This window comes from Schistocerca nitens, chromosome 5 (genome assembly GCF_023898315.1).
Source record: "Schistocerca nitens isolate TAMUIC-IGC-003100 chromosome 5, iqSchNite1.1, whole genome shotgun sequence".
In the NCBI taxonomy this organism is placed as follows: domain Eukaryota; kingdom Metazoa; phylum Arthropoda; class Insecta; order Orthoptera; family Acrididae; genus Schistocerca; species Schistocerca nitens.
This window is the reverse complement of record NC_064618.1, coordinates 611,216,508-611,288,596: the sequence shown is the minus strand read 5'-3', so window position 1 is coordinate 611,288,596 and position 72,089 is coordinate 611,216,508. Positions and strand designations below refer to the sequence as shown.

Sequence of the window (72,089 nt, the reverse complement as noted above, 5' to 3'; positions counted from 1 at the left end):
TATCAAACTCCTAAAACTCAGTCAATTGGTGAGAACATCAGAAATCTTCATATTCTGTTTTAATTATCATATGATGAAAATGTATTTTACCAAGTTGCTCATTTTTTGTTGAGTGGCCAATATCCATAAAGCAGTATTCAGAATATTATAAGAGACACTATTATGCATGTTCACAAGCAATGTATGCATCAAAGTTTGCTGGTATTCAAAGTAATTATGAAGTAACCAAACCCAAAATATGTAAGCAAATTGTCAAAAGATATTCAAAAGATATTTTCCATGTAAAATACAAAATTACTGTAAATGTTAACCAAAAGCTTTGTTAAAATGTATTTTGAAAACATGGTAGGGACTGTGTACTTAATTTTGTTACTGTGCAGTTAATGAAATTTTCAACGTCATTGTTTATTCTGTGTACTGATGTTATTCAAATGTTACCATTGTTTTCTGCCTAATTTGTATGTGTGTAGCAAATAGTATTGTTTATATTGTAAACTGGGGCTACATTGCTCCTATGGAGGTTACTTTGCCCCAGAAATGAAATAAGTTTCAAAGCCCTCTGGAAAGGAAATCTTCAACTAAAAACAAAAACTTTTACCTTTAAATCATAGATGGCATCACAGTCTTCCTTCCAGTACTTTCTGGGTCCGCCAATTTGTGTTTTGTTGTTGAGTGGATGCCATTGAGTTAAAGTGTCATTTATTAAACTGAAATTTGCATTTGAAAAGTTGTCTCTACAGAACAGAAGTTTACTACTTAAAGGTTATGTATATGACCATTTGATGTCGAATTTGATGCTGAATTAAAATTTACTTTGGATGATAATGCAGTTTCATTTGATTTTCTCTTATTCAAAAATAAATAAGTGAGTTTACATTTTCAACAACTGTGGGGCTACTTTGCACCATTCACAAAAGTAACCCCACTCATTTTTGCAAAATGTATTTTAGTTATATTTCTGTATTATTTCACATAGATATGATTCATGAATATAAAAGAAAACCAAGCTCACATCGGTACATCAATTATTCACCCCAACAGTCGGAACAATGCCTGGAAAGTATCAGGAATGGTACATTTTCCCATAGAAAGCCTGCAGATTACTTCAAAATCTCAAGATGTATAATTTTAAACTAACTTAAACAAAATCATCAAAATACCCCAGCAATGAGGCCTGTTTTTAATGGAGATGAGGAGAACGCATTTGCATTGTATATAGAAATGATAAGTGATTATGGCTTCCCCTTAAGTTCTGCTGATCTGCATTATGTAGTAAGATCTTACCTTGATAGAACAGGTCATACTATAAAAGCATTTTCCAACAATATACCAGGGAAAGGTTGGACAAAAGGTTTCCTTCTATGACATTCTCAATTGACTGAAAGATTTGCCACCAACATCAAATGGAGCAGGGCAGCTATTGATGAAACCATGTTGCGTAAATAAATTGAAAATCTGTCCGATGTAACCAGTGATGTAACAACATCATACATCTGGAATCTAGATGAGACAAATCTCACAGGCGATCCTGGTAAAAGCAGAGTTATCTGTTGCCAAAATGCAAAATAACCAAAAAGGACTTGTAACTTTTCTAAATCTAGTTGCTGCCTTATGATTTGTGGCAGTGCAGCAGGAGAATTTTTGTCACCCTGTGTCACCTACAAGTCTGGGCAACTGTGGAACACATGGATGGAGGGAGGTCCAAAGGGATGCAGGTACAATAATTCTAGTTCCGGATGGTTTGATGCAGTGATCTACAATGACTGCTTTGAAACCATACTGCTGCCCAAGCTGAAGAAACTGGAAGGAAAAAAGGTTGTGATTGCTGACAATCTCTCTACACATTTGAACATCAAAATTTTCCAGATGTGTGGAGTAAATGACATTCATTTCGTGTGTTTTCCAACAAACTCAACTCATATCACTCAACATTTAGATGTTCACTTCTTTCATCCTATGAAAGTTGTGTGGTTGTAGGTACTGTGTGAGTGGAAGCAAACACTTGAAGGAATGAAGTGTGCTGTTCTTCATAACTACCAGTTTCCTGCTCTGATGAAAAGGGCTCTTGATGTAATGCAGCCAAATGTAAAAAGTAACCTTGAAAGTGGCTTTAGGAAGTGTGGGATACTTCTTTGTGATGTTGAACCATTGCTTGAACGCATCGGACACAGAGAGGTGCAACAAGATGATCTGAGTAATTCATTTCTGCTCATTCTTCAAAGAAAGGAAAGTCTCAACATTCCTGGGGATAAATGTCACACAAAAAGAAGAAAGATTCCAGTCTTTCCTGGGAAAAGTGTCCCTCATGCAACTACTACCAGTAGTAGAATGGTCAAGAATGTGGGTTTTACAGCAGAAACTGCTTCACAAGCACCTAGAGGTCAACCAGGAAAACATAAAAGAAAGCGTAATTGGCATTCTAAGAAAAGTGAAGATCACTATACATGAGACTCTTCTGATGAAGAATCCTAGGAGTCTTATAGAAAGTGATGTCTTCTAGAAGTAGAGTATGAAGAACAAGGCCGTTGTAGCATCCCTGAATATGGAAGTTAATAGGAATATAAAAAAAGGGAGGAAGGTTTATCTGTTTAGCAAGAGTAATAGAAGGCAGATTTCAGACCACCTAACAGATCAAAACGAAAATTTCTGTTCCGACACTGACAATGTTGAGTGTTTATGGAAAAAGTTCAAGGCAATCGTAAAATGCGTTTTAGACAGGTACGTGCCGAGTAAAACTGTGAGGGATGGGAAAAACCCACCGTGGTACAACAACAAAGTTAGGAAACTACTGCGAAAGCAAAGAGAGCTTCACTCCAAGTTTAAACGCAGCCAAAACCTCTCAGACAAACAGAAGCGTAAGGAGGGCTATGCGAGAAGCGTTCAGTGAATTCGAAAGTAAAATTATATGTACAGACTTGACAGAAAATCCTAGGAAGTTCTGGTCTTACGTTAAATCAGTAAGTGGCTCGAAACAGCATATCCAGACACTCCGGGATGATGATGGCATTGAAACAGAGGATGACACGCGTAAAGCTGAAATACTAAACACCTTTTTCCAAAGCTGTTTCACAGAGGAAGACCGCACTGCAGTTCCTTCTCTAAATCCTCGCACAAACGAAAAAATGGCTGACATCAAAATAAGTGTCCAAGGAATAGAAAAGCAACTGGAATCACTCAACAGAGGAAAGTCCACTGGACCTGACGGGATACCAATTCGATTCTACACAGAGTACGCGAAAGAACTTGCCCCCCTTCTAACAGCCGTGTACCGCAAGTCTCTAGAGGAACGGAGGGTTCCAAATGATTGGAAAAGAGCACAGATAGTCCCAGTCTTCAAGAAGGGTCGTCGAGCAGATGCGCAAAACTATAGACCTATATCTCTGACGTCGATCTGTTGTAGAATTTTAGAACATGTTTTTTGCTCGAGTATCATGTCGTTTTTGGAAACCCAGAATCTACTATGTAGGAATCAACATGGATTCCGGGAACAGCGATCGTGTGAGACCCAACTCGCGTTATTTGTTCATGAGACCCAGAAAATATTAGATACAGGCTCCCAGGTAGATGCTATTTTTCTTGACTTCCGGAAGGCGTTCGATACAGTTCCACACTGTCGCCTGATAAACAAAGTAAGAGCCTACGGAATATCAGACCAGCTGCGTGGCTGGATTGAAGATTTTTTAGCAAACAGAACACAGCATGTTGTTATCAATGGAGAGACGTCTACAGACGTTAAGGTAACCTCTGGCGTGCCACAGGGGAGTGTTATGGGACCATTGCTTTTCACAATATATATAAATGACCTAGTAGATAGTGTCGGAAGTTCCATGCGGCTTTTCGCGGATGATGCTGTAGTATACAGAGAAGTTGCAGCATTAGAAAATTGTAGCGAAATGCAGGAAGATCTGCAGCGGATAGGCACTTGGTGCAGGGAGTGGCAACTGTCCCTTAACATAGAGAAATGTAATGTATTGCGAATACATAGAAAGAAGGATCCTTTATTGTATGATTATATGATAGCGGAACAAACACTGGTAGCAGTTACTTCTGTAAAATATCTGGGAGTATGCGTGCGGAACGATTTGAAGTGGAATGATCATATAAAATTAATTGTTGGTAAGGCGGGTACCAGGTTGAGATTTATTGGGAGAGTGCTTAGAAAATGTAGTCCAGCAACAAAGGAGGTGGCTTACAAAACACTCGTTCGACCTATACTTGAGTATTGCTCATCAGTGTGGGATCCGTACCAGATCGGGTTGACGGAGGAGATAGAGAAGATCCAAAGAAGAGCGGCGCGTTTCATCACAGGGTTATTTGGTAACCGTGATAGCGTTACGGAGATGTTTAATAAACTCAAGTGGCAGACTCTGCAAGAGAGGCGCTCTGCATTGCGGTGTAGCTTGCTCACCAGGTTTCGAGAGGATGCATTTCTGGATGAGGTATCGAGTATATTGCTTCCCCCTACTTATACCTCCCGAGGAGATCACGAATGTAAAATTAGAGAGATTAGAGCGCGCACGGAGGCTTTCAGACAGTCGTTCTTCCCGCGAACCATACACGACTGGAACAGGAAAGGGAGGTAATGACAGTGGCACGTAAAGGTCCCTCCGCCACACACCGTTGGGTGGCTTGCGGAGTATGAATGTAGATGTAGATGTAGATGTAGATGTAGGGAAACTTACAGAACTCTCAAGGACAGCAAATTAAACCAGTAAAGAGAGAAGTGGGTGCTTTTGTGATCTTTCATTATGAGAATCATCTGTAATGAGACTGGGGGAACAATAAGTGCTATGACTAAGTCAAAAAATCATGGAAATGGCCATCAAAACCAGATGAACTTTTTTATGAATGGAAAGATATTGCAGGAGGCATAGATCCACCAAACATAGTGAATAAAAGTAGCTTTTTCCAAATTCCTGAACTGAGTGGTGTTGAGTGACAACACCAAATTGTGCAGTAATTAGGTTATGGTACTTAGGTTATATAAACATGTTGTATTTTTGGTGAATAGTACATCCAAGAAAATATAATATTTACTTTTTTATAAGAATAATTTGGCAATTTTGAAAAGTAAATACTTTATTTTTATATGTGGATTTTTTTCTGTTTAATAAATGTTAAAATTGAACTTTACTATGTGTCTAACATTGCTCCATATGATTTTTCCATTACAATTAAATCAATTTTGAAAGTGGAGCAAAATAACCCACCCTTATGGGAAACTTTGTCCCGCTTTTAAAGATTGTGTAACTCATTATAAAATGAAAATCCAAAGACCTCTACACTCAGACATTATTCCTTTGTGCTTTAGTTAACTGCTTGGTAATTATCAGATTTATATGGTAACTCTAAGTTTGGTATTTTTAAGCATCGTGACAAAGTGTCTAAATATTGGAGTAAAGTAGCCCCGCTTTACGGTACTGTTTCTGTATGTATGTCAAATTGATCTGATGAAATACTTTACAGTTATGTTACTAAAAACATTAAAATTAACAATAATGTAATTGTTTGAAAGCAATTATAAGGATGAGTTGGGCAGTTAGAGGTTCACTGTTGAGCTGTTATTTGTGATGGACCACCTATGTCATTCTGAGTAATGAACTATCTTACATACGAATAAAGGTGTACGTGTTATTTCAAGTCACACTACACATTGATATTAATTCTTCCAATACTATTCTTCTGAAGAACACCTGGACATCAAATAAGAAGAAGTTAAGAATCTGTTTCACACCACTCATCTCAGTTGTATAATTTTGACAAGGTTTATTTGCAGCAAGTTGATCATTTCACTTCTATTTTTAGAGGACATAACATCTCAACCTGCATTCAGTCTCAACTCACTGGCATCGTATACAGGAGTGTATAAAGATGAAATACTAGGGATCCCTATTTCTATGTTCATGCCTCTTATATTGGAAATAGTTTCCTACACCACTCAGTTCAGTGACTGTTTAAAACGTTTCTCCTTACACAGAATATATAAACAATAAATTGTTTTGTTAATTTGTGTTAGTAAACATCTCATATGTAACTGTATACCTTAATGACAAAATAATACTTTGGATTTTTTTCATAAATTTATTATGTATCCTTTGCCATAAAATATTAATGACAAACACTATAACTCACCTCCCAATTAAATTTAATGTAGCCAATAATAAAATCATAAAATGTATTTTGTCTTGTCTGATGAATATGACTGAGGTTGCTAAGTTAATATGTATTCTTATTTAGAGCGTATTTTGCTTTCTACTCAACAGTGAAATCATGAAACTAATGTACAACTTCATAATAAGACATACTGCTTAACATATAAATTAATTCAGTTACCAGAAATGATTTATTAGCCATAAAATAAAGCTCAATTCATTTGTCATTCATTCCCATATGTGTTCTGTCATTTTCATCTTGAAGGAAACCATCAATCATGTGAAGTGAGCCAAGCTACATAATAGCAGATAGACACAGCAAATTAGGACTCCTTCTACAAAGTGTACTAACAACAACTTACGACTTGAGTCAATCTATGTGCACTTATGAATATGGGTAATACTTCTAAATTAATTTATAGATGTATATGAATATTATGATGAAAACTGATACTTCAAATAAAGCCACTCCTCCTCCTCTTATACTAATCAGCTGGTGTTTTTATCCAGAACTTCAAACAAAGCATTCATACAACTTTAAACAGACCACTATAGCTGTCTACATACTGGAAAAAGTTAAGATCTGTTTAATCCAAATGTTAGAGTTATTCAGAATAAATATTCCTGAATCCAAATATTCTGATAAAATATAGTAATCTATTACAGACTTTTGTATGAGAATACAAAACTGTATTCTGAAACCCACATATGACACATAGTCTACACAGAACCCATTTTTACTTCTTGTATTGTGGTTGCGAATTACAGAGGTCATCCTAAATTTAATCTTGTGATTAACTACAAATACCATTAGAAGAGTAAGAATATTTGCATCACCAGTGAAATAATGCTCCTATTGGAGCAAAAAAAGTGAATATGTTCTTTTGTTTTAAAAAAAGGATCTGACTGAAAAATGGATTACCAGCTGCCTGATTCTTTCTACCTCAGCGCCTTTAAAAATTTTCCCAAAAGTTTTGGCTTGCAAACATAGTCTCACTTTTCTAACATGCAACTCACCTCAAACTCCCATAAGCCCCCCTAACTGTAACTCACACACACCCACTACTCCATTGCTGTATGTCACTCATACCCTTCCAATCCCAATTTTCCTCTCTCATTTACTTATTTAGCCCAACTCAACATCATCATCTCTTTGTGTCTCTCTGTCATGTCTGTCACTGTCTCCTGCATCCCCTTCATTCTGTCATTCTACCTCAATCTCCTCTCAATGCAACTGTCTCCCTCTTACTCTCTCTTACTGCTAATATCTCATTCCTTCCTTTCTACTGCTGCTGTCTTTTCTCACTGTCGCTATCTCTCTCTTCCTCATTGTTACTGTCGTGTACTGTTGTCTCCCAATATCACTGGCTCTCACCAACTTCCACTTTCTCTTTATTCCTCCCCTCCTGGCACCCCTCCTTCTCTCTTTCCCTAGCACTGTTCTGTCACTGCCCACTAAGTTCCATTGCCACTGCATCCCTCTCTTTCTCTCACACTGCCATTGTCTCCTTCCCCCTTCCTGTAACACAACCATTGTCTACCATCTTCTACCATTTATTACCTTTCCATCTCTTTGCCTCTGCCACTGTCTTCTGCTCACTCCGCATATAAAATTGTGAATATGTTCACATGCCAGAATTACTAAAGTTGATGAGGAAAGTAGAATGGAGCATCTGGTACCTCACCTTTCAGTCAGTCTTTTAAATAAATAGGAACATAATCACATTTTTTGTGCTCCAATAGAAACATTTTTCCACAGGTTCACTTCTTTTCCCTGCTGCAGCAGGGTATGTAACTCGTACAAAAGAAATGTATTGGTCAGTAAAATAGATAGTTTACTTCTGTAGAAGTGCAATAATCCAAAGCTAATTTTACACCTGAGACTGGTTTTCAAGTGCAAATAACTTGCATTTGCTTCCCAGATGACAGCATTTTTCTTGGTGCAACATCAAACTATGTTTTAGCCTTACACCGGATTTCACTAGTGTATTTTACATGTACAAGCAGAGTAACTTTGAACCTCTGAATCTTGGAGAAAGATAAAGAAATGAAGAAAATTCTCAAGTTTATTTGAGATTGGGTTCTTAGGCATACATCATAAAAATTGCACTCATTTGCTATATGTAGCTGTCTAAGAATCCGCAGCTGGGTTTTGATACCCAAAAAACGCTTTTTGGAGTATTTTTTGATGACTGACAAAGATTTTTTAAAACAGGGAGACGGCTCTTCTAGATAAACATACTGTTGAATTTTGAGCAATTTTCCACGGTTATTTATTATTTAGATTTTGCCTCATACCAGATTTTACATGTATGAAGTAGGGTAACTCCAAACCTCTGTATCTTGAAACCAGATAAAGATATCAATAAAATTTTCAAGTTTATTTGAGCTCAGGATATCAGGAATATATCACAGAAATTTCAGCTATTTAACAGTGAAAATATAGTAAAAAAAAACTTTTTGAGGGGTTTTCCAAGGAATTGACAATGAAGTAATGGTGCTTCAATAATCCCATCAAATAATTACAGACCACATCAAATGTAAAAAGAGACAGCTGATTTGCTCCATTTGCCTAAGCAAGAGGTATTACCATAGACAAGGAGACAGGGCACATTCTGTCGTCAAAGGGTAGGCACTGTTGCTGGTTTGCGCGTGGCATCTTGTCGCTCGCTATCATTTCCTGCGTTAGTACGGACGGCGTGAGATTTGTTTGCTCGCGGTTGTATGGCCGCTAGTCAGCTGTGCCTGCTCCCGCCTCAGGGTGTGCCGTGTTTCGTAAGGCGTACGTCGACTTTGTCACTGTTACTCCTGTGTTATTGTCGGTCGCTTACCGAAACGTTAGTCTGTTTTAGCACGGTGGCCACTGGGCCGTGACGATGTCGGTTGATGACCAGCGTTGGGGCGGTCGTCCGCTCTGATTGGCTTCGGTCGCTTGGACTTGGCAGTTACCTTCTGATTAAAGAGATCAGATTTGTTTATTTGCAGTAAATTCCTAAGTAGTTTGTGAGAAAGGTTGAGCTTTTCATGATTTTACAGAATTCAAGCATTTTGGTAAGGCATTTTCCTATCTATGTTTTATTTAAATGAGAATTATCTATTGGGGTTATTCACCTGTTGAAGCTTAACATAAAATTTGTAACTTAGCTTTCATGATTTTAATTTAAGCATTCTTGTAAAGCTGTCCTTTATCTATGTTTTATTGATTGGTAATTCTTTATTGGTGTTATTCACTGGTTGAAGGTTAACATATGTTTGTAACCAAGTTTATGTCCTTGCTTAATTGAGATTTGTTAAGAGCCTTTATTGCTGGAAGATCATTAAAGCTTGGGTGCTTGTAATTGTGAATACTGTTGTCTATGTTGTGGGCTACCTTTCCACTTCCACAGCCAAGCTGTCCTACCAACCAGTTCATTCGTAACAGTTATATTAGACCCTCTACTGTAGGATAGTGACACTACAAACTTCTACTGGGTATACAAATTGTCCCTAGCCCAACTTCTATCCAAAATCCTTGACCCAATCTTTGTATCACCAACAGAACCTTTTTATTACCAACAGAATGTGAGGTAGGAGCACCGGATAATCATGTTTTTATGTGTGGCATTTTGCAACATATTAGGTAAGCACACTGCCACATGCATACCGATTGATGAAATTTCTGCAAGATGTTTGGTTATCAACTTAACACTATATCTTCATTACACAATTCAGTACTTTTTTGACCCTGACTCGATTGATTCGTAAGATTAGGCCATGACACATACAACACTTTATTGCTGCCATTTAACAATCATGGGCAGATAAATTATTTATAATGGATTTCATGTCTACTTTATGGAAGACAGTTGGATTTAGAAATAAATTATTGTCATTGCACTACATTTTTCTATTTGTGTTAGCAGTGTTACAGTGGGGACCAAATGAAAGCTTCACATGAACAATTAATTCTAAATGTTCTACATCACCACTATTCCCAAGATGAAATAATATTGAAGTCACATTAAATTATTTTCCAATATTTCCAAGGTTAAAATGATTTGCAGTTGGGGGCCTGTACACTGATAGGACTGCTTGCTATCTTGTATGTTTTTAAGATTATTACTGAAGTACATCATTCAAAAGCTGTTCAATATAGTATTAATTCAGGTCTATAACCCAGAACTTTATTCTGATTTTACCGTATCTAGCCACTCCCCATTTCCCCTTTTCTTATATTATGCCTACAGTAATGTGTTTCTAAATTTTACCCAACTAGTTGCACCTGTTCAATTTCTGTGACTTCCAAATATTGTCCTGTTATGTATAACACATTTGTAGAACTACCTTTAGAATCTTCAGTTTCCAGCAGTGACATGAGAAGCTTATCCTTATTATACAACAGGCTTCTTATATGCATGGAAAGTACAAATTTATTATAACAGCAACCCTTTATGCTCTCCGAGCTACCACTTGTTGCTCCACTACTTATTGCAACTGTGTCTATTATTATTGGCAGCTCTATCTTTCAGAAAACATGTTACATTAAAAAAGGCCTAATGAAATATTAAAAACCACATATATTGGACACACTGTGCTCTGGTTAAACTGTTATACTAAATGCTTCTGGAAATTAGTTCTTCAAGTAACACTCAGCTGTAAACCATGCAGTGTGTAGCATGACCATGTGTGGGAGAATACATTAGTCACAACCATGAGTGAATACTCCCCTCTGTTGAGCAGTTCCTTAATCTCTGCATTTACATATTTGGCAGAACACTCTATACAGGCTTCTTCACATTGCTCAACGATAGCACAATCTTCACATGAATGTGAAGTTTATTTCCAGCAAGGTGTGTGATGTCTACCTCATTTGCTTAATTTGGCTCATGATCCAAAAGGGTCCCATCACTCTCAATAATCACTACATGAATATAACAGAGGGAAACATTCCACGTGGAAAAAATATATCTAAAAAGAAAGAAAGAAAGAAAGTGATGAGACTTACCAAACAAAAGCGCTGGCAGGTCGTAAGGTAAGTCTCTCCGCTCCCGGGATTGGAATGACTCCTTACCCTCTCCCTTAAAACCCACTTCCTTTCATCTTTCCCTCTCCTTCCCTCTTTCCTGACGAAGCAACCATTTGTTGCGAAAGCTAGAATCACTACATGATCTTTTTATGAAGATCTTTTCCCACAGCACCTAAACTACAGATAGCATCTCTGAACTGTGCTCTTGGTTCAGAAATACTAGGTATCTTATATTCACTACCCAGATGGTTCTGTATTAATTTGGGCATTTTGTTTCAATTACTGCTCACTAGCAGAAGGGCTGTTAAGATCTTTTTAATAGTTTGAGACACTGTGGAGAAATTTTGGAAGACAAAAAGAATTATCTGTCTTGCTCTTGCCAAAAATCCTCTAGTCATAAATAAAAGGTACCATTTAAGAAAGCACTAGAGGTCTGCTATTATCTGTTGTCTTCATGGAATTAACACATGTGAATACAAAGTGCTGAGAGGTTGTGTAGGAGCAATGTTCTCCATCCCAGCTTCTGCATTATTGGCTAAGGCACATGACCTTCTACCTCATTTCTACCAGTAGTACCCTTGGGTCAATCTTCTGCTGCAAAGGACTCTAATCAATTCAGTCAGTTTCACAGTGATTGCTTCAAAGTTTTTCATACAATGCTTACTGGGGTGCTTCTGGGCTATGAGGATTCATCTTCTTTTAGTATTCAGTTGCTCTAATATCAGGGAATTCCTTTCTTCTTGTCATGGGAGTCCTCCAGCTGTCACCACATCCCACATCTCTTTTCCAAATGCTTTGATCCCGCCATTCTTCCTTGTCCTCTTCTATTCCTCTTCTCTACATTGCTCCTTAGACACCCCTTAGCCAACCTTTTCTGGTTTTCCTCTTCTTCTCCTTCCAGGTGATTGCTGCCATAAAAGTGCTCTCTTGGCCATCTGTCTTCTTCCAGTCTTTTGATATGCCCTAAACATCCTAGCTGTCGTTCTTCTGTTCTATATGTAATACTGCAATGGGTATGCGTCCTCTCTCTTATTTCCTCATTTATTGCATAGTCAAGTTGGAAAATTTTACATGATATTCTCAAGTGGTACTTTTATGAAGCTCTTAGTCTCTTATTATTTCTTTCTGTGATTTCCCAACACTCATTCCCATAACCTGTTATTGGTTCCGCTACTATGAATTTATGTAACTGAATTGTAATCTTTAAACTTATTTTTGAAGACTGAAGTAAGGGATTTTTGGATAGCTTCCCACCCTGCTTGATCCATTGCTGGATACCTATATTACATCTTTCAGGGAATTTCCAGAAAAAATATACAGTTACCTTGACTTAACATTTTCCCAGATATGGATTACAGATGTGTAGGTTATTATTTAGAGGCATGATAGAAAACTGGAAATAAGAACACATATATTATTTAATAGATAGACTCAAATTTAGTTAGTCACTGCTGTTTTCACAAACTACATATCATGGAGACACCTTTCTTTTCATCTGGAGAAGAGGATGAAGAAAATATTTTCCTTGGGTGTCCCAAATGACAAGACATTACAGCAGTTACATTTGGTCATCCATTATCAACTTGCTTGATAGCTCATTAACTTCACGGAATATCCTGCGCGCGCGTGCACTAAAAATGGTTCAAATGGCTCTGAGCACATCTTAGGTCATAAGTCCCCTAGAACTTAGAACTACTTAAACCTAACTAACCTAAGGACATCACACACACCCATGCCCGAGGCGGGATTCGAACCTGCGACCGTAGCAACCCCGCGGTTCCGGACTGCAGCGCCAGAACCACACGGCCACCGCAGCCGGCTGCGTGCGCGCGCCCACACACACACACACACACACACACACACACACACACACACACACACACACACACAAAAACCTACTTCTGAAACTTTCATCCAGTAGAAAATACCCTTTGTGTAACTGACTGATTACAATCATAGCTCAAGGGAGGTCCTGGCTCAGCACAATATTGTAAATCATTGTAAATAATTATAAAAAGGATAATTATTGCTTTTTAGTAGTATAATGGTTTCGTAATCTCATAGGTAATATATCTGAGAGTAATGTGTGTCAGTGGAGTATCATGTGTATACCACAGAAATCTAATTACTTGTTACATGGAAACTTAATTGCACATGCTGCATGGATTTTGTTGTTTAATGATGCTGCTGGTTGTATTTAACTTACTATTGAAGAATTTTTGTGTACATGGTAAATTTTTTTTATTTTTTTTTATCATGAACTGAGGAGTTTTACAGTCTTGTTTGTAATAAAATTAACTCTAGATGGCAGCTTGTCATCTGAATTAGATACAGGGGCTCTTTCCCTACCATGAGATACTTTAATCTGGGTTGTTATACATACCTTCTCTTCAGTTCTGTTAAATTTTATCTTTGTTTGTTTTAAGGATCAATTTGTCTTGTGTCCCATCAACTACACATTTCATAAGCACATTATGCCATCTTTGGCCAAATTTACAAGTTACTGCTACCACAAGCTTGTGCTGAAGGAATATATTTAAGGAAAAGTTAAATTTCCATCAACCCCATCAGATTTTTAAATCTCTTCCCCATGTTCTTATCATAACTATTCTCTTCACATCAGTACCAGTCATCATCAGTTTCTCTTAAACACTATTTTTTCTTCCTGATCTGAAACCAGCTATTCAATATGTTTTATTCTCAACATTTGATCATCATGGTCAATACTCTGCAAGCTATCTGACAGTGTGTGGCGGAGGGTACCTTGAGTACTTCTAGCGGTTCTCCCTTCTATTCCAGTCTTGTATTGTTCGTAGAAAGAAAGATTGTCAGTATGCCTCTGTGTGGGCTCTAATCTCTCTGATTTTATCCTCATGGTCTCTTCATGAGATATACATAGGAGGGAGCAATATACTGCATGACTCCTTGGTGAAGGTACGTTCTTGAAACTTCAACAAAAGCCTGTACCGAGCTACTGAGCGTCTCTCTTGCAGAGTCTTCCACTGAAGTTTATCTATCATCTCCATGATGCTTTCGCGATTGCTAAATGATCCTGTAACGAAGCAAGCTGCTCTCTGTTGGAACTTCTCTATCTCTTCTATCAACCGTATCCCACACCGGTGAGCAGTATTCAAGCAGGGGGTGAACAAGTGTACTGTAACCTACTTCCTTTGTTTCCAGATTGCATTTCCTTAGGATTATTCCAATGAATCTCAGTCTGGCATCTGCTTTACTGATGATTAATTTTATATGGTCATTCCATTTTAAATCTCTCCTAATGCTTACTCCCATATAATTTTTGGAATTAACTGCTTCCAGTTGCTGACCCCCCCCCCCCCCCCCCCCCCCCCCATGAACCGTGAACCTTGCCGTTGGTGGGGAGGCTTGCGTGCCTCAGCGATACAGATAGCCGTACCGTAGGTGCAACCACAATGGATGGGTATCTGTTGAGAGGCCAGACAAACGTGTGGTTCCTGAATAGGGGCAGCAGCCTTTTCAGTAGTTGCAAGGGCAACAGTCTGGATGATTGACTGATCTGGCCTTGTAACAATAACCAAAACGGCCTTGCTGTGCTGGTACTGCGAACGGCTGAAAGCAAGGGGAAACTACAGCTGTAATTTTTCCCGAGGGTATGCAGCTTTACTGTATGATGAAATGATGATGGCGTCCTCTTGGGTAAAATATTCCGGAGGTAAAATAGTCCCCCCTTCGGATCTCCGGGCGGGGACTACTCAAGAGGATGCCTTTATCAGGAGAAAGAAAACTGGCGTTCTACGGATCGGAGTGTGGAATGTCAGATCCCTTAATCGGGCAGGTAGGTTAGAAAATTTAAAAAGGGAAATGGATAGGTTGAAGTTAGATATAGTGGGAATTAGTGAAGTTCGGTGGCAGGAGGAACAAGACTTCTGGTCAGGTGACTACAGGGTTATAAACACAAAATCAAATAGGGGTAATGCAGGAGTACGTTTAATAATGAATAGGAAAATAGGAATGTGGGTAAGCTACTACAAACAGCATAGTGAACGCATTATTGTGGCCAAGATAGATACGAAGCCCACACCTACTACAGTATTACAAATTTATATGCCAACTAGCTCTGCAGATGACGAAGAAATTGAAGAAATGTATGATGAAATAAAAGAAATTATTCAGATTGTGAAGGGAGACGAAAATTTAATAGTCATGGGTGACTGGAATTCGAGTGTAGGAAAAGGGAGAGAAGGAAGCATAGTAGGTGAATATGGATTGGGGCTAAGAAATGAAAGAGGAAGCCGCCTGGTAGAATTTTGCACAGAGCACAACATAATCATAGCTAACACTTGGTTTAAGAATCATGAAAGAAGGTTGTATGCATCGAAGAACCCTGGAGATACTAAAAGGTATCAGATAGATTATATAATGGTAAGACAGAGATTTAGGAACCAGGTTTTAAATTGTAAGACATTTCCAGGGGCAGATGTGGACTCTGACCACAATCTATTGGTTATGACCTGTAGATTAAAACTGAAGAAACTGCAAAAAGGTGGGAATTTAAGGAGATGGGAGCTGGATAAACTGAAAGAACCAGAGGTTGTAGAGAGTTTCAGGGAGAGTATAAGGGAACAATTGACAGGAATTGGGGAAAGAACTACAGTAGAAGAAGAATGGGTAGCTTTGAGGGATGAAGTAGCGAAGGCAGCAGAGGATCAAGTAGGTAAAAAGACGAGGGCTAGTAGAAATCCTTGGGTAACAGAAGAAATATTGAATTTAATTGATGAAAGGAGAAAATATAAAAATGCAGTAAATGAAGCAGGCAAAAAGGAATACAAACGTCTCAGAAATGAGATTGACAGGAAGTGCAAAATGGCTAAGCAGGGATGGCTAGAGGACAAATGTAAGGATGTAGAGGCCTATCTCACTAGGGGTAAGATAGATACTGCCTACAGGAAAATTAAAGAGACCTTTGGAGATAAGAGAACGACTTGTATGAATATCAAGAGCTCAGATGGAAACCCAGTTCTAAGCAAAGAAGGGAAAGCAGAAAGGTGGAAGGAGTATATGGAGGGTCTATACAAGGGCGATGTACTTGAGGACAATTTTATGGAAATGGAAGAGGATGTAGATGAAGATGAAATGGGAGATATGAAACTGCGTGAAGAGTTTGACAGAGCACTGAAAGACCTGAGTCGAAACAAGACCCCCGGAGTAGACAACATTCCATTGGAACTACTGACGGCCTTGGGAGAGCCAGTCCTGACAAAACTCTACCATCTGGTGAGCAAGATGTATGAAACAGGCGAAATACCCTCAGACTTCAAGAAGAATATAATAATTCCAATCCCAAAGAAAGCAGGTGTTGAGAGATGTGAAAATTACCGAACTATCAGTTTAATAAGTCACAGCTGCAAAATACTAACACAAATTCTTTACAGACGAATGGAAAAACTAGTAGAAGCCAACCTCGGGGAAGATCAGTTTGGATTCCATAGAAACACTGGAACACGTGAGGCAATACTGACCTTACGACTTATCTTAGAAGAAAGATTAAGGAAAGGCAAACCTACGTTTCTAGCATTTGTAGACTTAGAGAAAGCTTTTGACAATGTTGACTGGAATACTCTCTTTCAAATTCTAAAGGTGGCAGGGGTAAAATACAGGGAGCGAAAGGCTATTTACAATTTGTACAGAAACCAGATGGCAGTTATAAGAGTCGAGGGACATGAAAGGGAAGCAGTGGTTGGGAAGGGAGTAAGACAGGGTTGTAGCCTCTCCCCAATGTTGTTCAATCTGTATATTGAGCAAGCAGTAAAGGAAACAAAAGAAAAATTCGGAGTAGGATTTAAAATTCATGGAGAAGAAATAAAAACTTTGAGGTTCGCCGATGACATTGTAATTCTGTCAGAGACAGCAAAGGACTTGGAAGAGCAGTTGAATGGAATGGACAGTGTCTTGAAAGGAGGATATAAGATGAACATCAACAAAAGCAAAACGAGGATAATGGAATGTAGTCTAATTAAGTCGGGTGATGCTGAGGGAATTAGATTAGGAAATGAGACACTTAAAGTAGTAAAGAAGTTTTGCTATTTGGGGAGCAAAAAACTGATGATGGTCGAAGTAGAGAGGATATAAAATGTAGACTGGCAATGGCAAGGAAAGTGTCTCTGAAGAAGAGAAATTTGTTAACATCGAGTATAGATTTAAGTGTCAGGAAGTCATTTCTGAAAGTATTTGTATGGAGTGTAGCCATGTATGGAAGTGAAACATGGACGACAAATAGTTTGGACAAGAAGAGAATAGAAGCTTTCGAAATGTGGTGCTACAGAAGAATGCTGAAGATTAGATGGGTAGATCACGTAACTAATGAGGAAGTATTGAATAAGATTGAGGAGAAGAGATGTTTGTGTGGCACAACTTGACCAGAAGAAGGGATCGGTTGGTAGGACATGTTCTGAGGCATCAAGGGATCACCAATTTAGTATTGGAGGGCAGCGTGGAGGGTAAAAATCGTAGAGGGAGACCAAGAGATGAATACACTAAGCAGATTCAGAAGGATGTAGGTTGCAGTAGGTACTGGGAGATGAAAAAGCTTGCACAGGATAGAGTAGCATGGAGAGCTGCATCAAACCAGTCTCAGGACTGAAGACCACCACAACAACAACAACAACAACAACAACAGTTGCTGACCTGCTATACTGTAGCTAAATGATAAAGGATCTTTCTTTCTATGTATTTGCAGCACATTACACTTGTCTACACTAAGATTCAATTGCCATTCTCTGCACCATGCGTCAATTCGTTGCAGATCCTCCTGCATTTCAGTACAATTTTCCATTGTTACAACCTCTCGATATACTACAGCATCATCTGCAAAAAACCTCAGTGAACTTCCGATGTTATCGACAAGATCATTTATATATATTGTGAATAGCAATGGTCCTACGACACTCCCCAGCTGCACACCTGAAACTGATCTAACTTCCGAAGACTTCTCTCCATTGAGAATGACATGCTGCGTTCTGTATCTAGGAACTCTTCAATCCAATCACACAATTGGTCTGACAGTCCACATGCTCTTACTTTGTTTGTATCAAACGCCATGCGGAAGTCAAGAAACACGGCATCTACCTGGATACTCATGTCTATGGCCCTCTGAGTCTCATGGACGAATAGCGCAAGCTCGGTTTCACACAATTGTCTGTTTCGAAACCCATGCTGATTCCTACAGAGTAGATTTCTAGTCTCCAGAAAAGTCATTATACTTGAACATAATACGTGTTCCAAAATTCTACAACTGATTGACGTTAGATATATGGGTCTATAGTTCTGCACATCTGTTCGACGTCCCTTCTTGAAAACGAGGATGAACTGTGCCCTTTTCCAATCTTTTGGAATGCTACGCTCTTCTAGAGACCTATGGTACACTGCTGCAAGAAGGGTGGGCAAGTTCCTTTGTGTACTCTGTGTTGTCTAAGAAGACATTGGCTGCTGTGCTTTTACCTTTAACTCTTTGCTGTGACAGTGCTGTTGTTTTCTGTATCATTTAGGATACATGCAGAGTTATGTTAGTTTCCACACCCCATTTTTGTCCAACACAAAAGTGCTGTGTGACTAATTACCTAACATCGATGAGACATTTATTAAAGGCAGGTAGAAACTGTGTCATTTTAGAAGTTTAAATCTGTCAATTACTTTGACAGCTCTGGAGTAGTTCACTAGAGATTTGACATTTAGCTCTTACTGTATCATTCCATGTACTGTACCATTATTATTATTATTATTATTATTATTATTATTATTATGGCCTTTACTGGACCACACTTGTTAAGTATAAAAAGGTTTATACAAGCAACTGTTATTCAGTGGTACAAATTAACAATACAGGATTATTATAATTCATTTTTATAGAAAGGGCTTTTTATCTTCTATCTTCCAAATACTTATTTATTCTTCCAGTTTTTTCCCATTTGTTTGAGGTCACCCTTCCTGTCGTCATGTTATGAATTTTTGTTTGTTGTGTTATGTGTGTGTGTTTTGGTGTATTTTGGTTTTGTTTGTTTCATTTTTTATGTCATCTAATGTAATTTCAAGTCCTCTCTTGTCCTCCTTAATTTCTGTAACTAATTTAATGTTGCTCTTGCTATTCTACAGTTTTTCTACTACTCTCTTGCACACTCTTTTTCTGGTGTTCTGATCAGATGTCTGAAGAATGAAGTTTTATATTTTCCGGATCATTTGAAGCTATTCTCCAACATCCGTTTACTTGATACTGTTTCTTTCTTTCTGTCTTGAGTATTCTTCCAGTTTCTGCTCTATTAAATGTTTCAATGATGAGTACAGTATATAACATTGTATTATGCATTAATTTGTATTGCTTAATCAAGCGGATGCTAGTGATCAGAAATCAGATCTTCTTTGACATTTTGAACTCTGTCTTTTGTAATCTTACATACCATCCAATGATATACTATACTAAACAGAATAGAGCATGTGGCCACTGGCATACACTTGGTGTTAAGTGTCACCTGCTGTTGTGTTCGCTGGCATGGCAGTTAATGTGTTCAGAGCACAGTGGGAGTTACTGCCACGTTAATCTTGTTCACTTCAACAAATTATAGGTTGAAGTTTTATTTAGCAAAGCATTTGACTGCTTGAGAAATATGCTTGAAATTCAGTTTATTCACCTTAAATTTATTAAATTATTAATATTCCACTTGATTCTTTTCTCAGATCTTTTCAGAAACGTGGCAAGTATTAGTTATGATGTTGATACTGTAGAAGGAATTCTGCAGTACAGCCCTGTGTGTGTGTGTGTGTGTGTGTGTGTGTGTGTGTGTGTGTGTGTGTGTGTGTGTGTGTGTGTGTGTGTGTGTGTGTGTGTGTGTTCATTCTAAAAATAACGTATGTGAGTTTGTTCTAGTTTAGCCAGCAGTACATCGTAAGACATGGCTCTAAAAGGACATGGCTCTAAAAGGACATGGCTCTAAAAGGACTAAATGAGTGCTCAATCACAAAAACAAAATACAGTAGGGATACCATAAAACACTCGAGTAATTCAACATAATTGTGTTGTTTACCAGGAATTGAATGGAACAACTGAGATGGCCGGCTTAAACGTGTAGGCATTGGTCCAATATCTTCCTTACATGAGTGTTTATATTATGTGTGTCTTTAAGTTAAGATGGCAGTTCAAGAACATTCACACACGTAGCTCCTCCACCTGCTAAGCTCCAGGGTCAAGAGATGTATTGTTGCTGACTGTTCTGCACCATCGCTCCATAGAATATCATGGTGAGATGAAATTAACACAGCATTGTTTGTCTTCTGCAACAAAACTGTATGCTATCACCTCTTTGCCTAACATTCCAATTCTGATGAAAAATATTGAAGAAACAAGATATTCACCAGCTCTCTTCAAAGCTAACACTATATCCTAATGCCTAGATCATAAATGAAGCTTATTTTCCAATCAAAATAGGTGTCCAAAATATTAAGGTGATTTTACAGCTGATGGTTACAATTACTGTTTTCCTGGCAAATCATAACTGTTACTGAGAATGTTAATATTTTGTTGCTATTAGATGCTGTGTGTTTTATAAACTCCTTCTCATTTCATTTCATAGTACAAATACAAAAATCCTGAAAGTTCTTTGTTGTACAAGTGTTTCCATGAAGGAGGCATGCAATGTGTTCCAAGTAGCTAAAGTATTTACCATAGAGTGAACTCGTGCACTGAATGTATGATTGACTTATTTCGAACACCTGAAAATGGTTACAAGTTTTTTTAACAATGGGTAAGGATTAGGACACACACTGACACACCAATCACAAAATAAATTCTGTGTAAGTTTTAGTTGTTTTGCAAACCACTGTTTATTGCTCATTGCTTTCTTTCCTTCTTCTGTACAAGGACGATTGTGTACCTATTTATAGCATCTGAAATAAATACATCTACCTAGTTTGATAAACTATTTTTATAAAGCACAATATCTCTTTATGTTAGTTGCCATATTCCCTAATCCATAAAATATCTTTGGCTTGCTTAAAAAATATACAAATTTCTTTGTACATTAATGCCATTTTCTCATCCTGTGCTTGAAATTTTCATTTAGTTATTAAGTAGTGAGGCCTAATACTTGGGGTGCACTGTAGTTTTGTCAATATTATGTAAAGTTTGCCTGGTTGTACAAAAATATCTTCATTTAAAAAATATCATACATAAGGTACATCATGACTTCCAATATAAAATTCCTGTGCAACAAATATTGGCACAAGTTATCTGCCTAGCACATGACATGAAGAAAAACCAGTGATACAATCATATAAAATCAAACTATATTATTAATTTATGTAAAGACCATATGAAACTGTTGTTTATAAAGGAAAGCTATTTTCGTTGGCCGTTAAGCTTTCAAAGACATGTTTATCATAAACCAATCTGTGAAACACTTTTTGAAATGTATATGACAAATTATATCAGCATGAAGGACGAATTTCGTACAATATTATAATCTGAAGCACCAGAGGCCTTTGCAAACAAACTGTTGGTATTACGGATGTATGGTGTTAACTCATTTACATACTAAGCACCAAAGATGACTTCATTGTGTCACTTCAGTCACTGTCAAATATTGTGACATTGTGAAACTGAAAAATTCTTCTATTTTACTAAATGAATTCATTCCAACAACAGGATGACCATAAAAGTGTGACACTTAAAGGTACATTATGTGAAAACAAAATTGTGTGTGTGATGTGACTGATGCTGAAGACAAATACTCCAAACTTGACAATTTTACACACATTCTTTGAGACATCACTGTTTTCTAACATCGGGAGATGCATTTTAATGCCATGTTATGTATTTTATAGAGTATTAAACCTTAATTTCTGTATATTTTTTTGTTTGACAATGCCTTCATCTCAATTCAGTCAAGTTGTGGGAAAATATAAAAATTCAGTCAATCATGTTTAATGTGTTTTTTTAATGAACTTTCAGTACAAATTGGACATGAAAATAACAATTTTTGTAGTTTAGTACTAGTGATTGTACGTTATTGTTCCTTAATTTTACCTGGTCATGATATTTAAACAAATAATTACTGAAGGAGATGCAACGTTCAGTTTGGTTGTACATTCTGTACCGTATTTCTTTCTTCCCAGAAAAAAAAAAGTGTCAGAAGGCATTTCAAATAATATCTTCAAATGCCTGCACATTAAATTAATTTTTACAAACACATTCAATAAAAGAAATGCAGGTCCCTGAATAGAATTTCATTTCACAAACATCCAATATGCCAAATTGATGTAAAAATATATGGATACAGTTAAATTCTTACAGTAAAATAATATTTTGTCTTTTTATAACTATCTTGGTCAATGTATAAGGGAACTATTGTACAATGCGTGTTCATGAAATAGAGAACTGAGATGTCATTTACGCAATTTCAATATATTATTTCCCCCTATTGCAACAAGGTGCAAGTGGGTGAAATTTCACGGCTAAACAACAAAACAGAATGGTGAATTGGTATAATTATTTATTTATTTATTTATTTATTTCTTCTTTTAAATAAGGGATTTAACAACATGCTTAATATTTTATATTAATTTATTGCAAATTCATCACATTTTATCTACATATATATATATATATAGATATATATATAATCATGAATACCTACCTAACATTAGCAGCCAATATTTTAGATTTAACAGAGTTGTACACGACAATATCACAGCACAATCATTTAAAAATTTTCTTCTGAGGGCACCATTTATATGCTTCACTTGTCATATCATTTCTCCATCACAACCAAGTACTTTGGCAATAGAAATAAATGTCCATCATATAGCCTTAAAGAGCACTTCACAGCAAACAATCTACTGAGTTAACTATAATTTTGTTTGCCATTACTCAAGGCACTCAACTGAGTTTATAAATTAGCTTTGAGCAGAAATATCAACATACATTCAAAATTAAGAGTTTAAAAAAATGAAATAATCTCAATGAATGATAACTAAAGATTATTTCACTGGAAAAATGATACAGCATACAGTGAAGTTTCAACCACTTTGTGAAAACATACATAATGGTATCCTGCAATACACACAATATTTTCTATTTGTGGAATTGTGACAGTACTCCTCACAATAATACTCAACCATCAACATGACAGCTGCAGACAGCTGGGACAGCCAATATCTGGGACAGCCCAATTTTCTGACTCCAGCTTTAAACGTCAAAACTGTGACGTTTTTTTAAAGGACTAGATTTTCACAATCAAAATTATTTTAGTGCAAATATTCCTTCTGGAACATTTCAAAATATATTTATATAGACAATATATTTATGGCATATTTTTATATTTATGTATATACTTTGCAACTATTTACACTCATTATGTAGATATATTTACAGCAGAGTACACAGAAAATTGGGCAATGCCTGGAAATCACTTCCACATGACTGTCAAATCATAATGTGAAGGGACTTCTTTTTACATAAAAGAAATCTACTGTACACTAAGCCTACTCTCCAGTAGGATTATAAGTAGGATTATTTTATACTGTTTAGAGCAAATCTTCCACACATTCATGAGCACTGTAACATCTTCTCAAAATAAAATATCACTCAGTACTGTTTGCACCATTGAACAGTTTCTTAATTGCTGAATCAGCAATGATTATTTAAAAAAGTTAATTTGAATGGTCTGCAAAAAAAAAGCTGCTTAAACTGCAATAGAGTGATTCCTTTCTGTAGTTAAAGAAATCTTAAAAGCTTAATATTGTAATTTTAAAGAAGAGTCCGAAAGGACAATGCAATACGGTTTCCAGTCGTACTATCTAAACAGTACATAATAGTCCACTTTTATATACAACTAGACACGTCACCAACGTTACAGGTAACAAGGGCTTTTCCATCACTAATTTCTCCTGGATTTGTTTATATACTGAAGTGCAAATCATCACTTTGTATATAATCTAGTCATCTATAGAACCATTTCATTATACTGACATCTCTTCACAAAACCAACAAGAACTATATCTTTAGTGCACAATAAGTTCTTCAAAAATATATTTTTTAATGCAAAGTTTAACATACGTATTACTCTGAACAAGGGAACAAAAACATGAAAGAGGACAAGCTTTACGAAAAAGGGACAGAGGCATATAGATAAATGAAGCATACAACCTATGTAAGAGCACCTCTTGACAAAAATGTGGATGTTACCCACATGACTTTTTACAGAGACCTGAGATATTAATTCAGACAAGCTTCAGACACCTCTCTCTCTCTCTCTCTCTCTCACTCACACACACACACACACACACACACACACACACACACACACACACACACACACACACACACACACACATATATTCTCATTCTCATTCTCCCTCCCTCTCTCTCTGCAAAAGAAAACAAAGGTATTAAGACTATGCCCAAACATTGGTAAAAGCTCTGTACTAGAGAACCTTCAAAATAAACATTCTATAAAAACCTTTTTACGCAACAGTCACCGTAGACCTACATCCATTTTCTTCTGTCGAATTGCAAAATGTACAAAAAGTACAGTTTAAGTGATAAAAAGGTGTCGAACGGAGAACGAAAATATATTAGTTCAGACTAAATGTTCTTTTTAAGTAAATTTAAAGGACCACGGGCTGCCAAATTGAAATATAAGAATATAAGTATCAAATTGAACAGCCCTTCACAACCTGAGCACATTTGAAGATCAATCGACTGACCAGTAATCTCACTCCCATTCGATGATACCGAAAGTGGCGCACTTGTCGCGTCCCATTACGTGCCGACAAGGACGTGCATAATGCTGTCCAGTTCGCCCTCGCCCTGTCGTGCCGAGAACTCCGACGGAGGGACGGACTTGAGAATGTCGTCGGCACTGAGAGGCGTCAGTTTCCAACTGGGGAGGAAATCGTCGAACTCGTGTCCCAAGTCCACGTCTCCGAGCAAACTGAGCGAACTGTTAGAGTCCCCATTGGTAAATCCGAACGACGACGACGACGAGTGAGGGGGGGAGGGAGAGTAGAGTTCATTGTTATTGAGTGGGTCGAGGTCGGACTGGCTGGAGAGGCTCAGCACGGACCCCCAGTTGATGCCCCGGGCCGATTCCTCGTCGCCGACGCCAGAGTCGGCGTCGTAGTCGTCGGCGCAGGCCGCGGGGAACGGCGTGGCGCGCCCGCTGGCGGAGAAGTCCCTCAGGGTGTGCTCGTACGGCGGGATGAGGTCGGCGCCGTGCGCAGGGACACGGTACTGTGGCGCCGCGTAAGCGGGGGCGGCCGCGGGCGAGGGGGCGGACACGTCGGCAAAGTGCGGCTGGTAGCTGGGCTCCGGCTCGGCGGGCGGCTGCGGTGTCGGAGCCGGAGGCGGGGGGGCGGCACCCGGAACGTGCGTCACGCCGCCGCCGAAGAAGCAGCCCTCCTGCTCCATCTCGCGCTCGATGTAGCGCAGCGTGTTGCAGATGAGCACCGACCTGCGCAGGCTGGGGTCGGGAAACTGCCTGTACCTGCCCAGCTTGCACATGGAGATGTTGAGCACCGCGAGCCGCCTCTGTCGGTAGCAGGCCGCGTCCGGCCCCCGGCCGCACCAGCCGGTCCTGCCGTCACAGCACTCCACGTCCTTCCCGGCGGCGGCGGGGGGCGGCGCGGCCGACGCCGGCGGCGGCGGCGGCTGCGGCAGTGGCGGCGGAGGACACCTCGCGGGGACAGTCGGGGCGGCGCTATACCTGGCACTGGAGCTGCCCAGATCCAGATACGACTTGCCGTTCTCGTCGCAGCGTATCGTCTGCTGCGAGTTCTGCGAATAGTACTCGCTGCTGCCCCAGTACTGGTGCACAGGCCTGGGGGCGGCCGGGGACGGCTGGTAGCGCACGGCGAGGCGCGCCTGGGGGCCGTACGGGGGCGGCGTACCGCCTCCCGCCCCCGCGCCGTAGCCGGACGCCTCCTCCGGGTAGTAGCCGGCGGGCGGCGGCGGCGAGGGCGCCGCCTTCAGCTCGGCCACGGGCACGGCGTGCGGGTAGCAGACGCCGTCGCCCTCGGCGTAGCGCAGGCAGTGGTAGGCGCGCGCCGCGGGCGGCAGGTACTTCTCGGCCTTGTCGTCGTCCTCGTCGTCGTCCTCCTCGTCGTCGTCGTCCTCGTCGTCGTCGTCGTGCTGGTGCGGCACGGGGCTGGCGAGCGCGCCGCCCAGCGCGGACGCGAGGCGCCAGTCGTCCAGGTCGGCGGCCGCCGCGTCGTGCGCGCCCTCGTCCAGCCGCACCAGCTTGGCCGGCTGGCACTTGCTGTCGTACTCCAGCTTGCGTTTGCTTGCCGTCGCTTGCAGCCCCATCATGGCAGGGCTCTGCAACAACACACAGACGGCGACCGTCAGGCGCGAGCGACAGGGACACGGACGACGACAGGCCGGAGCCGCGCTTACGACTGCTCCATGATAACTGTACACGCAGCCTCGCGGCGCCGGCCAATGTGGGCGAGTTTATCTTTCTGCGGCTAATCTACGTATAGGCAACGGCCGATATAAGAACTGATAAAGGGTGGAAGAAAGATAAGTTCTTGCGACGCTCGAATCCATTGTTTCCTCGACAGAAACTCACAAATTTTAACGAATTCGTAATGGTTTCACATGGTCCACACACAGTGAGAGAAATTTATAAATTGTAGCTAGTCTCCTCTCTGTATTTCAGTTTTTCAGGTTTTCCTGTACTTCAGATTGTTAACGATGTATTTGCAGCCGGCCAGTGTGGCCGAGCGGTTCTAGGCGCTCCAGTCTGCAACCGCGCGACCGCTACGGTCGCAGGTTCGAATCCTGCCTCGGGCATGGATGCGTGTGATGTCCTTAGGTTAGTTAGGTTTAAGTAGTTCTAAGTTCTAGGGGACTGATGGCCTCAGAATTTAAGTCCCATAGCGCTCAGAGCCATTTGAACCTTTTTTTTTTTTTTTTTTTGTATTTGCAATGAAAACCAAAGAACTTAGAATTTCAGTATGGATCACCCGTGAAGCAAGTGCGTCAATTTCGTCAGACGTTCAGTGAGTCTGGAAAGCCTGACGGTGGAGCTTTCGTCCCGAATTACGCACCAGAAATAAAATCCTGAAAAATCGAAATAGATTGTGTTGGTAAATTCCTATGGAACCAAACTGTTGGGATCATCGATCCCTAGTCTTACACACGACTTAAAACTAACTAACGCTAAGGACAATACACACACATGCCCCAGGGAGGACTCATCTCCGACAGGGGGAGCCGCGCGAACTCGCAACAGGCCTCACACCGCGCGACTACCCCAAAACGAAAGTGACAGTCGGACTTCTGCTTATAAAACACACACAGTATTTCATATTTTAACATACCAGGAACAATCCTTTACAAATTGGTTATCCTTATACAAATATAATTACTACATCTCTTCAAGACCGTGGTTGTTGGCGTTTGTTAACTGCCGTCTTTAGCAGAAACAACTATGATGCGACAAACACAATAATGCTTATACAGTGTGTCTCCGGAATACTGGTAAATATTCAGGGATATGACAAGGACGATCATTCGAAGCACGAAAATCTAGTAATCGTGGGTTCTAAAATGCGTATCTTCAGAGCTATGAGCACTTGTTCACGGTAAGAAAAGTTGTGTTTCACAGAAAGGAAGATCAGCAAGGATTCGAACCTGTGACAGCAGCGGTCGCGCGGTTCCAGACTGTAGCGCCTAGAACCGCTCTGCCACTTCGGCCGGCGCGCTCCCTACAATAGTGTTCTGTGAAATCTCTGAAGTTCCATGACATGAAAAAATGAACATGACGGCGTAGAGTTAATAAATTAAATAATGTAAAGAGAATTTTAATAATATACAGTAAATCGACTTATCTGCTACAAGTATAACGACATTAAACTTATTCTGCGTTATAAAATAGCAGCATTCGATATAACGGTCAGTTAAAAAGCAGTGAGAATAGGTTCTGAAAGTTTTGATTCGAAGTCTTCTGTCCTCAGAGCCCTCGCGTCAGCACCAGTTCAAGTAAGAGTCATCGAAAGATGGTACAACGCGTAAGTTATCTGTATACTACTGGGTGGTTAAATTAAAGGGCAACTACTCAGAGGACCAGTGTGGAATGTAATTACCGTATTGCAGCGAAACTTGATAAATATTCTCACGTTTTAATGCGGAAGCTATTTATTATTGAAGCTATTTATTATTGAAAAAAATTAGTTCCCTTCTTCGCCACCAGGCGAAAATCTGACGGTGTGAATGCGAGAAAGACGTATAGAAATGTTTCCATTTATAATGGATTATGTGGTGTCACCGCTAGACACCACACTTACTAGGTGGTAACTTAAATCGGCCGCGGTCCTGTAGTACATGTCGGACCCGCGTGTCGCCACTGTGGGATCGCAAACCTAGCGCCACCACAAGGCAGGTCTCGAGAGACTGAGGAGACCTCGTCCCCAGTTGTACGGACAACATAGCTTGCGATTGGACGTGCTAAGCCTTGCTCTCATTTGCCGAGAGATAGACAGTAGAATAGCCCTCTGCTAAGTTAAATGGCGACCACCTAGCAAGGCGCCATTTGTATCAGTGCCTATAGCTTACTAATATTCAAGAGAGATGTATTCCAAGGACTAATTAAAAGTTAAGTAACAAGCATCTACGTACTTTTCTTCTTATTCATTTATAAGTCTCATGTTCCAGACTTCACGCCCGTCTGCATTAGCATTGCGTGCCCTATCGGCTACAGCATTGTGTCTAGGCTGTATGGTCTAGACACAACAGATTAAAATCGGGACGCGGGCGGAAAAGGTCAAACGGGTGAGAAAGGTTCCTCATTAACGCATTACAAGTTTCACTGCCGTAATGTAATTGTAGCCCATACTAGACCTCCGTGAATATTCAATTATACTGATGCTGCTGAGTCAATTCCTGTGAAACAAATTCGTGCAAGTTTCCTCTGCAATAGACCAGTTGACAGTTATAGGTACTATGATAGCTCAGTATTTCGTTTCGCCAGTACTGGTAATAGTAAGGAAATGTTTCGTTTGTCCTCGATACGTAACATGAAAGTAAGGGTGCGTGGACGATCTCTCTAGAAGGAAAGATGGCCAGAAGAATGGGCGGAAAGCGTGAAGCGGCTGAGCTCGTCGGTGGCGCGGCCGCTAGCCTTGGAGACAAGGCCCGGCGCGCGCGCAGCGCCGTCGGGCGGGGCGGCCTTCAACCGCTCGCCGCAGCGCCGGCACGCGCCTTGCGCAACCAACAATGCCGACTGCTTATTGTCGCGAGGCATGTCCACCCTGCCTCACTACTCAGTACTCTCTATATCTCTTCTGTACCACGAACTCTGTCGGGGAACGGAGGGTCAGAGAGTGGGCTTGCATTTCCGGCGGCAAAACTCACGAATTTACAAGGCACAGCTATTTCAATCTCTGATACGAAAGCTATTTATTATATTTTGTCATCGTTGAAGGCAGAAAATTTGTGAACGTGATATTTACAGCTGGTGCCGGAATGCGCAAACTTGCTTTGGAAAAAGAGTAAACTCGCCTACAAATGTTCCAAATTTTTTTAAAAATTATTTACTATAACGCCACGATATCACATCACGATTTTTCGTATAAGTATAGACTTGAGGGTACGGGATATTTTTAATAACTAAAACGACTATTCTATACTTTTTCTTTTCCTTCGGAGATGGGGACGACCCCCTTGCAATCACCACTATTCGAGCAGACAATCTTCGAAACCGAATCACAATCACCATCAGCACTGCACCACTCGATAATGAAAGTTCATTTTCATTTGTACTTTAAACCTCAGGCCCCGAAGACAATTTCGAATGGAACTCGAGGCCACCGAGTCTGTTTTCGTCCTGTTATTCGTTTCTTTCGGTCACGAAGATTAACGACTGCATTTACTGTAACGGATGTATAAATTTTAGGTTTTATAAGAAGACTGGAGAGAAGAAGTTTTCAATGAAATGTCGGGCAATACATGCTGAATGTTGCGTTACTGTCTTGATCTTCGTCTTGTGTTATTCAAATACGTAATTTACAGCCACTGAAAAATCCAATTTATTGATTTTAAAATGTTTCCTATACGGCCTAACTCGTGGTCGTAAATAATAAGCTACAGAAGAAGTTTTATTTCTTAGAGTTAGATCAACATTTTTATTAACCAATACAGAATTTTGATGGCAGGCGCTAATGTAGCCCAAGCATTATTATTATTATTATTATTATTATTATTATTATGGAAAGAAGGAAAGATCTGATGGAGTAGCGCTTCCTATTACCATTTGTCGTTTACTCGTCACAGTTCCTTACTGCACGTTGCGTGATATAATCACGTTGCCGAATGAAGACGTATTACCCTTCACGTTACGGTTGCCAACAATTTTCAAAGCCAATATAGTAAAACTTTTCGACAGACATTTCGTTTTTGTCGTAACAGTGCGTTAACCGATACACTTCATTCTAGGTGGTGCGTCAACTCCAGACTAAAGCGAGTGAAAATAACTTTTCCGCACAGGAACAAAACATATTTTATTAATTCTATAGCTACGAATAATGATCCATGAAGCGCGGGTAGAAATGTTTTTAAAAAATAACTTTTCATTTTATTTATACATTTGATATTACGTAGGAATAGTGATTTCATTTTCCGAAGCCGATACAGAAACGAATCCGTTCTGCTGCAAGGCACGCAACTGTTTACTGAATGACGACGAAACAGAAATAAAAACCTGTTCCCGTGTTGACAGTGGTATTCTCTGAGTTGAGCAGGGCACCAGCTAACAACTCGTCTAGAAGCAGCGCAGTTTTGTCCTAGCGAGCGAGTGCCGACTGCATGTGTTCCCGCGAAGCGCGCGGCGCGGTCGGGGATTTCCCGGCCCGGCACTAGCCAGGTAGTTTCTCCTGGTGCCTGTCCTACTTGCGAGCTCCTGGGACCTTTGCGCGCAGTAGCCCGCGAGCAGCAGCAGCAGCAGCAAAGCCAGAACTCCCGCAAAGGACTGCTCTGTCTCTTGTACAACCGTTGACGACAGAGCATTTAGCGGGAAGGTCGCACCTGTAGTCACGGTACAGCTCCGGAAGCTAATCCCATTACAACAACGTACATATCGTTCACGTGTTGCAGGCCTAAGTTAAAAGCACTCATCGAACAGACGTTTTCTTTGAAGACTACAATACTCTACTGGGCGCGGCACTGTCGCTTCCTAAAATATTCCGAAAATTTGAAACCGTCGTTCAGCAGAATTCTCACCTTCGGAATCTCATTTCTCCGAGGCACATCACATTTGGCACTATCTATAGCATCTTTCTTGTTATTTTATTTGACGCAGTATTCCTCGAAATTTACCATACCGCATGAAACTGACGTTTACCCCCAAAACCACCGTTATCGTTTGTAGTATAGCTGGAATATGCTTCTAGATGTACAGCCACCCTCAATCCAACAGTTTCTGTTTCGTAAGTTCCTTTTTACGCATGTCAGAATTGGAAGGGCTGCTGTCGATAGGAACACGAATTTTGTGTCGCGACCACGATTTCCGCTATCAATTATCATGCAGGTGAAAATTTATGTTTATTATGGTCAACACGCAGCAAGTGTTCTGATAAAAATCGTGTAAGTCCTCTCGAGATAAAATTGTACGCTCGAAACCGGCGACGTTTTCTAAGCAACGTGAACCAAAACCAAACTGTCGATGTTTTCGATTATGCGTTGTAAATATACTAGTTAATTCCTACAATAAATGAAATCAGCAGCTAGCTCCAGTCTTCTGACTGATACAGCGCGCCAGGAATTCCCCTCCAGCACTAACCTCTTCGTCTCAGAGTTACACTTGCACCCTACATCCTCAACTATTTGCTGGATGCATTCCAGTCTTTACGCTCTACAGCTCCCTGATGTCTTAACACATGTTCTATCATCCTGTCCCTTCTTGTTGTGTTTTCCATATGTTCCTTTCAGCGCGTGCTCTGCAGATAACCTTCTCGTTCCACATCTTGTCAGCTCACGTAATTTTCACATATCTTCTGTAGCACCCCATGTCAAATGCTTTGACACTCTTCTGTTCCGGTTTCCCCACTGTCCACGACTCACCTCCACACAATTTGAGGACTACATTTGATACCAATAGACTTCTCTAGTGCAGCAATGACCTATTTGCCTGTGTCAGTCCGTTTTTGTCCCCCTCGCTTCGTTCGTCATAGGTTATTAATACTATTTCTTAAAATCAAAAAGCGCCGCTGTCTGTTTCGAACCATTACGTTTATCCAAAAGTAGTGAACAGTGCTACAGGATGACGTAGGATTTTCGACTGTACAAAAAAACCTATCCTTTATCTTAAGAAGATGTTTAAATTCATCGTCAGGTCTAGTTACAGTAAATTAGCTCTTTCTCTTATTTCTTTGCTCTAGGGCGCTACCACTCCGACAAACTTTCACCACAACGAAACCAGCCAACATATGTAGACGGAGGCGAATCCTACGGAAGTGGGAAGCGATCGGGCTGCAACTCCCCTCAGAACTGCACATGTTTCTTCTTAATCTCAAAATAATAACAACAATAATGAATTCTTTGCAACACGGCTTTCAGACTTAACCGTCGCAATGCGAAGGGGGGAGGGGGGGAATCTTCGCAACCATTGCAATATAGTCTGCTAATGTATATTTTAAATTTTTTTAAAAATATTATTGTTGTTAATGATTTCGTACATCAGATTCCGAAACTGTTTCAAACTTTTTAGTAAAATTTATCCCAAAAATTTATGTCTTTTGTGAATGTGATTTTTCACAACATATTTTGTGATATTAATATTTTGAGTTTCAGGAGCCTTACTCATCTCATACTAAAGTTACACACATTTAACGAAACTGACTTGTTCTACGATATTTGCGGTAGGCGCGAAGTACCCCTCCCCCTGGTATTTCACATTATGGAAAATGCGTTGGTATTGTTAGGGTTAACAGTCTCGAAAATCTCCTCTCTATAGTAGTTGTATTATACGAGATTAAGAAAGCACCTTTGTTCACTCAAGATAATTTGGAGGCAGCGCGGTGAACCGAAATGTCTATGAGCTCAGCCCTCATTCCCATTCCCCACACCAAGGCCAAAATCCTGGTTTCGACTGCGTGTAGATCATAATCTCGTACGTATTTTTAACGTTAACAGCCGTCTGATGCTGAACCTGGCAGTTTGAAACCAAAACCACTCACGGCGCTGTTTGTTCTTAGTAACTACCATTATTAAAAGTTTCTCGTTGCTCTTTTACTTACTATAAAAATCAACCTCATTTTCACTCAGCCATGAGGATATAAGATGAACATCAACAAAAGCAAAACGAGGATAATGGAATATAGTCTAATTAAATCGGGTGATGCTGAGGGAATTAGATTAGGAAATGGGACACTTAAAGTAGTAAAGGAGTGTTGCTATTTGGGGAGCAAAATAACTGATGATGGTCGAAGTAGAGAGGATATAAAATGTAGACTGGCAATGGCAAGGAAAGCGTTTCTGAAGAAGAGAAATTTGTTAACGTCGAGTATAGATTTAAGTGTCAGAAGGTCGTTTCTGAAAGTATTTGTATGGGGTGTAGCCATGTATGGAAGTGAAACATGGACAATAAATAGTTTGGACAAGAAGAGAATAGAAGCTTTCGAAATGTGGTGCTACACAAGAATGTTGAAGATTAGGTGGGTAGATCACGTAACTAATGAGGAGGTATTGAATAGAATTGGGGAGAAGAGAAGTTTGTGGCACAACTTGACTAGAAGAAGGGATCGGTTGGTAGGACATGTCCTGAGGCATCAAGGGATCACAAATTTAGCATTGGAGGGCAGCGTGGAGGGTAAAAATCGTAGAGGGTGACCAAGAGATGAATACACTAAGCAGATTCAGAAGGATGTAGGTTGCAGTAGGTACTGGGAGATGAAGGAGCTTGCACAGGATAGATTAACATGGAGAGCTGCATCAAACCAGTCTCAGGACTGAAGACCACAACAACATGATCTACTTAGTTTTCGACGAAATAATGTTACAAATGGTCTTCTGTTCTTTCAAACAGCCCCTTACTGTAAATCGTGTGCGGCAGAATGGAGCTGGGGCCCACAGGCAGGGCGGTCCCAGCCAGTGTGTTCCGGCCCGGCGCGGAGCGGCGCCCGCAACCCTCTAATTTCGCCCCCTTCACTCCGCCACGCACCCTGCTCTCTCCCTCTGCCATCCACCCCTCCGCGCAGCCGCGCTGCGCGATGCCTGCGCTCTTTCCTATTTGTGTGGGGCCGGTCCCCTCTCGGAGTGAGGTTCGTGGGGGACCCGGCCTGAGGGTCGGCGAGGGATGGAGGCTCGGCCTACGTGCATCTGCGCCGCGACTAGAGGTCGCGTCGGTCTCTGCTCACCTCTACGAACCTGTTCCCCGGGCACGGCGTTGCCTCTGTGAGGCGCCAAAGTCTGTGCGCTCGCTGCGCCCCCAGTGTGCTCACTCTGCGGCTGCCAGAGACGTTTATTGTCGCCCTGTGGCTGAGCCCTTGTGGAGCATTGTTGCTGCGAGGCAGCCAGTGGTGCTGCGCCCACACCAACTGACGGCGCACGTAGACTTGGCAGCGCCGCAGCCGCGCGCGTTCCGTGCTGATACCCACGCTCGGCTCCGGCCTGGCCACCCGCTCGCTGCCCAGCGGCCGCGCTAAAACTGCTTCACTCTCCTACTGACACTATAGTTTTCCAGTCCTCTTTAACACGCATACTCTTTTCATTCCTGCGCTGGTTCTGTTCCCCAGAACACGTGTCGCCAGATGGACACTGCGCGCTGCGAATCTCCCGATCGAGTGATCTTTTGTCACCTCCGCCCAGAATTTGTTATCTGCGCATGCGCCGTGCTTCGCGCCTGAACTACTGACGGCCCAATCTTCGGCAATTTTGACAACAAAATAGTCGGACCGTTACTTAAGTCACAACACTCTTTTAAACGTTCTTTCCTTTGCGGAAATACCAGCGACAGTGAAGATAACTTCACAACTAAAAATTGTTGGAGTGGCCAGGTTCGGCAGCAAGTGTACAACTATTCGTTTCACAAAATAAAAGGCCCTTTTTTGCTGCAATTAACAAAATTCAGTTTCCAGAGGCGTTTCGCCTAGCATATTAAAGAAATCTTCTGGAAATTAAATATTATCAATTGCAGCGAGAAAAACGCGTTTAAATTTATAGAACGATTATTTTACTAGCACCTCCCTGGTTGTGAGAAGGAAGCTATCTGCTGTATCAAAACAGTGGGGCCTCTCACGAGATAACTCAATACTGACTAAATAAAGAAAGTTGTTAATCCGCTCATCTGGGAGAGACTGCTTTACAGCTGACCTCAAGATATTTATGAGCGTTTAGTTTCGATCCTTGTACTCCACATACATACCTGAAAACTTCGGCTACCTCAATAGAATAGATTTGTCACGTATTACAATGTAAATAAATGCTGTCGAGAATGTTATTTCTTAGTCACGTTTTTGTTGGCGAAACGTAAAATTAAAGAAATTTAGTGGGACGGACGTAAAATCCATCTTTCTACAGACTATCAATAACCTAAAGGCAAAAAAATTCAACGGCTTCGGATGAACTCGTGTTACTGAAAAACAAGAAAGATAATGTCGTAATTTCCAAATACAGATATATTCTATCGAACGGTAATTGTTACTCCGCTGAAGCAATGGGGACGTCTTTGTGAACAGACTACTGCAGTTGCTGATGATAAACAGTTCTCTATCAAATTTTCCACAGGTAACTGTTGAGCCGGTGAGTGAAACACACACCTGGAAATTAATTCTATCTAGGCTGAGAGAATTAGGCTCACTTACTACTTTCGCATGATGATAATTTCTGATCAAAGAACAACTACAAGTAACGATTCTTTCGGAACCTTTTATTTTTAGTTCTGTTCTACCAAATGCAAACACGAGGGTTTTGTAGTTAACCACAAATTCCTTAAAAATACTATGTACTTGTTTACAATACCGGTTTCACAGCGAAAAATATCAAATGTATAAAATATCAATATGTATTTGATTAACCGAACAGCCAACACTAACATCAATTTACTGATTTCAAATATCGAATAATGTCTTCATTTGGAATAAGTATGTTCTTCCGGTTCCGAAGTGCCACAACAGTCAGCGCCATAGGTTGCCTAGGTAACGAAGGTGTAGCTTTAGTGTGTCAGACTTCCCTATCCTTGTTGTCTTCAAAACTCTCCACCACATGCGAACATTTGAGTTCAAGCTTTGAAAGACGGACGCTACGCGGCGCTGCTTGTTCTGTTCGTTATATTATCAAGTTCCTAAGGGAATTATTAAATTAAATTACTTTTGTGGAACTGATCATCGCAGAGAGAGAGAGAGAGAGAGAGAGAGAGAGAGAGAGAGAGAGAGAAGAATTTTAAAAGTTGATGGAAGGAAACTGAATACGTGGCATTGGCTGCTAGAAACTAACTTTGTGAATTATTGTGGTACAATCTTGAGACTAGGTACGTAACGCGCTGTCGCCATTAATCTGGTAAAAATTGCATGCTTTCATATAATTAATAACCTTGCTACTACGACCCATTTCAGGTTCGAAAATTTGTTATGTGCCTATTACTACCGTATTTTTATTTCACTGTTACTATTAACACGACTGATTACTTTCAAGAAGTGTAGAATATAAATGCTCTTTGACAGTACCGGTGTTGTACGAGTCATCAGTCGCAAAGATGCCATTCCACAGAAATGTACATTATTTCGTAACCGTTCTGTTTGCTGAAACTGACAACCTTCTGACGGGTAAGTAGATGAATCAACAAATTTGTGTAAAGTTATGGATTAAACAATATTTATGAGTGATATTAATTTCATCCGAAACATATCTAAAGTAATACTAGTTTCATCTGAAATAAAACTATGTTGTTAACGGTAGGTTCGACATTGGCAGGGACTACGCCATTTTTAAAAGAAATACGAAGGTCAAACATGTTTTACAAGCGGTTTTGAAGCTACACGTATTTCCGTAGTTTCTGGTGTCATAAATGGAAGTACCGTAATATGTTTCCTTGTATTAGGCCTGTTTAACTAGGCCTAATGTATTACTATAGCGAATTCAGTGCAGTCTGCAGTTTACGGCTAATTACTTAATGGAATTCGCACCTCTTAAGCAAAATACAGTTTTTGGTTTTCTTAAGACTGATTGCAAAGGCTTTTATCTGATCTCTACTTTTACACAGTACAACAGACAAGAGGAAGCTTTGTTTTCCAGCTAGCTTCAATTCACGCATGGAGTGTCACTAACTAAACTCTTAGTAGTAATACTTGGGCATGGTGCGAATGTTTTCTAGAGCAACTGATGCGAACAAGTATTCGTTGTGTGCGGAAGGGCCACAATTTTTTTCAGGGATAAACAAACGTATTCTACGTACGGAGAGTTGGTAATAACGTTTTACAGAACAAGGAACTAGGGTGACATGAAACATTACTTTGGGTGACTTTGGATATACCAGAAATCAGGTGAAGGAATCTATAGACCGTAATTCTCAATAGCAAAAATCCTACGTGGGGAAAATCGCGGAAACAGTGTGGTCATGAAAGTTTTGTCACGACTAACCCGCACCGATTTCTTGATTGTTGCGACACTAATGATCACTCAAAGGGAAAACAAGTGTTCGTGAAAATCTTATCTGCAGTGTGAATCCGAACTCCGACAAATTTTCTAAGGTGATTGCGGATTACTAGTGTGTGTGTGTGTGTGTGTGTGTGTGTGTGTGTGTGTGTGTTCAGTGCTCGCCCTCAAGCTTGCGCTCCGTGCTGGTCGGTTCTTTCTCAGGTTTGTTTCCCCGGCAGTGTTAATCGTACGTTAACAGTGAAACACAGCAGTATGCGTAATTTTACTGATTTAGAATTGGCCGAAAATGACCTCGTGAATGAGAGTTTACTCATTGTTGTACACGTATTATCGCAAAAATAAAGGTAATTATATAAAAAACCGAACAACACATAGTTACATTATTAATCTGTAACGAATTACCACAGATTACGGGTTCCTTATACCAAAATACTCAAAATAACCGTGAACAGTACGAAATTTCTTCCGTGGAGCTCGTAATTATAGCTCAAATGGCTCTGAGCACTATCTGAAGTAATCAGTCCCCCAGACTTAGAACTACTTAAACCTAACTAACGTAAGGACATCACACACATCCATGCCAGAGGCAGGATTCGAGCCTGAAGCGCCTAGAACCGCTCGGCCACATCGGGCCGGCGTAAATGTAGCTTCTATAGTGGCCAAAATATTACTAGAACAAACTGCTATCAACTTACAGTAATTATTTCAAAATATGGTACCGTAAGTTTTTCTGTTGAGTGCTGCTCTTGTGTGACTTCCCGTGACCGTTGAAATCATTACTACTGTATCTTTTACGGCTTTTGTGCCTCTGCTGTTTTACAACCCTTGTTTAGCTGAAGATTGCCGGAAGTGTCATATGTTTTATAGTAATTATTTCTTCTTTTTCTAAAATCTAAAATATTCCACGAGTCCACGCTCTAAGGAATAAATGTGCATGCGGAGCGGCCGGTGGATTCACTCTGTCCCAACGTGCTCTATTACAAAGGGATCTCGCACGTTTGGATGCCGGCAGGCGAGGAGAAGCGGGCAAATGGGGTGGGGGGAGTGAGCAGCCGAACAATGAGGGGGCGTGTGACAGGCGTCGCGACCCAACAGCTGATCGTCAAACGGGAGCGGGCCACGGCTGGCAGCGGAGCTAAGGCGAGGCGCACAGGAAGGCAGGCACGGCAAGCCAAGGCGGCTGCGGCGGCCGCGCTAGGCCGCTATCCCCTCCTAGCGGCGCGGCGCAGAGAGGCTCCCCTTGGGTTGCCTGCCGCCGGCGGAGGCAGCTGCGCGCCTAAAGGCCGGCCAGCTCGTCTCGCCTCTACACGAGGAAAACTTGGCCCGCTGCCGCTGCCGCTGCCAGCAGCACTGACTTACGGTTATGGTGGCGCCGCGACTGCCGCCCGCCTAGTGAAGGAGGTGGGCGCTTGGGGCGCCACAGTTTCAGTACACACAGGGCAAGCCCAGGCCTGAGTCAGTTACACGTGAAGGTAGACCCCAATCAGTGTTAATCTATAAAGCTTCAATTGTTCAAAGGGAAACTGCGATGACATTCGCTGCTGAATACATTCACGAAATGTTTCCCCACAAATAGCTGCATTTTTTTTTTTTTTGTACATCTACGGCTATTGCTAATTTGCGGCAATATTTTGTGATGTAGCAACGGCTATCCTTTTATTAACTGTTCCCATGAACCTGGTAAAATGTGTTAACCCCACCATGCTTTCTCTGAAGTAGGTGTGAGGGGAAAAAAAAAAATGCGGTGTTCGCTTTTTGACAAGCGATATCATAGTGAATGGCAACCCAAAAACACGAATTAGTCTGCAAATCTGCGTGCGCCGGAGTTCTACCGGTTAGCAGCAGGAACTAGCCCTATCTTAATCACAAGGTGTAGGCAAATATAGTACATGTCCCAGAAAAACTATGCAGCAGAGGAAAACTATACTATTTCCTTCCCAGCCATTTCAGGCATTCAGTGGCTCAGTGAACCATCTCAAATACATGTAGGTCTACTTTTGCAGGAGCCAGCGATATAATGCCCTTAGCTGTAAACTTTTTACGTGATCAGTGTCACATTTATTGATTTGTTTCGCCTCATCCGGTAAGTTCCTTTAAACCCACGCAATTCGGAACAAGAAATATTTTAAACGAAATTATTGAGCAAAAGGGTGGGAGCTCATTTTAAAGATGATCATAACGTGAAGCAATGGTTCAAATGGCTCTGAGCACTATGGGACTTAACATCTGAGGTCATCAGTCCCCTAGAACTTAGAACTACGTAAACCTAACTAACCTAAGGACATCACACACATCCATGCCCGAAGCAGGATTCGAACCTGCGACCGTGGCGGTCGCGCGGCTCCAGACTGTAGCGCCTAGAACCGCTCGGCCACGTGAAGCAATGTTAAATTATTTATTTTGGGTTGGGCGGAAATTAATGGGATAGTAGAAACCATATGACTGAAGAAAGTGCTTTGGATAGACAAAGTTTAACGCAAGTGCGCGTAAGCCTATATTACGGATGACGGCTTTGATACGTGGACAAAGAATGAATGCCATCCGATTCTTGCGACAAATCTGACTGCATGGTGGAGGCAGGGTACGGCAAAGACAGTGCGATATGGCGATGGGGCTGATAGGTCCGCGAGGATCGAGCGCGCAGTCGACGCTAAGTATCGATATGCTCCGCGGCGAGGGGCGAGAGGCAGGAGGGTCGCAGCTCAGAGCAGCGCACACACGCGCGCTCTCTCCTGCTCGCGGTGAAAGCAGTTCCGTGGACTGCGGTTGCCGCCGCCGACACGAGCACCGCCACAGACGTCGTCGTCGGCGGCGGCAGGTCGAACCGCCGTGGCGCTTGCTCGCTGCCTCCACTTCTATTTGTTTCTCCGTCAGGCTGGCAAGGCACATGCGGCTAACTATAGCCAGTATGGCGGCGCGCTTGGCAACGCCGCCACTACCTGCGCCGCTGCCCCTGGCGCTCTGCCACCCGGCCAGCACAACGGCCGGCGTCGCTCCTCGGCGAGGGGACCGAGTTCCGCCAGCCCACGTGTGGCACCGCCACAGACACGTGCAGAGCTTTCGCGAAACCGGCGCTACGCGGCGCTCCCGTTGCGGCTCATTTCGGCGTCATATACATATAGTTAACTGCCTACTTCTAAAAAAGGCTGTTGAAGGAATCATCTAATTTCAACGAACAGATGATGTCTCCGCCTGGACGGACATCAAATTATAGAAAAGAAAAGAGATTTCAACTGCACAAGTCAGATAAAATTTAGTTTTTTCACCCCCGTCTCAGGACGCACGAGCAATAAAATAAACATCACTTGGATACTGTACTTCGCGAGTAAGCCGACCAATAAACATATATACCTTTTCAGGAGATGCGCCCGTTGACCTGTTTACAAGCCATGTAGATGCTCCCGATGCTGTATATTAAGTGGTTTAACACAGGTTATAACCTACCAAATGATTTTAACGATATGGTTCTTCAGCAACACGGTAGTTGTGGATTTACATCCATAATTAAAATTGTACAGTTTATTGAGAATGTAGGCGTAGGCTCCGCCTGCATTTTTTTTTTTCAAAACCCAGCCCTATCATCTTATCTGCAAACACGCTTTCTATTGGAACATCACAAAGCGAATGACGAGGTGCCCTGAGATCCCAAAGCCGACCTACCGCTAGTTCATTCGGGATATTTGGGAAAACTGTCTCCATGCACGAGCGTACTCCAACTTAACATATGCTTTTCTTCTTAATGTAGCAATCATTTTTCGGCGTTCACGAGACGGGCAAATTTAATAACAGATCTAAACAAATTTACATTATACCCATCCAAAACTGAGTCAAGCTTTTTCACAGGAAAGCTAATGATCAGGACACGGAGTCATCTACTTTTCATCTCCTATTCCAGAGAAGCCGCCCGGGGTTCTAACTTTTATAGTACGGTTTCTGGTAATGTATAAAATATTTCGGTGTATAGTCTTTAAAATAGTTGGCTCACCTGATATTTTTAAGACAATTGATAGCAATATATATCCGAATTCCCATCTTAGAACATGTTCTATCATGTTTTTAGTCTAATGTTATGTGAAGAATAAGCAAACGTCTTAATTAGTGCTTGTTTCAGTATGACTACCTACTATATCATGATGACCTTTGAAGCACTTGCACACTATTTTATGGAGGTCGCTAATAAAAATGGTGTTGTCTTTACAGTAATACTAATAAACGAGAGAACATGCTATTCATCTACAATGTGTGCAGAGTATGGCTGTTGAATTGATTACGTAACAGAGCCTAGCACGTGGAGCTTATTATATTTGTTCTCTTTTGTGGCAAAAAAAAAAGTTTAGCACTTTCACGAACCTCCGTTTGATGGCACTAATTATACCAGTTTTCATTTAATATCTCACGAATAAACTGAACCATTGCCGCTTCTATGTATTCGACTGCTCGTTGCCCTCATTTGAGAAGACTAATCGACAACCAGTAAGAACACAAAGAACAGACTTGGGGTATTTTAAAATGTTCCGGTTTTAAAAGCAAGTCACACAGACAGACATCGTTACCTGAAGTGTTAGCTGACAGACTTTTTCTATTTTATTTTTTACTTCTAAATGTTGTGTGTCTACGGTCAGTACAAGAATCCTCCTTAACAACCTAATGACGTGAGTAAGTTATGGCTGTGAAATAGTAAGATAAAGCATCAAATTACTTCACGAAAAGAAATCGCATACAATTAAATAGATAAAACTTATTGGAATAGATTTATCAAAATGTAAGATGTGATAAACGATCTGTGGAGGGCTTCTGTCATTTCGACTATTTCAAAGTACTTGTCTGTGCAGTTCTATTATACCTGTCTTTATGTTAAATGCTACCCCATATGCTACGAAACCAACCGAGGAGATGGCTAAAATTCAGTAACTAGCGAACATCGAAGGACATTACAGGCTTTACACTCACTAAGTTAGTCTCGGGACTGGTCATCATATGGCATTGTTTAAAGAACCCCAGTATTGGTTTTATATAATTTAAGATTCTAGAGAATTCACGCGAAATGTGTATTGCGGCGTTCATGGACTACAGGTTTAGAACGTGAAGGGAAACAAAGCTGTTATTCTTCCTATGGGACATGCCACCAAAAGCGACATAATTTCTATGACGTGGTTGATTCTCGGCGCAAGCCAGTTTAGTGTGGTGGATGTGTGAGTGAGGCGCGGAGGAAAGGCGCCACGGAGAAGCGATAGCGGCCGGCCAGCCGCGGCGAGCAAGTTTCGCAACGCAAAGGTCGGCCTCGCCGCTGCTGATACCACGGCGCCTTCCTCCGCTGTGGCTGCGTCGCGCTCCTGTCCTACACCTCACTAGGCGCCTCAAATCCACCTCAGTTCCTCATAGCCAAGCATGCTTGCTGAATTAGCATCAAAACAATTGCAGCCCCAAAGTTTCTTATGCAAAATTCGTCTTACTTCATGTTCGCACTGCTGTCTCTGACTACCAAATACTTCATTCTACGTACAGGCAGGTCGTAATGAACGCATTACTCTGCTTAGCCGTAATGTCAACCAGTTTAAGTTTTACAAGTGGCTGGTGTCAGTTCAGTCCTATTGGTGCTGCTCCCAAAGCATCTCAGCATATGGACCATAATATTTTGAATTACAACAATCAAGCGTATTTGTGAAATTGGAGATCATTGTGCCGAAAAGAACCATCCGGCGTTATCGTAACTGTACAAAATGTACGAAGAGCATCCTTTCCCCCAAGTATCGGAAATCATCTGCAAGGAGCATCTTTTACCAGTGATACAAAATACGCTTACAAGTGATCTGCCTTCAGAGAAACAATACGCCGTCTACCAACATCACGATTCAGTTTTACCTCAGCGCATAATTCCGCAAGCAGTTCAACTAATACGAAATGAAAAAGTTACTGACGTGTACCCCGTTTCATTCATTTACAAATATATCTAACATGTCATCTTTTACCCATTAAAGTAACATCAATGTCCAAGGGAACCTAGTTCCTACTGCACCGAGAACAAACAGCATTCTAGGGTATCTGATCAATGTACGCGACACCCTGTATCTGCTAGGTGAAAAGTCAGGAGTCCATGCATGGGGAATTTCCACGAGTACCCATTCTTCACTTTTTCAGGGTGCCCCCTAATTTACATGACGTACTGCACATTGTTCCGAAGCCTGAACTGATGCCTGAGGTCCACCGGCGTATTAAGAGTCCGTTATTTCTCCGAGACAAGCGTGCGCAGCAATACAGTGTGTGTTCACATTACAGGGCTAGAACATTTTTGTGTCAGACTGGAAGAATTGCCCGCAAAATGTGAAAATTTTCAAAGGTGCAAATGGATAAAAAACATTACATGCGGAATCGGACCCCCTGTCTACTACAAGTACGGCATACAGACTTACAGAACCGTGTAACTACCCATATTACGGCGCTGTTACAGCACCTTTCCTGAGGATAACGGCAGAAGGCTCCGTGGCGTTAGCATCGGCAACACCATACGTGGGAACTGCAAGTTGGAAGGAGCTACTTACTGTTCGAGTTACACACGACACACTGCACTTCAGGTGTCGCCAAAACTCTCATAATGACTTACGTTTCGTAACTGAAGAATCAGTCTTTACTATTTTTGATATAATTAAACTAAACTTGGTTCAGGTGAAGGTAGCAAATCCGTGGCTACAGGATGACACCCTACGAAATGGAAACCCGGACACTTAATCCAGAACTGTTCTCGAAATGTCGATGCGTTACTGTAGGACGAAATCGTTCTGAATATTTAGTTCTTTTATACAATTTTTCCATTTCTTGGTCTTATAATGTGGAACAATGATACGAAACAAAACACAAAAAAGTTCGCTTTCGTCCAAATCTTTGAAGAAGTCTGCAGGCACTTGGTGGCGCGAACACAAATACTTCTGAATTGTTAGCTGGGATATACTCTAGGACCTACAGTTTCCACCGCCTAAATAAGAAAGGCTATTAAATCTCGTCCGTTGGAAGTATCCTTTTTCGCCCCTCCATACTTCTGCCTTAGCTGTACGATTCCATTTCTACCTGTGATCCATTTTGCTTGGTAAGATTACGCCATCTACCTTGTGTTCGTTCATATAGTACACGATTTCCAAATAATTTAGCCATCGGAAGTCTTACATCTGATGGCAGGAATGAGACAGGTTGAATAAGTAACCATGTCTTATGCGAAACGGAGATACTGCCGGAATGCTTTATGTCAATCACTTGTGGATACTGGCAGTCCTATGTTTTCAATACATGGCACGATGAGAAATAAATTTCTAGTATGATATCCGTGTAAGTCACACCTGGCAAAAAGGGAAGAACGTGGCAGTATCAAGTGCTTTTTTTTAAGGAGGGGAGCTCGGAAGCTGGTAGGAAAATGAGGGGCATTAAACCGGTAGCCGGACTAGCAGGGGGCGGGCGCTATTAGCTGACGGCCGGTGGTGACATGCGGTGAGCTCGGCGGCGCGGTGGGACAATGACAGCGAGGCTGGTGCGCGCCGCAGGTGGCTGAGGCGGGCACGCCCCCTCCCCTCCCTGCGGCCGATGATCGGGCCGGCTCTGCGCCGCACAGCGCGCGTCTGTAGCATCCGTCACTTGGGGGGCGTGGGAGTGGCCCCGGCGCGGCCGCAACCTGCCCCACTACTGCCATTTGTTTACACCGCGTGCCCGCGCCGCTTGTCACTTGTCACAGCGCCGCGCCGGCCTGACACGTGCTCCGGCCTCTACGGGTCGAGAGCGCGCAAAGACGCCGGCGCCTGTGTGGACACACCGCGCGCGCCCTGCCGCGACTCTTACTTGTTTTGGAAATCTGCCGTCCTGAAATCGCCAAGTTAGAGCCCGAGTGGTATGTTTTTACTATTCTACGCAGTCTAGCGACATACAGCTGGAGCAACTGAAGAATTTATTTCAGCATCATCTTCACTACGTTACCATGAGAAAATGATTAAGGCAACGCGCAACTGCATAATTCCCTAAAGTTGACAGTCTATACGCCCTTGTGCTGTCTCTTAGTTAACCCATAGCTTCAAAGTTGCATTTAAAGTGGACGACAACTTAAAGCAGTATTCAAAATTTGGCTTCGTTAGAAGCGAACTGCTCATTTTCATGGAGAATGATTCCCTTCATGCTTTTACATTCTACTGTGTTTCTTGCTTAAATTTTTTGCTGTATACTTCGAAGCAACTACAGCTCCATCTTCAGGCATTTTGGTACTCATCTCGTATATGTACTCAGCATCCTTCATAGTCTTTTAAGTTCCACAGTAGAGGATTCTCGGGGGGCATTAACAGGATATACTTGAACATGGTATATCAGATCGATAACAGTTCCTGAAAAAAGCCGTCGCTGCTTCGAAATCAATTGAAAGTAAATCAAAACAAGCAACACAGTCGAGTGGAAGAAAAAATAGTAAGAGCAATACTTTATTCTCAATAACAAGATATTTGATAGCACCACGAAGCAAGACATTAACTACAATGAGACCAAAAACGTTTTTGTGACACACAAAAAAAGGCTTCAAACCATGTATATAATCCAAGTCTATCGCAATTCCTTAGAGAAGCCTAACTGATCTGTAATAATTGCAACAGCATCTCCGAAAGTCTATTGAGTCTCGATCTTTAAATTTCTATGTCTTATCAGTTGCGATCAATGATTCCGAACCGTCAACATAATATTGCATGAAACTTCCTTCACGACCCAAGACACGTTCGTTCTCCACGCATTAAGAATCGAGTTTCTTATATGTTATCATGTGATCGTTTATTCTTTGTGTTAAACATGCCGATCTAACTGATGCTGTATTGTGGAAGTTCTCTCCTGGACAAAGCACACTGCTTTTAGCCGAAGCAGCGACATATCACTGTCCTTCACATACAAGTTTGGTATTACACACAATATCAGTATTTGGGAGTAAACACAGGCTTTAGTCCCAGTGCAAAACAAAAACTTGATTCTTATTGTTGGGAAATTCTTCGGAATATAAGATTTTCATTGGTCGCGGAGCGTCCGTATTGCTGTGCACTTTGAAATTATTTGTCGACTGAGTTATCCTGCAGAAACGTGGTTCTAGAGCGGTAATCTACGAGGAGCAACAGGAAATAGTGAATTAATGGGGAGCTAGTATGTATGGCCTGTTAAACTTCTGGAGATGCCGGTATTTCTATGGCTGACAGATTTAGTCTGACGACCCAGCGACATACTCGTTTTTAGAGGGGTGTTGAACAAGGCCGGGGGAATGAATCGGTTGTGGCCTTTTTGAAGAAACGATGCCGCCTTTCGTCGTAATTGATTTACGAAAACGGCAAAGAACAAATTGTGATGGTGGGACGTAAAATTCACACTCTGATCGTGTCGAGTACAGCGAACATGAATACATGGAACAGTTAGCGCTACAGCGAAATACAACAAACTTTCTCCAACATGAAGATAAATGTTCTGCGATTGTAACAGTTTGGTCAGTGTGTGCTGTTTACTCTTTTCCCTGTTTTAGAACAGTATTGGTGAAGTTGACTTTCTCCGCACCAAAACTGATTCTTACTGTGAAAAAATTACGTGAAAAGAAGCCACGTTCCTGCTACGGCGTACAAGATCGGCACGTTTGAAACGAAGTGGGGTATAAGTGAGCTGCACGAACAGAGAACGCTGTCGAGTTGCTTCTATCTGAGGCTGAGATACGGAGATGGCAAATAAAATGTTATCTGCCATTTCTTCACTAACTGCTCCGCCGTATCTCTACCGCGTTTGCCGGTACCGGTAACACATACTGTGTCTATTTGCTAGGACTCTTCTCCCCTACACCCCCTCTGTAGTACATACTCCAGGGTGCAACCATAAAAATACGAATAAACATCTGCTGCCACAAAGTGAATGAGAACAGGCACCACTCTCGGCGAGTCCTCGTTTATGCCGCCGTTTTTGTTTCGAAATTACTGTGTTTTAAGGTTCGAACGCGTTCCACGTTTTCCACGAAATTACAGGGCATCTTAAGGGTCATAACTCTTTCCCGTACATCTTTCCATTGGTTTAAAAATCAGCAGTGACAGTATATACTCCAGGAAATCACCTATTCTTGGTTCAAAATTGCTCTGAGCGCTATGGGACTTAACTTCTGAGGTCATCAGTCCCCTAGAACTTAGAACTACTTAAACCTAACTAACCTAAGGACATCACACACATCCATGCCCGAGGCAGGATTCGAACCTGCGACCGTAGCGGTCGCGCAGCTCCAGACTGTAGCGCCTAGAACCGCTCGGCCACCCCGGCCAGCTACCTATTCTTGCCCGATGAACATTGTTAGTAAAATAAAGTACGAATTACTCTTTCGGAAATGTTAAATAGCTCGCAATAATTTGTGCGACGGCTCTTCAATTTGCCGAGAATGACGTAACAATGTCCAACAGTACTATTCAACGTGTCCATATAATTACTTAAGAGAACGTTAAATTGCCGAGTTTCCTGGAAACTTTCAAAACTACACCCTTAATTGGCAGCTTTAGTACAGTGTAGATATTCCCGCCACCGAAAATACGATGACATCTTGAACTCTGAAACCTTTCTTGAACAGAAATGGAGCTTGTTTCTGGCGGCAGGTATCTCATGCTAGATTTTGCTGCGACACAAGCAAATCGCGAAACGTATTCGGTAAGAGCACGTGGCCCATCACAAGCAGAGGTACTAAGGTGGAGCATCGATTGCCAGACACCGGCCACGTGCATAGGCCGGACGCATATGAGTACAAACCCGCAAGCATGCTGCTTCTAAACTAAAAAAAAGGTGCATTTAAAGTTTGATGAGTACAGACTAAATATGTCCGGGAACACTCCACAGATGATCAAAATCAACACCCTACTAACATTTATGAGCATACTCGCGTTCTTACCTCCACCGATAATACCTAAACTGGCTGAAAAAGACATTCAGTTACAAAGAAGATCGTTTACAGCTATCGTCAATTGACTAACACTGTTAAAACTATTTGCAGCATTTTGTCAGATCTCGCTAACTTTTGCAGCGGTTCTTGCCATCGATGCACTGATTCGTTTCGTGCAGAGTAATGTACAGCAAGAATAACTCACTTGGAAATGTGTTATAGCTTTGTAATAATTTGTACAGTGACTGGCAGCTCTATCTACTCTGTCTACGGAATATCACTAGGTGCCTGACGATCACCCGCCGCACAATGACGGAAACAATCCAGAACTGTCACCTGAACAGCAACCGCCTTTAAGTGCAGGCTGTACGAAGGTAATAACTTTCAAATATTTTGCACCACGGCGCAAAACAAATGGCATGAATACTTCAAAATCTTATCTTAATAATGTTATTGTGTTGAGACTATGAAACTTCTCTTTATGAACACACAAGTCGTCAAAGTGGCGTCCAATTGAAAGACTTGCACCAGGCCGTAGTACCACACGATATTGTTAATGAATAATGCTGGCAGAATTTTAGTTTAAGTTTGTGTACTACCTTGCTAGACGATACACACTCCGAATCGTGATGCCACAGGCTACCAAGACTAATGACCGCTGTTCGTTCCTTACGGATAGGGATCGACTGTTGCACTGTTATTAAATTCTAGCAAGTGGAGAGAGAAAAAAAAGAAAGACAAAGAGCTAACTGAAACAAAATTATCCATCCAGCGTGACTCCGTCACCATGAAATCCACATAATGTAGTGGTTCTTAAAGTAAAGCTTCAAAAGCCAAATTTACATTTCGTGTGTTTTTTTGCCGCCTATCATCGATGCCAACCGAACAAAGGATTTAAATCATTGGAATTAGGGCAAAAATATAAATGTGACTGCATTTCTTTATTGGACTATTAATCGTGTCTTCAAACTGTTCTAAGGAAAACAGTCAACGTTTTCCACGTTCTTTCAGTCATCAGACACTTCGAAAAAAAACTTTGTTAAATTTAGCTAAAGAATTGTCGGTCGGCGAAATTATTGTTTATCAATGAGTTTCATCATCTAGATCAAACAGAACCGAACGCCAACTGACATTAAAAGGTGTTAAGATAAAAGTATCTTTTTGCTTAAAACTTCTCTTACGTCGTTGCTACAGAATAAAATTCAACAGTCAGTCCCGTCGCAGCACATGTTACGTAAGCGAGACAGAGGGATATGTAGGAGGCGTTCCGCCGTAACCATAGCAACGCCAGTCGTAAAGCAAGGTGCTAGAACTTCGGATGTGACTTGCTGGGTTTGATAACAATTCCCCCTTCCCACCCCGAAGGGCATTGGGCGAGGGGGAAGCGGAAGAGGGGAAAGGATGTGCATTCCGCTCCCCCTTCCACCGGCTGAAGACCCGCTCAAATTCAAAACGATGAAACACACGCGGACAGTCCCGAACTTATCTCCCCCACCCACTGCCAACATGTGGCTGCCGAAATGTCAGCCGCGAAATAACCTGCTACAATATATCTAGCGTCCACTGGGCAACAAAGCAGCGGCTCTCAGTGAAAGTACTACGTTTCACAGATCTTCCAATATGCAAGCACGACAATGGACTAGAGATAAACGTAAACAAGATCATATAACATTAACACACACCTATATACATAACAGTAAGTTACAATAATTTTCCTCACACATTCCTAAATTTAAGGTGAAATCTCAATTTTGCGGGTACCAATTTAAATTAGAATTGAAAATGAATCTAGACAAAGTAAAAAGCACGGAATCAAAAACTGTCAATATTATGCGAGAAATCTGTGGTATGTTAAAATAACCACACAAAAAAACACTACATGCGATTCTGATAAATAAAATTTTTGACAGTAATTAAATTAACCCCGTACAGCAATGACAAGCGTGTTGTCATGCCATAATAGCTATAATACACAAAATTATGGACCATAAGGACGGTGACAAGAAATTTTTGAATTACTTCTTACCTGTAAATCACACCACATCTTGTTTCACGTCAGCCAGAAGCCATATCCGCCTATACTGGCCGGTTGCACCATGTCACACACGTAACACCTCTGCTTCAGATACTTCGCAGTCCGCAGTCGGCGTACTGCCGTTGCCGCCGGCGAACAGCGGGCAGAATTACAGGCAACAGCGACTTGCTCTCTGCAGACCGGTTTGTTTAGCTCTGGTACGAAACGGCACGGAACCCACCTGCGCCTGTCGCACCCTCTACGACTCAGCTCTCAGCGGCTACACTGCCCACAGCCTGGCGAGCTTGGCTCGGCACAGCTCCGCTACGAACACGCCGTTCTCTTCCCTAAGTCGGGTTCGTACGCCACGTTCCTGGAGCCTTCGGCTATTTCCGGCAGAGCTCGGTTGTTGCCACCACCTCGGCAGTTTCCGTTGGCGCTCGGCTCAGATTGCGGTCGGGTGGCGTGGGGGCTTCGGCTCCGCTCGGGCCCCATGACCCGAAAGCCTTGGGCTGTGACGAAATTGTCATGACGTGTTCGGCGCCGCTAGTGGACGAGCGCACCAAGTGGAATAAAGCTCAAAGCGAGATCCCCTCGCTCTCCCCCCCATCATGGAAATGGTTGGGTTTTAACGAAACGGGCTGGCTGGTTGACTAGGCTCGTCCCCAGCCCTAATGAACAATAGTTCGACCGGGTCGACGCTGCTGCCCTCTGTCAGAACTTTGGAGGCTGCATTGACGATCAACTTGGCGTCTGCCCGTCGTGCTGGCTACAATGACAAGAGAGGGGGCGGAGGGTAGGCATTGCGATTTACAACGCAATTCCATATGAACAGGATATTCGTACAGGCTCAATGTCATAAGAGGGTTTCTGTAGGGCAGTAACATATTGCACGCAGAATACTGGAAAAAAAAAATTATCTCCGTATTATACGGTGTTTACCCTTGAGTGGAACACAGTTTTTTATTTTTATTTTTTTATACTGAACTTATTTATAGTGTTGTTGCTGATGACGAAATTTTTTCCAGATCCAAGCTCAATAAAGACCGTCCTTTTCTTTTTAGCATGTAGTAACTGTAACACAGAGCGTAGTATACAGACAAGGGGAATCTTATTTTACTTGAAATAGAAGATATAGATGATTTCCGCTTTGTACACATACGCCCCCACTTCCTACGATCATCCGCCGGGAGCAGCATCGGCTTCCAACCTGTTCGCTAGATGTCTCTGGCGTTCCCTGGGAAACGCAGGCATGACGCGATGGAAGTTTCCTCGAGCCACTCGTTGTTCCCAGCTTGAGGAGCGAGATACTGTGGGCGGAAGAAAAACGTTTTCCTATCGCTTTAGGAAGAGGGTCGGCGTTTACATTTTCATATGCCGTAATGAATGTATTCTTACAGTAGCGGATACGTCTGACTGGCTTAGATTATAACTTATGTAAGCATACGCGGAAATGTGTTTCTTTCAAGAGGAAATAGCATATCTTTTAATCGGTAAGGAGTTTCGCATTTTCCAGAACGTTGTTTCTTCGCTTCGAAACGACGCCTGTTATTGAATATGTTGAAAGCTTCATTGCAAATCGACTTGGATACTCCTAAGCTCTTGTATTTCTGCACTATCTAATCTTTCTTGCATACCTTCATTTTTTGGGAAGTCTTTGACGCATTCCCTCCCCCAACGTTATCTCACCGAATGTATGCAGAATATAGTAATTTTTGATTATGCCCTTTATTTCTGCGTTACTAATTCCATGTACTTTCGAGACAATGCACTACGACAATGTCCCACCATAGCATGAAATCCTTTTCCAGCAAATTTGTATACTACTGTCGGATTGATATTATGAACATTATGAAACTTTTTTATTGGTTGGTTGTGTTGGGGAAGGAGACCAGACAGCGAGGTCATCGGTCTCATCGGATTAGGGAAGGACAGGGAAGGAAGTCGGCCGTGCCCTTTGAAAGGAACCATCCCGGCATTTGCCTGCAGCGATTTAGGGAAATCACGGAAAACCTAAATCAGGATGGCCGGACACGGGATTGAACCGTCGTCCTCCCGAATGCGAGTCCAGTGTAAACTTTTTTATTAACAAACTTAAAAATCTCCTGAATATTTATGTTTAGAAATATGTATCGGACGAAGATCTGTTCTGCTTTTTTGTTTGGTCACTGATGAGTGTGAAGAAACAGAAATAAAATTTGTTTTTCCTTTTATGATATGGTGAAAAGATGACTTTCGCTCTTGTACGAGCTGAGCAGTCGAATTGAGATTTCAAAGAGCCTCGTTTAATAAGAAAGCAAACCTTACGCACCCACTTACGATGAAAATATGGGAAAGCATCTTAATCATAGAGGTAGCATATCGGCTGAACGAAGTAAAAGCACTCAGGTTTCGATTTGGTAACATCGATTCTCTGAAGTCATGACTCTTAGTGCATTCAGGTAGCTCCCTACTGTTTCCTTGATCAAAAGAAATTAATCGAGCCTTTATAAATACTGGACAGGAGAAACAGTCACAGAAAACATTCTTAAGAAAGCATAAGAACTTCGCTTTTACTCTCGAATGCTAATTAATGTGTGTCTTAAATCTTAGCTGGCATGAATAATTGTTGAACGCATTGAATATGTCCACAATCAAGGTGAAAACGCTTAGGACAGTCACATCAGCACAATGGTTCGACGTCGTCATAGATTATGGGAAGTGCGCGATACTACCTTCGGAATATTGTAGTTGCGTTCTTACACGCTATCGTTTGGGAGAAGAGATGAACAATCTGATTCAGCGATATTTCACCGGGAGGCAATCATCATCTGAAATCTGAAGCCTTTACGTAAGTATCAGAAGTGCTTCTTTGACTCGGTGTTCATCTGAAATACGTTTTGGTATAGCTGAAAGCTAGTGACAAAAATTCACTAAACACCAGGACTGACTTCTATACATACGGCAGTCGAAGTCAGAGTGTCAAAAAAGATCAGGAAATTATCGAATTTCTGACTTCTGATTTGGGAGGGGATAGATGAAGAGCATCCACTGTCTTAGATCAGTTGACAGTGATGGAACTGGAGGCATACATGACCATTTGTAGTTGAGATTTATTGAAATCAAGATCAGTGTCATAGGCGTTACAGGGCGTTATAAAAGGAAAAAAAAATGTAGGAAAATAAGGTTTAACGTACTCCCGACGGTGATGAAATTGAATCGAAATAGTAGCTCAAATACGATGAAGTTGGAGAGTGTAACAGACTGTTCGCTGTTGAAAGAAACCATCCTTAATCAGTTCAGGGAAACTACGGAAAACCTAAATCTGGATAGCTTGACGATTTGAAAACCACTGGAAGTGCCTCAGTGACGTAATCAGTGCGCCCCCGTGCTCGGTCTGAACGCTGTGAAAGCTGAAAAGACGAGTTGAATGCAGAATCGGAACGTCCAAAGTAAGAGAAAATAAGACTGAACTACGTTATCGACGATGGATTTCTATCCTCTTCAGAGACACGCATCCAGCGGAAAAAGGAAGGTATAAACTAAAATTGGATCAGCAGCGGCGGTGAGGTAACAACCTAATGTCAAAATAACACAGCCGTTGCGTGCTTCAGTCTAACAATAACAGAGCACACATTAATTGGTGGAATTTATTGTGAAGCTGCGGCTAAGGACAACAATATTTTGACAAGCGATGAAGCTGAAAAATGTATTTCAGGAAAGTGACAATTTTTATTGCGATGTTTTTAAAGATATCCTTCAATCGATCTAAAGGAAGAAACTTATGGTGGAGAACATGATGGCATGTATCAAGCAAAGTGTCACTCCTCGCAGCTACCGTTTCCATGAGGAGGCCAATGAAACAGTGTCACGGCGTAGTGTAAATAAAGATTTTGCTTCCAAAATCTTACTTCGAGACTCAATCATTTCATTTTACAGTAGACCTTTCAGAGAGACGAAAATGTCTTAGCTTTTGCTGAAAAATAAAAAGTTTTTATGTTGTTCAGATTAGCTGCTGTTCACTTGTAGCGCTCTTAGACTTCATGCGGTTTACAAAAGTCTTTGTTTTTGCTAAAAATTGAAGTTTGGATACAGCTAAACTTACCTTTGTTCACTCAATTCGTGTGGTTTCCAAAACGGATGTTGTTTCTTCGGAACTTTTTTTCTAGTAGATCAGAAAACGGCAAATAGAGGAATGGAGGTACTGATCGTGTGAAAACTGGGAAGAAATAAAATATTTAATGAATAGTCTTTCAGAATGTACAAGCATTTTGGTGCCCAAGGAGAGTATAGTAAATAATTTTAACATGTTGTTTAAGCAAATCCTTCTGGATAAAAACTTTAAAACCTGTAGTTATAATTCTTGTCTGAAGCCATAACGCTTAATCAGTTAGTAACAATTAACAATGTGCTTTATTTATAGACGACAAGATTTAAGCGTAATGCTCGTAACAATATTCTTCCTCCACTTCTTTGCAGTGTTTTGAAATTATAGGTGTTTTGAGGAAGTAAAGAAAACCCCTGTTTTTCTGAATACTTACTGTCACGTCTAAAGGTTATCTTATTTACGTTAACTGCAACGATGCGTCCTCTCGGTCTGTTCTTGGAACTCTCCAAGGTGTTATCTTTGGGAATACTGTTCAGGAACACTTCGTAAGCTCAGACAACTGCTTTCGGAAACTGACAAAGATGCGCATGGATAAGATTCATCGCTCTGAGGAAAAGAAAGAAATCATGTAGGGTCACATCTGTGCTTTAAGAGGGCCAGAGAAGGGCTCGGATACAGGACGCCTCGAGAAATGCTTAGTGTTTTAGCTAACCTGTAAGGAAACATGTTGCCTCAGTGGAAGAAACTTCCGTGCAAACCCAGTTTTCATCCCTTCTCTCAGATTCTTGTGGAAAGGCGTCCTCCAGCATAATATCTTCTTCATAAATGGAAGTGGAGAAGTCTTCATTTGCAGCGAAGAGTATGCATACGTTTCCTTCGCTCACCATCTTTATACGTTTCATTTTTGTCGAACAAAAAACATGGTGGAAGGTGCAGATGCGTGACCCAACCCTAAGAGGCTATGTTGGCTGATAGTCACGCTAGGTCACCTGTTACGATCCTGAGTGACGTATTGGTATTAAAGTCTTCGTGTATCTCTTTACAGAAGTCGTAATCGCTGATGCTTTTGATACAGAGCTAGACAGTGTTGTCTACTTCAGCTGCACACTCTATGGTATAAAAACTTTTATAGATAACCGCAGATCCAATTCCAAGAGTATATTCAAGATGCTGGAAGGTGCACTAAATAGTGTCTTCAGTCGATGTCAGAAAATGATACTAATGGTTGTTGCTGACTCCCAGACTGATTTTTTACCTTCAACGACCTAAAATCTAAATCATCTCTCTTTCATCACTTATCGTATTTTAGAAATATCTCAGGGAAAGCCAAGAGTAACGTTGTTCTCAAATTATAGAGAAAAGAGTGTGTAGACTATCGGACTGTAACCCCCTAAAATCATTTGCTGGGAGACCCCCAAATGCTTAGACGGTAACGACATATCATCGAAAAGCCTAAATCATGATTTGAATTTGTCAATCGCAGAATTTGTTCGAGAACCAGCAGAGACATTCTGTAGAGGAATATGTTACCAGTGGTTTCAAATGTTTCGTTGAATAGCGTGGTTGCTTGTAGGCTAGTGGAAATGTATCCTTCAATTAAATCAACCAGGTATTTGGCCTGAAAGGTTTAGAGAAACCATGGAAAATCTGAACCAGGGTACTGGATGGGATTCGAAACGCTATCTTTCCTAATGCGAGTCCAGTGTACTAAGAACTACGCAACATCGATCTGTGCTTTTCAGTCTACACCTGTGTTGTTAGGTAACAGAGCAACACCTTATGTCGTATCCGAGGAAATACGACTTCGAATGAGTTGAACTATTCAATATTAACGACTTCGTGCTTCCCTAGAGACACGAAAAGTGAATTTGTTCGTCAAGAACTTGTCCAGTTTATCGCGAAATCCTAACGAGTGCGCTCTTTTTTTAACGATCCGGTGTCGTGGTGTCGCTCAGCTTGGGAGAGCCATCCGGCGACGTGACACTTCAAATTTATTCCTTTAACAAGAACCAATATTCTCGTTATTAAGGAGTCGGTGTATTTGCTTGCTTATCTTTTTATCCAGGTTCGTTCCACCGCTGTCCTGATTTCTTCAACTAAACGAGTGTTTTCGACAGACTTGTGTTCGCAGTCAACCACCAAGGTACTTAACTAACGCGGTGCGTGTTATTGCCAAGTTGCTGCGTACAAGGGCATAGACTTCAACTTGACCTACTGACGAACTTCGCACGCGAGGCTTGGGAATTGCGTTTTGCTGCCCGCCGCTGCCCTCAGTCACAGAGCCGCGCCCCCCTCCCCCTCCCCTCGGCGGGTCCGTTCAAACCCCCACCCCTTAACGCCACCACGCTCCTTACCACCGTACCATCAATTCCCCTTGACATCAACTTTGGTGTGTTGTTGCTGGAAGCACGGAAGGGGGTAAATTATCTACATCTGCTGTTGCGGAACACACATGAGAAATGCGTAGATGAGGTGATAATAGTAAATAGACTACTGTCTGTGTTGCGAAAGTTACACAAATGCTATTGACATGACCAGTCTTAACATACCTTTTAGTAGTGTCGCCACCGCTGCGATTACTTATTACTAAGAACGGTTTTACGATGGTGTCATTTTAAAGTTGCTGAGCGTAAATAATTTATTTTTATTCATGTTTCACTGCACAAAACATCAGCAGCAGAGCGTTATTTGGTCGAATCTGTCAGATTATGATGCAGTTCAGATGCACATTTATTGCACATTCATTGTAAGCTTTTTCTACCAATTATGGCTTAAGCGCAGAAATTGTGCAGGGAATGCGAACAAGTAAAGTTTTGATGAAACTATTATGTTCTCTCAAACCTTCACAAGGAAGTGTCACTGATAATACTTTCCAAAACTTAAATCAAATAAACAGGAAATGTTAAACAGTAAGAGGTAAAAATGGTAACTGTTAAATCTTATGTTTGAAATATATCTAGGAAAAATGTTGCGTCTAACTTTCCTGTTTTGGAGTCTTCTGTAAACAGACGAATCCCTAATATGTTAACTTGCGTGGGGTGCATTTGTTCCGTGGGCGGTTTATATCAATCATTTTAAAAACTGTGTGGCCGTTTCCACCTAGTTTCATATACAGGAAAGAAGACAAACCTGTCTGTTGTGTGAGTTTATAAGTGTTTATCACTGAACCAGAAAAACTGACTCAGACTGGTATTTACATAAACACGCGGTCAGCGTGGAAACTACTTTATATGGTGCAGAGACTGTTGTGATATATATATATATATATATATATATATATATATATATATATATATATATATTTTTGCGTGCATACACAGTGTGTTATGAACATAAACGAAAACATCTTGAAAGTCCACAATACTGTTACTGATAGGTCGGGGAGTAAACGTGTGTGAAGGAGCTGATTCTACGGAAAGCTGAAATAAGTTAGCTGGATCAGGTTTTTAATAAAGTTCCTCCAGAATATGAAACCAGAGTTTCACAGTATGAAACCATCCATGCAACAAAAAAATGAAAATTAATGTGATGATGATTACAGAAGGTAGAGGATGAACTGTGGTGACGGCACATAGCCTACTCCTCTCAAAGAGTAGCACTGGGGAAGCTGCACAGCTTAACGTTCCCATCCGACGGACGGATCACCTTCAACAGTGTCACATGCCCTCACTTCATGAGACACTGCGGAGAATTTGGAATTAAGTCCAGGACATTGATGCAGAGATTGGTGATCAGTAACTTTTTGCACCCACCTCTCATCCACTTGGCAGCCAAATACTGGCAGTGAAAGTTTCATCCACAAGCAGGGTTCGAATCAGGTTACCCCCGCGTCGAGCGCCACCGCTCAGGCGTGCATTAGATACCTCGCCTACGGAGGCGTATAGGTACGTAATACCTTTACTTAGAGTTTGACTGTTAAATGTGAAATTATTTTCGTCGCTTGCCAAAACATCACCGCTAACAAAATTGTTACCATACATTTCTTCATGAATTTGCAGGCGGTCTACTGTTTTGAATTAGAGGTCTTTAGACTGACGTGTAATATTATGACGACCAAGTTTGTGAAAAAGCAGTATTGACGCCGGTTGAATGAAGTATCAGTTAACAATATTCTCAATTTTGAAATCTCGACTTTTTAGGAAAAACTTTCAGCTATTACATCGGATGTGAGTGTCTAAGTGCCACGCCAATCAAGAAGTTCAGTGGAAATGACTACAGTTTACTCAAAGTTTTTGATGGGAAAGTTTCTTTTGCTTTCACTTTTCTTAATACTGGTGGCGGAATGCTAAAACTGTATTTCTTTAACGACCATAAGCGTTTGTAATCTTCAGTACAGGTATCAGCGCAATATACTATTTCATGAAAGTATGTATCTGGTACCGGAAAAAAACCACATCTTTCTCTTGCGTGTATTTGCAAGATTATGTTTCATTTCCTCTGTCTCCTTTGTGAGAGGTGAGTATGAATAAGAGTATTGGTGATCAGCATTGTGATAATGTTTCGTGAATGCGGTAGGCGGGCAAAGTGCCGCCTGGAGGCTGTATAATGTAGAACATAACTAGAACAGTCTGCATTCGAGCAAAGACGCTTCCTTTCTCAAGTACACTGCCAAATACCAAGCAGTAATCAATGTTCTCCTCACTGCTTCTAGCATGTAGCTGCTGTATATTTCTGTTTTAGTTTACATCTTGTTACGAAGATTTCATTTAAGGAAATCTGGATGAATGATTAAATGCCGGTAATAATTTTTGCATATACTTTTCATTCTTTTTTGGGTTACGAACTAGATTATGTTAACAAGAGATATTAACTTTCTTATGGGTATGTATACCGTTTTAGCTGCTATTTGTATGTCGCTTCCTCTCCCCTTCTTCGAAGTCAGGAGAAACCAGTTTACGAGCCACAAGATTATACGATATTTTAGTGAGGAGGTTACCTACAAGAAACTATTGGTTAGTTTGCATTCCGTAATACAGAAATTACAGGTACGTATGCTTTTTATGGACAATAATCGGTTGTACGAACCTGATTGCGGTGATAGTTGTAGTGTTACGTAACTGTACATATGAACTCGTTTTATTCACTAAATAAAATAATAGTTAAAGCATTTCCCGACCGACACAAAGTGCCTGGCTAGTTGATCTGTCAACTCAATAACTGGTGATAGCCTTTCAAGCTGAAAACTAACCAAGAACAAAGTAAAAGCAGCGGAGCATATATAATTTTTAGTTCTTTATTTGTAAAAAACTTGGTGAACTTTCATTATGTGCGCAATAAAGCACAACAATAGCATTCAGTAGTTGAGTAGTCTGCGCATAGACACTTAAGCTATTCCATTTATTAAACGTAACTTCATAACTGTACAATTAAGTATGACAGTTGTGCAAGCTGGGACTGTGCCGATGGTAAGTCTTTTACGACTAACTGTGAGGCTTACGGAACTGAGCGTGCAGAACATTCCCTCCCCCCCCCCCCCCCGGGCCGTCTGCTGTCACTGTGATGGCTTTGTGTGTCAGTAAAGATGATGTGCTCATACTCATTGTCACTTAATGAACTCCATTGGGTATTATAGCATAAAACCGTGTAACGGTACTGGGAAGGAATTAAGTCTTCTTTGGTGTTCAGCCAAGAGTTCGGAAAAAATCAATACGTTTGCTTTTCATTTTGAAATAGATTTGAAATCGCAGCACTCAAATAAATAGTAGAGAATCTCATTTTTCCTTGGTAATTACTTAGGACTATGAAACACACAAGCCAACGTACAACGGAACAGCGGAGATGACAACAGAGACAGCTCATTGTGAATTATTTTCCTCGCCGGTGGTATATGCTCGCTCGGTAACTAGCAATGAATAAATGGGTGTTATTGCTCATATACAGTAGGAAAATACTCGTAACACACAGTATGTAGCGATTACCAAATGATCGCTGCTGCCGATAAAAACTGTAAGTTAAAACTACTGATGGTATCTGCGAGTTTCCAATTACGTTGACATTCACAAATTTAAGTTATCAAAGTATCTTATTCCAACTTTGATTTCGTCAGTATATAAATTTTTCGAAAAGGAAAAGAAAAGTAAACACGTACCAAAGGAGACACCAACTTTATCTTGTTAATTATCAACGGTCACATGGTTAATGGGAGTTACTGCATGTTGTACACATCGCGAGTTAAAGACAACCATGTGGCGTCTGTCACGGTGAGAGAGATTTCGACGTGACGGAGTCATTTGTTGAATTATGTAAGGTGTTCAAAAAACGTGGAAGGGATGCAATTGAGTTACAGTCAGTGAACCGAAAATTAGGGCAACGTCACGTACTGGTTCACATGATTCAAATGGCTCTGAGCACTATGCGACTTAACTTCTGAGGTCATCAGTCGCCTAGAACTTAGAACTAAGGACATCACACACATCCATGCCCGAGGCAGGATTCGAACCTGCGACCGTAGCGGTCGCTCGGCTCCAGACTGTAGCGCCTAGAACCACACGGCCACTCCGGACGGCTCACGTACTGGAAAACGCCAGATATTCTTCGACTAATGTAATGTGTGGGTGACTAATCTGGCGATTTCGCGACGCAACATGTCCATTACGAGCATATTTTCTTGCTGCAGGATGTGACTTATCACATGCAGTAGTAAACAGAGAAAACAGGATCGTGTAGGCGCTACAATAAACACGCTGCAGAAACGTGTGTCAAATACGAAACACGCTTGGAGTTCTCACCTTAATGCTAAACGCTGGGGTTAACTTCCGTTTCGTCTCTCCCCCGAACACTCGTCGCCAGCTCTGATTGAATCTGTTTCTTCATAGATGCTATTCCGATGATACGTCACAAATTTTTATTTAACAATACGAACTTACTGTAAGACGTTCTGGAATAACATCGACAACGTGAAAAACATACGTTGAAGCACATTGCACGTTCACTAAGCTGCAGGCAATCCTCTTCGACTCTGCATATCGTTACGTTAGTGCGCTAAGACTTGGACTTGATGCCAGCAACATGTCTCAGTAGGATCCGCCGGTCTCCTTGTTTTGCTGCACTTCGTATGAATCCTAGCGCTCCCCTGCTCACTGTAGCTGTCCACGTATGTGCTGCGATAAGGGCAGCAACGACAGTGCGCTTCACACTGGCAACTCGTATGACGAGCTGGTCAACTTTGCTTTTGTAAACTTGCTGTATGTTATCGGTCGAATGGCTGCCCTTGTTGGCTGACGGATTTCTGTATTGATTGGTGACATTTCCACAGCAACTGCGACATTGCGAGCTTCGTTGGCCTTTCATTACAATGGTGTGGCGTAACTGCATTCTGCATCAGCTGCGTTGCTTTGTGATTTATAGGTTCGATCGTGTTAACCGGGTAGTGAAACAATAACATATTTATCTCTTTGTAAGAAGCTTTCTCTACCCCTGCCATTCTACCCATTACCCCCTATATTTTGATTTTCTTTCCTGATATCGCTTCCCTTAAAGAAGCGTGAATCAAATCTCCAGGTATCTTCCAGTTTTCATGTAACCGGCTTTTACTCTTGTTTCTGCTGATCTTCGTTGCTTTTATCTTTGTTTTGTTTATACTTAACCCGAACTTCATGCTCCGGATTTGCCGTTCTTCGCAATATTTCTTCTTAGACTTACTTACTTTCAGCCAGAAGTACATTGTCATCAGCGGAATGGAATCCCGTGAGCGGACAGTGCAATGACTGCGCTGAATCAATTCTGTAGGGATAAGAAAAGATAAAGCTGTAATGTTACTGAGATCTCAGAAGACGTTACCAGGCTACATGAAACGCTAAAAGATTGGCATCTTTCAGGAAAGTTTACAGATTTACATTTTTCATGTGCAACGACGAAATCCTATCGATTAAAAAAATCTGATTCAATAAAATGCCTTGTGTTTACTTCAGCGCTCTTTAATATGTATTATAATACTCGTTGACATCGGAATGGCGTACTGATGGAGACATGATTCGTCTTAAGATATGTTATGTAATAAGTGTTAGTATAACTAGTGAGTCATTAGTAGGATAACTGTCCGCCCCCGGTAGCTGAGTGGTACAGCGTGTTCGGTCAGAGGGTTTAGCTACCCTCTGTAATAAAAAACTGAGTGAACGGATCAACGAACAACCCAAATGAGTGTCAACAGACGTCCGCCACGAACAAATTCAACGAACAATATAGAACAAAATGAGATTAAAAAAAGTGGTCAGCGTGACAGAATGTCAATCCTAAGGGCCCGGGATCGATTCCCGGCTGGGTCGGAGATTTTCTCCGCTCAGGGACTGGGTGTTGTGTTGTCCTAATCATCATCATTTCATCCCCATCGACACGCCAGTCGCCGAAGTGGCGTCAAATCGAAAGACTTGCACCAGGCGAAAGGTCTACCCGACGGGAGGTCCTAGTCACACGATATTATTGTAGTAGGATAACTGGCGCACTTCGAAACGCGAAGGCTGCTGCCAAAAACTGGGAGTTTCGGAGTGGCGACACGTCGTAAACAGTCAAAATTCGTCCAGAATTTGATCAGATGCGTCTGCGGCAAAAATCAAGGCATCTTCACACCTGCGCTGTCACATATGTCGACTAAGTACAGACATGTCCTAGTGCACCCAGTCATATATTCAAGGAAGGAAGATTACATCTCGTTAAAGGAAGGTAATATCCTTTTATAAAGATATTGGAGAAGGACCGCTCGTTTAAGAAGCATAGAGGATCTAGTCTTTGCTCGTATACGTGCCCACATTAAAATAACACCCACGACTGTCTATCACGCCCATTTATCTCCGCCGGCCGCTGTGGCCTAGCGGTTCTAGGCGGTTCTAGGCGCTTTAGTCCGGAACCGCGCTGCTGCTGCTGCGGTCGCAGGTTCGAAACTTGCGTCGAGCATGGATTTGTGTGATATCCTTAGGTTAGTTAGGTTTAAGTAGTTCTAAAACCAGGGGACTGATGACCTCAGTTGTTAAGTCCCATTGTGCTTGGAGCCATTTGAACCCATTTATCTCTACATAAACCTAAAAATGACAACGTACAACTTTGTTACATATACCTAACTACGATGTATTGTTCATGTTTCCAACTTTTCTATGACAATATGTATGCATTGTGGTCAAACTCTTCGGTACCAGTCGACTGGTCCAGCAAGACGCTCCTGTAGCGACATTAAAATAAATTTGTTTTTCTATTTTATAACCAGGACGGAAGACAGGACCAATGTCTCATCCCTCCTCATCCATGAACATTACAGTAGCAAAATGGGCATTTTGTCATCTGTAGCTCTCAATGGAGAAATATTTATTGTAGGCACTTTTCCATACATAGTCAACTATTCTTGGAAAAATGTAGACTAAAAATACCTTCAGCCGTCTAAGTTTCCAGTTTTATTTAATTTGAGTAACCAGTTTCAGCGCTACATTATGCCATCTCTAGGCACCTGGTCGACTTGTAATAAAAATCCCAAATCATAACCAATCAAAACAGGGGCCAGGATTCAACGACTGGTATCCGTAGATTTTTTCTTAACATGGCGATCCCTTCGATCATCACTTGCCGACTGTTACACAAACATTCAAACTAAGCCTGTCAAAGATGGCGTAATGTAGCGCTGAAATTGTTTGCTCAAATAAAATAACAGTTGGAAATTTAAACGTCTAAAAGGTGTTTTGATTCACGATTTTATACTGAACAGCCATGGTCCCGCAACCATCTGTATCAAGATGGACTTATATTCTTGGAAAGTCTCCAATCGGCACGAGATAGGACAGACACCCTCCACACTGTAGCAGTAGAGGTTTTGTCTTTAAATCACTGTTCCTACACATCTCTAAGCCGTCAAATTCCTATAGCCTATCAGGTAGAAAATGTTACTAACCTGTCTTTCTTCTCACCTCCTCGCACATTAACGGCTCTTAAATACTCAGTTAATAACAAATCTGGTAGGGTAGCGTTTGTTCTTGCTGCAATAAGAGAGGTACGTTACATTCATCGACAGCGTGTAGTCTGCATTAATGAGATTCTGAGTGCGAGCTGTGCTGCTCGGTATTTTCATGTTTCCACGTACGCAGAGATAGTAACCTACCCTGTAATACAATTTCTTTATTGATTTCAGTAACAGACAGTACTTATGAACCTCAACATTAGTCTCTTCTTAGCTTCTCAGGAGTTTACGTGTATCTTTGACTTCCTCCAGTGTGGTTCCCTTAAAACTCGTCTGTAAATGACCATGATATTTGTCACTAGAGTGGAGAAGCCTCTTCTCCGTTATAATACTTCTGACATTAAATGGACTCACTGAAGCTAATTTTTATGTTATTGATGACAGTCATGCTATCTACTGTATGTGTACTCGATATCGATTCTTGGAAGTTCGCCTGTTAAGACCTTCGCAGGGCAGAGGTGCAAAATCGCCACAAAAGTAATATAACCTCTCCACAATACAATCATATTACAAGTTCCATGTATGGGAGAGACCATTTAGACAGGTTCGTCGTGGGGCATATTAGTTATTCAGCACTTACTTTTATCATTTAGCGAGCAAACTGGCTGATGTTCTGTGACTGGACGTGTACATTGTTAATTTAGATTACGATAAATATAGTGAAGGAACAGTAGTGAGACGTCAGTATATTCGTCCCATCGCTTAGTGTTCATTTGTAGCCGGCCCTTTTTTGGCCGAGCGGTTCTGGGCGCTTCAGTCAGGAACCGCGCGACCGCTACGGTCGCAGGTTCGAATCCTGCCTCCGGCATGGATGTGTGTGATGTCCTTAGGTTAGTTAGGTTTAAGTAGTTCTATGTTCTAGGGGACTGATGACCTGAGATGTTAAGTCCCATAGTGCTCAGAGCCATTTGAACCATTTTTTGTTTGTTTGTGGTTGGCTCAAATGGCTCTGAGCACTATGGGACTTAACATCTGAGGTCATTAGTCTCCTAGAACTTAGAACTACTTAAACCTAACTAACCTAAGGACATCACACACATCCATGCCCGAGGCAGGATTCGAACCTGCGACCGTAGCGGTTGCGCGGTTCCAGACTGAAGCGCCTAGAACCGCTCGGCCACCACGGCCGGCCTTTTGTTTGTTTGTTGTAAATTATATACTACTCGCTATTTCCCAATCGTCAGTAATTAATCTTAAAAGTAAATAATGTCGTCTGCGAGAGGTACAAAATGTTTGTTGAAAAGGCTGGAGAGTGTTGGTCTAGGTCACAAGGTAGCAGTGGCAGTAGATAAGACGGGCCTGGCTTCCAAGCATTGTTACTCAGCGGGCTATGTAGTCGGTGCAGAGTATTGTGTTTTCCGCGGCGGCATCAAGGGGCGAGAGTCGCATCTGCTTGCGCGCCCACACCGGACGCTGTCAACAGGTGTTCCCAGTAACCACTTCCGCCATCAATTACCGCCGACAAAACCAGCTCCACAGGGTCGCCTTATCTCCCCAGTCGGCAAGAGAAAGTGCTCTAGGAGTCCCCTCCATTGCCAGCACAAAAGCAATGTAGTGCTCTAAGGGGTCTCCCTGTGGGGTTGCATGTGTATTTTAATTTCCCTGTGGTTTACTGGCAGACGCTGAGTGCGATGATGACTTCGCTTCAATACAGTCCCGCTTCACTGCCAGGCCTTAGAGTGGTCCTGCAAAACGTGAATCTTCTTTAACACAGTATATATAAGAGGAAATTGTTTTACTGGCGATTTTCGTTTATAAGCTGTAAACTCATATTCTTCTGTGTAAACGAAAATAATCTTTTCATATGTGATTTTGTTTTCCTTCGGTAGGATTCAGTCATATAAAACATTTTTCGACTGTTAAAATAATTTGTACATTAAGTCCACGATTGCAGTTTAGGCCTTCATCTGTTTTCAAGTGGAATGCTGCGAAAATTTCATGCTTTAGTACATATAAAAATTTAAAAATTCTTAACCTGTATGCAAGTCATCATCACATGGCCCATCTCTAATAAATGAAAGAATACATCATCATTAAGAGAGAACGATACTGTGTTGATTGTAAAAGCAATACGGACTGTTACAGTATTTGTCAACTTTTGTCTAAACAATATCAAGTTACGGCACATACTCTCTGTTTGACAGCAACTGACACAGTTGGCGGGAAGAATATATTCTAAAAATATATTCGTATCTGCCATTATTAAAGTAGGAATTCAGCTCTAATGTGTGAGTTCCAGTATCACACTGAAGGAGTATAACAAAGAACAGGACGAGTGGGCGAAGATTTTTAGACTTGCGGGAAAGTGCCATAAATATATCGAAAACTCGTAACGAGCAGCACGGGAAAGGTGATTATGATTCGCCTAATTGCACGTCCAAAATTGCTTTTTTTAAGGTTTTTCAGGTAGCTAGCGCAGGGATCGTTAAGCCTTTTAGACCCTCTGCTACACAATCGTGTACACTAACTTTTACTGTGTCTTAGCTGCAACAGAAGTATTTTTTTCCCAATAGAAACCTATGGTACACATTTGTGAATTTTCAACCTTTCCATCATGCGCAGTTGCTGCCAACCGTTGGGCGTTACTATGAAAATATCAGCAAGTTAATATAGCAATGCGCAGCAACTCGTTTCCACTAGAAGACCTGCTAGTGGTTTGTTCGCTATATTCCACTGTATAATTGAATATTGTTGTTGTTATTTTGCATGATAATTATTGATTGATCACTTTACTATTTATTACAATAGAGACTATTTCGTAATTAGTTATTTTAGTCCATAAAATGAAGCCAAGTGTACAAAGTACTTTATGAAAACGGGTACATACTTTTGTATAAATCTTGCATCTAAAATCATTAAAAAGTCACCTAAGAGCATTATCACATAAAGAAAAATTTTCCTTCCACCAGAAAAAATTCAGATCTGAAAGGATTAACATAGGGTTAGACCAAGAACCTGTGATAAATCACGCAGTCTTCAGCACTTATAGCAGTCCTAGAATACCATGCACTCTTCTCTTAGTAAATGCTATACTTCACGTAAAGTCGAAGACCAAACCCAACTGTCTTCTCAGTCCTCCCCAGTTCCAAACCTTGATTTCTGCTCTGTCTACACCAACACGTTCTTCACTACTCCTACCTCTACACCAGGATATCCTATTCCGCTGCATTATCAACAGGCTGCCTCTTCCCAACCCAGAAATCCGTCCTGCATTCTAGCTATCCTACCAGCTGCAGTCCTTTCCTTGCATAAAGGCTTCGATAACAGTCCTAGATTCCTGATCCACTATGCCACTTCCTGTTCCAGCATCCATTTATACACTATGCGATCAAAAGTATCCGGACACCTGGCTGAATATGACTTACAAGTTCGTGGCACCCTCCATCGGTAAAGCTGGAATTCAATATGGTGTTGGCCCACCCTTAGCCTTGATGACAGCTTCCACTCTCGCAGGCATACGTTCAATCAGGTGCTGGAAGGTTTCTTGGGGAATGGCAACCCATTCTTCACGGAGTACTGCACTGAAGAGAGGTATCGATGTCGGTCGGTGGGGCCTGGCACGAAGTCGACGTTCCAAAACATCCCAGAGGTGTTCTGTGGGATTCAGGTCAGGTCTCTGTGCAAGCCAGTTCATTACAGGGATGTTATTGTCGTGCAACCACCCCGCCACAGGCCGTACATTATGAACAGGTGCTCGATCGTGTTAAAACATTCTATCGCCATCCCCAAATTGTTCTTCAACAGTGGGAAGCAAGAAGACGCTTGAAACATCAATGTAGGCCTGTGCTGTGAACAACAAGGGATTCAAGCCCCCTCCATGAAAAACACGACCACACCATGACATCACCGACTCCGAATTTTACTGTTGGCACTACACACGCTGCCAGATGACGTTCACCGGGCATTCGCCATACCCACACCCTGCCATCGGATCGCCACATTGTGTACCGTGATTTTTTACTCCACACAACATTTTTCCACTGTTCAATCGTCCAATGTTTACGCTCCTTACACCAAGGGAGGCGTCGTTTGGCATTTACCGGCGTGATGTGTGGCTTACGAACAGCCGCTCGACCATGAAATCCAAATTTTCTCACCTCCCGCCTAACTCTCGTTATACTTGCAGTAGATCGTACTGCAGTTTGGAATTCCTGTGTGATGACCTGGATAGGTGTCTGCCTATTACACATTACGACCCTCTGCAACTGTCGGGCGGTCTCTGTCAGTCAACAGACGTGGTCGGCCTGTACGTTTTTGTGCTGTACGAGCCCCTTCACGTTTCCACTTCACTATCACGTCGGAAACAGTGGACCTAGGAATGTTTAGGAGTGTGGTTCAAATGGCTCTGAGCACTATGGGACTCAACTGCTGAGGTCATTAGTCCCCTAGAACTTAGAACTAGTTACACCTAACTAACCTAAGGACATCACAAACATCCATGCCCGAGGCAGGATTCGAACCTGCGACCGTAGCGGTCTTGCGGTTCCAGACTGCAGCGCCTTTAACCGCACGGCCACTTCGGCCGGCTTTAGGAGTGTGGAAATCTTGCGTACAAACGTACAACACAAGCGACACCCAATCACCTGATCACGTTCGAAGTCCATGAGTTCCGCGGAGCGCCCCATTCTGCTCTCTCACATTGTCTAATGACTACTCAGGTCGCTGATATGGAGTACCTGGCAGTAGGTGGCAGCACAATGCACCTAATATGAAAAACGTATGTTTTTGTGGGTGTCCGGATACTTTTGATCACATAATGTATATCACACACCCCTGCCATCCTACTCTTAGACATAGCAACCCATTTACCCAAATTGTTTTATTAGCCATGGTCTCTCCATCCTTCCTTCCTTCCTACTCACACTGTATCTACTGTGAGCTGATCATGAGGAACGTGCAAAGAATAATTTTTATTCTATTTTAATCTTATTATTTTAATCTTTTAACTATAAAAAACTGTATGTGTATACTAGCTTACCATCCGCTGCTTCGGTCACGGAGACTGCGTGGTCTACACAGATTTTTTTGTTTGTTTTTCTTTAATCGAATTTTTATGTAATTTACAACATGCAGCATCTTCTGAACTTTTCACGCTAATTAAGCCCATACAAGCATGATCTTTTCCGAATGTACTTCTGAAGAAAAAGCTATTCTGGCAGCTCGAGTTCGAGTTCTTTGTTAATCCTGCATTTTGAGTTCTTGTGGTGATATTTCGATAAAAACTTTCATCCCCTAATACATATTTCTCTAGAAGTGAAATACCAATTTTCATAGGCTTAACTTTAAATATATTTAATGTAACGAAATAATTTCATAAAACTTTTCATCGTTAACTGCACTCTCTTAGGGGGTTAAATTTCCAAACACACTCAAAAACGTATTTTTTATTTCCAACCGAGAAGTCAAATACCAATTTTCATGTATATAGCTTTAAAAGTATTTTAGTAGTTCTTTAATAAAGGTTTATTTTAAAAACTTTCACTGTTTTACCCCCATTTGTAGTTGAATTTCAAAAAATGTCGAATCACGGACTTTTTTTGGTTAATTTCTGACTGAGGAACCAACTACCAGTTTTCGTAGTTCTAGCTTCAAAATTGCCTCAATAACAAAATATTCTCAAAGGCTTTACACCAATTATTTCACTTTCTTAGGAGTGGACCTTCGAACAATCGCTTCTTAAACGACGCCTGAAGTACAAGATCTACATCCTCTTCAGATTTCAAGTTAGCGTTTGGGTTGGGCGGTGCTGAAGCAGTGAATCAGCCAGGCCCTATTTCATCCCCTTAGGGTTTGAATTTCCAAAAACAGTGAAACATATTTTTGCATTTCTGACCGAAAAGCAAAAGTATTCGCCCTCATTCACTCCGTTAGGATTGCCTTTCCAAAAACCGTGAAACAAATATTTTTTTTAATTTCTAACAGAGAAGCCAAACACAAATTTTCATAGACTTCACTTCAAAAATGCTTGCGTGTAATGAAATATTTCCATAAAAACTCCCATTCCCTGTTTCATCCCCATAAGGGCTAAATTTTCAAAAGCAGAATTTGTATAGCAGCATGTGGAAACAATAGCCCATGGTGCCACTGCAGTTTGATCCGTCATGGCACTTCTTACAATATGTTCATTATACACTTCATTTCACCTGCGTTACAAAAATTTGTGCGTATACACGATTAGACACATTAAAATAATACTTCCAACTAAAAGTTCATTCTTTAATGGGGTTCTTGACTGCTGTCCACTGTGAATATCTCATGCTTCAAAAATCCTGAAAGACCTCTCTTCCTAGCACCGGCAGCCAGTGGTCACCCTGGAGTTTTTGCACTGCAGACACTGCCCTTTGGTCTAAAGGTCTGATATTTCTCATCGTTCAAGAGAATGTGAAGTGCTTTATTCATGTTGCAAGATTTTTCCATGGAGAAGATCTATGACAAATCGAGTGAATACCATGCAATGCACAGTTAACATAGCCAGAACTTACGTCGACTAAGAAAAATGGTTCAAATGGCTCTGAGCACTATGGGACTCAACTGCTGAGGTCATTAGTCCCCTAGAACCTAGAACTAGTTAAACCTAACTAACCTAAGGACATCACACACATCCATGCCCGAGGCAGGATTCGAACCTGCGACCGTAGCGGTCTCGCGGTTCCAGACTGCAGCGCCAGAACCGCGCGGCCACTTCGGCCGGCGTCGACTAAGAGTGATACAATAGTTATTCAACAATATGTTACACCGAATTCCCTATTTTTGAAACTGTCCAGTGCAGAATTGTATGATAGTCTGGTGCTGCTAACTCTGGTACCAGAAGCTTTCGACATAAAGATAGTAAAGTTGGTATTGTGTTAATTATTCATAGAAGATACAGCGCAATAAACAACAAAGTATTCGGAAGGCTGTCATGACTAAAATTTATTTGAAGAAGCAAATCAATTTCTCACTTAGCAATGTTAGCTTATAACAAATATTCATTGCCTGTCATTGATAATTCACTGTTCCAAGAAGAACACAGTATGTTTTCAGACTTACACGAATCATTCCAGAGGTTAGTGTTGAAACATGACTACACACACAAAAATAAGGAAGAACAGAGTCTAGAAATGAAAAACGTATGCTTTCAGTGTAGAAAGCGAAGAATTAAAGTGGGGACTCTGCCGTATTGCCCTCTGAAAGATCCAAGAGAAGTAATTCGCTGTTTTCGAGATCCTAATGTTGCACTGTTATACTCGGTATAATGGGCATATCAGATGCATCGATAATTTTGCAGTAATTAAATCAATCATCTTGATAAGCTCCTCGTTCACGGTTTGGATTTTACTAACGGGGGAGGAAAGTTTTCTTTCGAGTTAAGTAGTCAACGTATGTCGAAGAGCCTCTAAACTT

The 72,089-nt window shown here is 41.5% G+C and overlaps 1 protein-coding gene across 1 annotated transcript; it reads right to left on the bottom strand.

Moving 5' to 3' along the window:
• Positions 1–20,860: 20,860 nt before the first annotated feature.
• On the bottom strand, positions 20,861–51,013 carry LOC126259827 (MICAL-like protein 1). The gene is made up of 2 exons (XM_049956870.1): positions 50,695–51,013; positions 20,861–26,497 (listed from the first exon to the last, which is right to left on the bottom strand). Exons 1-2 carry the CDS (start codon positions 50,710–50,712, stop codon positions 24,944–24,946), a joined length of 1,572 nt encoding a protein of 523 aa, XP_049812827.1. The 5' UTR covers positions 50,713–51,013; the 3' UTR covers positions 20,861–24,943.
• Positions 51,014–72,089: the final 21,076 nt, after the last annotated feature.